Source organism: Talaromyces proteolyticus, assembly GCF_021365285.1.
Source record: "Talaromyces proteolyticus strain PMI_201 chromosome Unknown BGW36scaffold_19, whole genome shotgun sequence".
In the NCBI taxonomy this organism is placed as follows: Eukaryota; Fungi; Ascomycota; class Eurotiomycetes; order Eurotiales; family Trichocomaceae; genus Talaromyces; species Talaromyces proteolyticus.
Window position 1 is genome coordinate 8,128 of NW_025764295.1, and position 68,055 is coordinate 76,182.

At 35.4% G+C, this 68,055-nt stretch overlaps 11 protein-coding genes across 11 annotated transcripts; 5 read left to right on the forward strand and 6 right to left on the reverse strand.

The window, feature by feature from the left end:
* Positions 1-12,024: 12,024 nt before the first annotated feature.
* Positions 12,025-20,066, reverse strand: BGW36DRAFT_434208 (putative polyketide synthase; the record flags this gene model as incomplete). Its single annotated transcript, XM_046221385.1, has 15 exons — positions 12,025-12,873; positions 12,935-13,418; positions 13,490-13,950; positions 14,018-14,095; positions 14,162-14,368; positions 14,438-16,305; positions 16,360-17,775; positions 17,829-18,443; positions 18,495-18,618; positions 18,716-18,799; positions 18,857-19,167; positions 19,225-19,244; positions 19,307-19,423; positions 19,482-19,599; positions 19,658-20,066. The coding sequence occupies 15 exons, from the start codon at positions 20,064-20,066 to the stop codon at positions 12,025-12,027; spliced, it is 7,161 nt and encodes a 2,386-aa protein (XP_046065121.1).
* A 714-nt stretch (positions 20,067-20,780) lies between these two features.
* Positions 20,781-21,907, reverse strand: BGW36DRAFT_392450 (Alpha/Beta hydrolase protein). The gene is made up of 2 exons (XM_046217695.1): positions 21,706-21,907; positions 20,781-21,651 (listed from the first exon to the last, which is right to left on the reverse strand). The coding sequence occupies exons 1-2, from the start codon at positions 21,811-21,813 to the stop codon at positions 20,857-20,859; spliced, it is 903 nt and encodes a 300-aa protein (XP_046065122.1). The 5' UTR covers positions 21,814-21,907; the 3' UTR covers positions 20,781-20,856.
* Positions 21,908-23,131: 1,224 nt separating this feature from the next.
* On the forward strand, positions 23,132-25,129 carry BGW36DRAFT_434210 (pyruvate decarboxylase; the record flags this gene model as incomplete). Its single annotated transcript, XM_046221386.1, has 5 exons — positions 23,132-23,207; positions 23,264-23,344; positions 23,400-24,714; positions 24,777-24,987; positions 25,040-25,129. 5 exons carry the CDS (start codon positions 23,132-23,134, stop codon positions 25,127-25,129), a joined length of 1,773 nt encoding a protein of 590 aa, XP_046065123.1.
* A 178-nt stretch (positions 25,130-25,307) lies between these two features.
* On the reverse strand, positions 25,308-27,297 carry BGW36DRAFT_309851 (uncharacterized protein; the record flags this gene model as incomplete). The annotated part of the gene is made up of 5 exons (XM_046212443.1): positions 25,308-25,633; positions 25,727-26,436; positions 26,490-26,529; positions 26,589-26,861; positions 26,928-27,297. The coding sequence occupies 5 exons, from the start codon at positions 27,295-27,297 to the stop codon at positions 25,308-25,310; spliced, it is 1,719 nt and encodes a 572-aa protein (XP_046065124.1).
* A 627-nt stretch (positions 27,298-27,924) lies between these two features.
* On the forward strand, positions 27,925-29,682 carry BGW36DRAFT_309856 (major facilitator superfamily domain-containing protein; the record flags this gene model as incomplete). Its single annotated transcript, XM_046212444.1, has 3 exons — positions 27,925-28,110; positions 28,170-28,919; positions 28,969-29,682. 3 exons carry the CDS (start codon positions 27,925-27,927, stop codon positions 29,680-29,682), a joined length of 1,650 nt encoding a protein of 549 aa, XP_046065125.1.
* An 8,677-nt stretch (positions 29,683-38,359) lies between these two features.
* Positions 38,360-39,959, forward strand: BGW36DRAFT_442977 (tryptophan dimethylallyltransferase). The gene is made up of 2 exons (XM_046221595.1): positions 38,360-39,749; positions 39,809-39,959. Exons 1-2 carry the CDS (start codon positions 38,575-38,577, stop codon positions 39,909-39,911), a joined length of 1,278 nt encoding a protein of 425 aa, XP_046065126.1. The 5' UTR covers positions 38,360-38,574; the 3' UTR covers positions 39,912-39,959.
* A 47-nt stretch (positions 39,960-40,006) lies between these two features.
* BGW36DRAFT_434214 (oxidoreductase) lies at positions 40,007-41,949 on the reverse strand (the record flags this gene model as incomplete). The annotated part of the gene is made up of 3 exons (XM_046221387.1): positions 40,007-40,963; positions 41,028-41,569; positions 41,667-41,949. 3 exons carry the CDS (start codon positions 41,947-41,949, stop codon positions 40,007-40,009), a joined length of 1,782 nt encoding a protein of 593 aa, XP_046065127.1.
* Positions 41,950-43,356: 1,407 nt separating this feature from the next.
* On the forward strand, positions 43,357-50,127 carry BGW36DRAFT_442986 (non-ribosomal peptide synthetase; the record flags this gene model as incomplete). The annotated part of the gene is made up of 10 exons (XM_046221596.1): positions 43,357-43,528; positions 43,580-43,623; positions 43,645-43,919; positions 43,947-44,058; positions 44,087-44,918; positions 44,953-45,228; positions 45,280-45,536; positions 45,561-48,017; positions 48,072-49,151; positions 49,206-50,127. The coding sequence occupies 10 exons, from the start codon at positions 43,357-43,359 to the stop codon at positions 50,118-50,120; spliced, it is 6,420 nt and encodes a 2,139-aa protein (XP_046065128.1). The 3' UTR covers positions 50,121-50,127.
* Positions 50,128-51,178: 1,051 nt separating this feature from the next.
* BGW36DRAFT_442998 (cytochrome P450) lies at positions 51,179-53,077 on the reverse strand (the record flags this gene model as incomplete). The annotated part of the gene is made up of 7 exons (XM_046221597.1): positions 51,179-51,345; positions 51,408-51,509; positions 51,589-51,887; positions 51,962-52,083; positions 52,170-52,403; positions 52,479-52,942; positions 52,975-53,077. 7 exons carry the CDS (start codon positions 53,075-53,077, stop codon positions 51,179-51,181), a joined length of 1,491 nt encoding a protein of 496 aa, XP_046065129.1.
* Positions 53,078-53,930: 853 nt separating this feature from the next.
* On the reverse strand, positions 53,931-55,091 carry BGW36DRAFT_402415 (aromatic prenyltransferase; the record flags this gene model as incomplete). The annotated part of the gene is made up of 4 exons (XM_046218860.1): positions 53,931-54,066; positions 54,137-54,481; positions 54,502-54,671; positions 54,801-55,091. 4 exons carry the CDS (start codon positions 55,089-55,091, stop codon positions 53,931-53,933), a joined length of 942 nt encoding a protein of 313 aa, XP_046065130.1.
* A 1,433-nt stretch (positions 55,092-56,524) lies between these two features.
* Positions 56,525-58,628, forward strand: BGW36DRAFT_353121 (MFS transporter). Its single transcript, XM_046213401.1, has 3 exons — positions 56,525-56,840; positions 56,921-57,727; positions 57,784-58,628. The coding sequence occupies exons 1-3, from the start codon at positions 56,595-56,597 to the stop codon at positions 58,411-58,413; spliced, it is 1,683 nt and encodes a 560-aa protein (XP_046065131.1). The 5' UTR covers positions 56,525-56,594; the 3' UTR covers positions 58,414-58,628.
* The last annotated feature ends 9,427 nt before the right edge of the window (positions 58,629-68,055 follow it).

The following is a 68,055-nucleotide window of genomic DNA, read 5'->3' on the forward strand; positions in this document are numbered from 1 at the left end:
ATGTTAATACTAAGACTTTCAAGCTATTAGAAATCTTTGTTTAGAAGGATTATAATATATTTAAACTTAATGCTATTATATAATTTAAAATATTTAATTACTAAGACTATTAAATAATTAAAAAGATAATAATCAATAGTATTTTTATTCTTTTAGTATAGAGCTTCTAGATAAAACAAAATAAAAATAATAAAAGAAAAATTTAGATTATAGATATAATTAATTTTTATTGTTATATTCTTTAATAATTATTTTTATTGATTTATATTAGCAATGTTATCATAATTATTATTATTAATATTATTATTATTATCTTTAGAATATATATTCTAAATCTTCTTCTAATACTGATTTAAATTTATTCTTATACTATAAATACATGCTTTTAGTGATAGTTAATATATAAGACCATTCTCTAATCTAAATCACTCAACAGCTTTATCTATAAGAATACTAAGAATATAAAAGGATTAAGAGCTATAATCAATTATTATATTATAAAATTAATAAGATTACATTAACTGATAATAATCTTAGTTAATAAATATAAAAATAGTCAGACTAGTCTTATCTATATTAATATATTTAATAATCAAGGACTAAATTTCAATCAAAAGATTTAGAAAATGATTATTTTATATAGAAGCTGGTCTATTTTCTATAATCTAGTTTAGAGTCAGTAATAAAGGGATAAAGCCTTTAAAAATTAGATTTTTAAAATTCATAATAATAAGCTATATAATAGATATAAATATAAAAAGCTTAAAGAATTAATGTTAAATGATTAGTGATTATTAATAAAGATAGAGTATTTAAGTTTTATATCTTATTTTTTATCTATATAGATATTTAAAGCTTTAGAAAAAGATAAAATTCTGATATTAGTATAGAAACAAAGCTGGTTATATATTAATAAAGAGATCTTTTAGATCTTTATAATATTAATTAATCTTAGATATTATTTTTAATAGTAGAAAAAAGTAAGAATTATGATTCTTTAGAAACTGAATAAACTGGACTATGCTATTCTAGAAATATATTAAGTAATCTTACTTTTTAATATACTTAGTAAGATCTTAGAAATAGTTATTATAAAATGTCTTATATATTATATAAAAATCTATAATCTGCTATTAAATATTTAAGTTTGAGATAGATTAAGATAAAATATTAAATAGATACTATTAATATTATTTAATATAATTGATAAGGTATAGCTATAATTAAAGATATTTATTCTCTATATAACATTCTATTTAAAAAAGATTATCAGCTTAAAAATGGGAAATGAAATTTAATAATTGATAAAAAGATAGATAAGAAGACATTACAATATTCTTTATCATATAGGAAATTATCATTATAAAAGCAGAGATTTAATGCTATACTTTTTATATAAATTGATATCTATAAGCATCATTATTTTATTCATATTTTATTAAGATATTTATATAACTAGTAGAATACTATATTATATTACAAATAGTAAAATTGTTTTATAAAGCTTAGCTTAATATATTTCAATAAATTTAGAAAATAATTATATTATAGTAAGCTGTTATTTCTTAATAAAAAACTTTTAAAACTGGAAGTAAAGTATCTTTTTTAAAGAAAAACTGGTTTATAATTGTCTACTATATTTTACTAATGTATAACAGCAGCTCTTTATTACTTTTTTTCTCTATAGAATAAAATAATGATAGTAATAATAATATCTATTATTAAAATGATATAATCTTTAGTATCTTATCACAAGAATCAATAAGTCACAGCCAATGAATGTTATAGCGGACACTATTACATAAACACCCAACAAAAGTTAAGCAATAATAAATAAAATTATTATTAAGTATAATTATATATTGCAAAAATAATGCTAAAAACAGTTATACTTTCAACCTAGCCACAGCTATTAATAAAGCAATATAGATATTATGTATTGATATCTTATTCTAATATACACTAAATACATAATCCAACAAAGCAAAGCTTCAATATATAGAAATATAACTTCTATATAATAAAGTAATAATTTTAAATATTAAAGCATAGTTTCAATATCCTTTAATATATATAGATACTTATTTATTATTATATATTTAATTAATTGTTTTTTATCTTTATCTTAAATAGTATATTATTATTTAGTATTCAATAATCTTCTTATTATTATAATTATTTTAATAGATAGCTCTCTAATATTAATCTTATATTACTCTTTTATTTTATATTAATAGAATATTTTTTAAGATTTCTAATCTTAAGACAAGTTATTGACAACTTTTAATAATAAAAGATCTTTATAATATTTAAAAAATTATAAATAAATAATATCATTTTTAATAATAATAAATAATAATTATTTATCTTTTAATAAAATTAAATAAATCTTAATAACTAAGTTTAGAAATATTTTATCAAAATTATTAAATTTAAAAATACTATAGTATAATAATAAATTAATAATTTAAATTAAAAACTAAAAATTAATAAAATAGAATTATTTTTAAAAAATTTAAAATACTTAATATATTTCTTATTTAAATAAGAATCTATTTTTTTAATAATACTACAAAGATCAACACTAAGAAAGTAAAAGTATTAATAATATTTAATTTCTTAATTAAAAATATTATAAAGTAATTTATATTATATATTAAGAACTAACTTAAAGTAAATATTAAATAAAAAAATCTAAAAATAATTTTAATATTTATAAATTATAGATATTTTATTACTAAATTTAAATAATTTTATAGAATTATTAATAAAAAGCTTATAGCAATCTATAAGATTTAAAATATTTAATAAATTTAATCTATAGAAGAATATATATTAATATATCTTTAAATTATAAATAATTTTTATTATAAAGATTAAATATACTATAATTAATATTATAATAGACTAAAAAAAAATATTAAAGATATAATTTTAATAATAAATTTTTAACTAAAAATTTTCTATAAAATGATAAAAGTAATATTATAGATTGATCTTTAATAATATAATCAGCTTATAGAAAAGAAAAACCAATATTAAAGAAATTATCAAATAAATATCCTATAACTAAAAAGCTTTATTATAATTATAATAAAGATATTAAAATGCAGCTTAATACTATTATTAATAAAGAAAAAAAAAATAAAGATATAAAAAAAAAGTTTACTATAAATATAAATAAAAAAATATTTTATTAAAAAATATTAATAAAAGTAAAAATTTAATAATATTAATTATTAAAAAATAATAACTATCAACTTATAACTTTCCATTTTATATTAAGAAATTGCTAAGACAGATAGTAATAATAAAAAAAAAATTTCAAAAAAATATAAAATAGAATTATTAAATAAAGATTCAAATGGAAATATATATTGATTATAAAGTAATTAAAAAATCCTAAAAAATCTAATAAATGTATTAAAAAGATATTTAAAAAAAATATAATTTAGAAAAAAGATATTAATTTAAAAGAAACACACTCTTATTAAAAAGTAAAGCTAGATATTAATCTATCTATAAATTAAAATTATTAATAAAATAATATAATACTAATTAAAATACTGATAGTTCTTTATCAGAAAATGAAATTTAATATAATTTAATATTTTAAAATAATAATTAAAAGATAATAAATTATAAAAACTTAGATTAAAAATTAAATATTTTATAAAAATTAAAACTAACAGAATCTATTAATTGATTATTCTAAGAATAATTAATATAGAGATCTATTAATATTAATAAAAAAGATTAAAAAAGATCCTAAAAAATAAAATAATAAATTTAGAATTAAATTAAGATATCTTAGAAATAAAAAAAAGATTTTAAGAATCTTAAAAGAATTTCTAGAAATAGAATATAAGATTATAGAAACTCAGAATAAATTTATAAAAAATATAAAAAATAAAGAATTATACTATTATATACTTTTTAAAATAATATATTAAAAAGAATTATTCTAAATATAATAATAACATATTAATATATATAAAAGATGTTAAAAATAAACATTTAAAGAATACTTAATTTATAATAAAAATAACCTTAAATTAATTAAAAAAATAGAATAATTATTTTATTTAAAAGGAATATATCTATATAATAAAATATTAGAATATATATATAATTATATCTATCATTATTATTCTAAGTTAAATAGATTTAGTTATTTAGAAATATATTGAATATTATACTTTAATAAAATATATATATATCATTAGATAAATAAGAATTTATATAGATAGTTTTCTATATTATTAAGAGTTTTTTACTAATTAATATTTAAATATTTTAAAGGATATAAAGATTATCAGTATATATATAAAAAAATGAAATATCTAAACTATAATTATCTTAAAAGTGTTAAATATAAAGCAAATAACTGCTATATATATTAAAAAAAGATAAAAATAACTAAAAAAGAGTAAATATAATTTCAAAAAATACAGAAAAAATATTATCTATAATATATAAAGAAAGTTATCATTATAGCAGCTATTAATAATAAATCAATAAAATATATATCTATTATATAAGCTATAATTTATAGAAAGTTAATAAGAGTGCTCATCAACTCTAAAATATCAGTAAACTTTATTAATAAAGAATTCATTAAGAAATATAAAATATTAATAAAATAAATATAATAATAATAAATAACTATTATCATAAACAAAACTATTTTCAATAAAGAATATCTATAAATAGTTAAAAATATAATTCTAAAATTAAGAAATATATTATAAATATAATATTTAGAGTTTTATCTTTAAATTATAGTCACTATAACATAATTCTTAGAATGATCTAATTACAGAGACAGAATCTAATTATTAATTAGAAAAAATAAATATTAAAGATCAACAATATAACATTATAAATAAATAAAAATATAAAAAAATAATCTAAAATAAATATTATTAAGATTAATAAAATAAAACAAAAAATAGTACCAATTTAACTAAAGCTAAAAAAAATATATAAAAAAGAACTTATAAAAATATTTAAAAAGCTATTAAAAAAATATTATAATTATATTAAATTATTTATAAAAAAAGAATATTGATTATTAATATATTTATCTAAATATAAAGTAATAATAGATTTAAAATTAAGATTAATATTAAAATAAGTTAAATAAAGATAGAAATTAATATAGAAATTTAAAATTAAAAATGAATTTATTAATAAATTTTATCTAGCTAGATATATTTAAGAATTTAAAATAGTAAATTCAGTATTAAATCTTTTTATATTAAAGAAGAATTTAATATTATAAATAATGTATAATTACTAATCAATTAATAATTAAATAATAAATAATATAAATAAAGTATCATATTAAAAGTAAAAAAAAGATTTATTATAAAAAGTAAAAATTATAATAATATTCAATATTAAATAGAAATATTATAATTTAAGAATATACAAAGAAGATATCTATAAAACAGTATTTTTAATAGATAAAAGACTTTATAAATGGATTATTACTTTAATAAGATTAAAAAACTTATTAATATAGTTTATATAATATATAATATATATATTTAAAGAATATTTAAATAATTTTATTACAGTATATTTTGATAATATAATAGTATTTTTAAAGAATCTTAATAAATATAATAAATATATATAAAAAGTTATAATAAAACTTATAGATATAGAACTTATATTAAGAATTAAGAAATATAAATTCAATATTATATAAGTTAACTATTTAGGAATAGTTTATATATTAAATAAACTTAAAATATTAAAAGAAAAGCTAGATATTATTCTAAAATAGCTAATTTTAATGAATATTATAGATATATAATTATTTTTAGGAGCTATCAGCTATATATAAAGATTTATAGAAGAATATATTGTTATTATAATCCTATTAATAGAATTAATAAGAAAGAATGAACCATTTGAATAAATAATAATATGTCAGTAAGCATTTAGAAAAATTAAGGAATTTATTAAATATATATTAATTTTAAAGCTATACAATCCAGAATTATAGAATATTATATAGATAAATATATTAAGATATATGATTAGAGCAATCCTAGAATAGATTAATAATAAAGAAATATATACTATCACTTTTTACTTAAGAAAATATATAAAAGCTGAATTCAATTATGATATATATAATAGAGAACTACTAGTAATTATTAAAGCATTTTAATAATGGTAACATTATTTTTAAGGATCTAAGCATAAAATTATTATAAAAACTAACTATAAGAATTTAAAATACTTTACAATAACTAAAGAATTATTAGAGAGATAAATAAGATAATATAAAAAATTATTATGATATAAGTATGTGATTAAATATATATTAAAAAAGTAGAATATTATTATAGATATACTAAATAGATAACTAAACTATATAATTAATATTGAAGTATTAAAGATGAACATTCTAAAATAGAATTTAGGAATACTATAATATAATTATATTATTTTTTATACTTTAAAAAAAAGATTAAAGATTATATTAAGCACTATAAAAATTATAATTAGAATAAATTATTAATATATAAATCTTATAGAAAAATATAGATATCTAAAGTATTAAAAAAAGTATAATAAAATATTATTATTGATTTTATTTAAAGATTACTAGAATTAAAAAAATCTATCTTTAGAATAATCTATATTAATATTATAATAATTATTAATAGATTAATTAAATATATGATTCTACAACTAGTATTAAAAAATATAATTATAAAATAATATATAAATCTTATATTATAAGAAGTATTTTTATAAATTAATTTACTAAAAGAAATTATCATAGATTAAGACAAGCTATTTACAGTAAATTATTAGTAAATAATTGTAAAAGTATATAGAATAAAGTATAAATTATTAATAATAAATTATTAATAGACTGATAGTTAGTCTAAAAGAATGATTCAATTGATTAAATAATATTTATAGAATTATATAGATTGAGAATAAAATAATTGAATATAAATATTATTAATAATATAGTTTATAATAAATAATACAATAAATATAATTATAAGATAAATATTATATTTTATAAATCTTAAATATTATTTAAAAATAATATAGTCTAATATATTAAGAGAAAGATTATTAAAAATAATAATAGTATAAACTAAAATCTTTAAGCATTCTATTAGATAATCTTATAAGATATTAAATAGGTAAAGTAAAGAATAAAAATCTATTATAATAAAAAGTATAAGGATATATCAATCTTTAAAAAGAAAAGAAAGTTTATTTTCTATAATAAATTATAGAATAGAAAAATTTTAATATTCTAAATAAAAGATTAAGTAATAAACTTAATATAATTAAATATAGATCTTTTAAAGTTAAAAAAAATTTATTAATAATAATTATAAATTTTAATTATTAATAAGAATAAAAATATATTTAATATTTTATATCTTATTATTAGAATCTATAGAAAACCTAAAGAATAATAAAGATAAAATTAATAATAATAAATTTAAGATTAACTTTATTAAAAAATAGAAGTTAGAATAAGAAAGAATCTTTTATTTAATTAAATAGATAAAATATGGATTTGATTATGATTTATAGAAATCAGTTAGGCATTTAAATTATTTAAAAAAAATTTAAGTTTTCTATTATTAAAGAACTTAAAAAGTAAGGAGTTAAAAGGATTATTTTTAAATAATTTAAAATAAGCTTAAAAAGTAATAGTAACTATTTTATTAATTTATTATTTAGTTAATTTTCTTTATTTTTTCTTTTGTTTTTATTTTTTCTTTTCTTTTTATTCTTTTTTTTTAATCTTTTTAGTTTAGTAATATTCTGTATATCTCTTACTATAAAGTTATTAATATGTTTCTAAAGAAGATTATTCTATAGCTTTAGATGATAAAGTTTCTCAAAAGTCTTCTTTTTCTGGATATAGATTTGATTTTAAATAATTATGAGCTGCTATCACTCTTTATTAGAAAAAGAAGTTTTTAATTCAATATATTTTTGATTTAAGTGAGTATATTCATTATAATAAAAAGATTCTTTAACTATTATATAAGATTTATTTAAATTTATATAATGAATATAAAGAATAATTATTTTAAAATCTTTGTTCTTTAAGCAATCAGTAAGTTTTGATTTTTAAATATAAGATAGTTTCTTTAAAGATATAATTAGATTATCATTATAAATATAGGAATTTATAAAATAAGGATACTTACTTAAAAATATAGATATAGCTAATTATTTATTGTATTATTAGGATGCCAGTCTTTAAGAAAGAAGATTATTATAAGAATTAATAAATTATAGCTAATGAATATTATAGTAAATATTATTATATAAGTACTTAATAAAAATTAAGTAATAATAAATGAAATTGTTATTAAATATAATTATATATTATAAGAATGATATTAAAAATAGTTATATTTTTAATTTAATTATAGCTATTGATAAAGTAATATAGATATTATATATTGATATTTTATTTTAATATATACTAAGCATATAACTTAGTAAAGTAGAACTTCAATATATAGAAGCATGATTTCTATATAATGAAGCAATAATTCTAGATATTAAAATATGATTTTAATATCTTTTAATATATATAGATACTTATTTATTATTATATATTTAGTTAATTATTTTTTATTTTTATCTTAAATAATATATTACTATTTAATATTTAATAATCTTCTTACTATTATGATTATTTTTGATAGATAGCTTTTTGATATTGATCTTATATTATTCTTTTATCTTATGTTAGCAGAATATCCTTTAAGATCTCCGATCTTGAGACGAGTTGTTGACAACTTTTGACATATCTAATCTAAAAAGTAACTCTATTATATAATATTATATTTAACTTGTTTCTATATATATTATAATGTTACATCCCACTAAAGCTAGTAAAGCATTATTATAATAACTAAATATAACTCTGATACTTTCTTAATCACAGGTTATTTTCTAGTATTTCTTAAGTGTGCTATCTAAATCTATTAGATATATTAAATAATCTACTAAAGATCCTATTAAGACTACATTACAGTTTAAATATGCTACAAAGAATAATTATTCTAAGAATAATGAATATATAAAAAGCAGTTAAAGATGATACAGCAGCTTTGTCTTAACTAAAAAGTCTTAACTGAATTTATTTAATATATAGAAGTCTTACTGATAGTATTAGTATTGAATTTATTAAGATATATTTATATTATAATCTTATTATTACTCATTTTTAATTCACAGTAAACAGGCTAAGTATAAGAAGCAGATATAGTATAATTGTAACAGGGATAGATCCAGGGAGCATGTTCAAGCCTAACCCGACAGGACCGGGGGGCTCAGGGATACCCTGGGGTCAATTATGATATATCATAATTAATATCATAAGACCCTGATTATAATACTAGTATCCCTCATCTCACTATATATACCTTTATCTAGTTAGATTAGATATTAATAATCTAAGATAAAGATTCAGATATATAGACTTAATTTCTCACTTAAAAGAAAGAAATTAAGTAATATTTTTTATATAATCTTTAATATAACTTTCAGTATAAGTTTACTCAGCTTTGAATAGTCTTTAGCTTAAAGCTTTTTCTAATTATATAATCTAAATCGATAACTCTCTCTCTAGTAGCATTGCTCTATAGCATTAATATCAATTGATGAAGCTTTAACTTACCCACATCGAGTCTATCCAGACACCCCCGGACACGGTCCTGCCAGACCGTGTTACAATAATATATTAAATATTGAGATAAAATTATTTTTATCTTATTATAATGATTATTTTATTAAAAAAAATTATATTCTTAATATATAATAGAACATTATTATAAGATTAAATTTTTATTTTTCTATTTTAATAACTTTACATATATTCTACTATCTATATATTAATTAATAATTTCTTATAGTATAGTAAATATAATATATATAATTTAAATCTATTATATTATTTTAATATTAATTTTTTTATCTTTTAACTTCTAGTAATAAATATAAAAGTTCTTTTAATCAATTTTAAAGCTATTAATAATATTAATATTCTTTAATTTATAATTTTTTTCTTTTATATATGAGATTTAAAGTCTATTTTAAAAATTAAAATATAATACTTTAAGATGTATTTTATAGAACATTTTTTAGATTATTTTATATTGAATTAGTAGACTTTTTAGTAGTTTTTATTAATATTATTAAAAGGATCTATAAAGCACTAATAGTTAATAATAATAATATTTTTAATAGTATAAATAGATTTTAAAAAAAACATTTAGATATAATTTTGAATCTCTAGCTTAGTTAGATCTATATTAAATCTATTTAAGTATAAGAAATTAAATAGAGAGTCTATATTATTCTTTATATTAATAAGATCTATAGTACAATACTAATAATAATTATAGATTATCTTGCTTTTACTTAATTAATATAGATTAGACTATCACTAAAGAAGTAAAAAAAGAAAAAAGTATAAAAGATAAAATAATATTAAATATAAATATAATTACAATACTCAATTATAAATAAACAATAAAAAGCTAAAAAGATAAAGAAAAGAATTCTATATAAGATATTTATAATTAGAAAGATTGTAAAAGTCTTTATTAGGCTGTCATTTGGTTCGGTTCTGGTCCTGAGTTTCTGAACCAAACCCAAAAGTGGATCAGTTCAATTTGATCTTTAATATTAGAATTAGAACTGAAAATTAAATAGTTCTAACTCTCTAAACTAAAACTAAACCACACTAAAAAAGAATTATTAATTATGGTTAGATTAATCTAAATCTAATTAGTTTTTATTCAAATAATTAAATTATATTAAAGAATTTTTAATTATAGTTAGATTTTATTCTTAAAAATATATTAAAATCTTTCTAAATTTTAATAAATTAGATAGATAAATAATATAAAAATTAAAATTAATTATTTAAATTATAATTTTTTATCTAATTATTAAAAATATATTTAAAAAATAAATAGATAATAATAAATACTATAAAATAGATATAAAAATATATATATATATTTTCAATTAATTATTTAAATTATAATTTTTTATCTAATTATTAAAAATATATTTAAAAAATAAATAGATAATAATAAATACTATAAAATAGATATAAAAATATATATATATATTTTCTTTAATAAATAGATTAACTATATAATATAATTTAAAAAATATAAATAAAAAATAGAAAAGATATTATTACTATTTAAATAATTCTTAAATTATAATTAAAATATTAAGAATTTATTATAATATTTATAAAAATATTTAAAATAAAGTCCTAATTCAAAAAATAAGAATTCAATTTATAAAAAGCTATTTTGGAAATAATTATATAATTAATAATAATTATAAAGAATTAGAATTAACTCTCAATATTTTAATATTATTAATGGAAATCTATTAATATTCAGATATTCAGATAAAACTGAATCAAAAATTCAAATCGAACTAGATCTAAATGGGCCCTAAAAAACCATATAGTCCTGGACTTAGTGAATCAAACCACATCGGTTCACTGTATATAGGACTAGAAGGTGCCAATCCAGCCGTTACAGACTATATTAAAACCCTTTATTTTTCTTGAACAATTGGATCGGTAACCAAGTCTTAAATCCAATGCGATTTAGTACACAGAATTTGCAATTATTTACAGATAGTTCAATTTAAGTACGAATAATTAAAAATATATAAAGCAGTTTAAAAGAATTGTCAAGAATTGTCAAGAATGGAACCCCATTCTTAAATCAATATTTCGGCCTAGTGCGATCCTTTCTTTCCATTCCTATCCTGTTTTTCGCCTTGCTGAAGGTTCTTTCCGGCATGTATGCAAAGGCTTATCATTGTATTTTTCTCATCTTTACAGTACTATAGCTTGTTGTATATTCATACCATGAAGCCTCCCAAGAAGTTAGTCTTGTATCGATACAAACTACAGCTCTGCATGGACCAAACAGACAGCGTGATGCAGGAAGGGAATTTTCAGCAGATGCCCTTTCACTTGTGTACTCGGTCCACAAAATTTTGCGTCAATCCGTGCAGTGATGGGGTAGACGTAATATCCACCGTTGACATTTCCACACCTAAAGTTACTTGCACCCAGTTGCGGAACTGCATCGCGGATAGAGAGTCTAATCCGTAAGATGCCAGTGACTTTGCTGGGTCTAGTGTCTCCTCGCCTGTCTGAAGTACCTGCATCAACTTCACGTTAAAGGCATTTAATGCTGCGGTTACGAGTACATCTCGTTTCACTTCATCATTTTTCTGAAGGATGGCAATTAACTTTGTAGTAAGATCATCATAACCAGAGCCGGAGTCCGTCCCAGATACTTTAGCACTGTCACGGGTAATGATAGTGCTGAACCTTGGGTCCCGGTGGTATATCAATCCTTCTCCGGTTACTAGAATAGGCGACTTTAAGCCCGTGATTAGCTGTGGGGTTCCGCCTCCAGATCCAGTGGTCTGCTCCAGGATCGAATCTTGAATGATTCTATCCAGGTCACGCTCTTTGAAAAATACGAGTATGCCTTCGCCAGCAACTTGCTGTTTGACTAGTGTGCTTTCTGTCATGTAGCCCACATCTTCAACCAGCGAGAGATCAATTGCGTTTCCGGCCAATCCCAAGCTGTGGCGATACGTAGCTAAGGCATCTTGGAAATGATTTCCAGCAGCATAGCTGGCATTACCTTTCAGACCAATGACAGCAGAGAGGCTGGAGAGCATGGTGAAAAAGTCGAGCTCCAGCCCTAGATTCAGCGCTGCAGTGTGTAGGTTCCAGCTTCCAGCCACCTTTGGCGCAATTGTAGCGGCAAAATCTGTTGCGCTTGTGTTTTCGAAAACATTACCCTGATAAGCAACGACGTGAGTGAGTTGCCACAGTATAGTATACAAGATGTGTGACACTTACAATTGGAACCATTGCTCCATGAATAATACCAGCAACTGGCTTGAGTCCCGCAGTTATTGCACGCTCCACATCCCCAAGCTGGCATACGTCTCCCCGAATGACGACAACCTCGCACCCCATGTGTCTTAGGCGGGCGAGGACACTTTGTGAGCGAGAGTCATCACAGGCAGAGCGTGACATGATCACGAGATGCCTTGCCCCAGCCTTGACCATATAGAAGGCAATTCGACCGCAGATTCCTTTGAGTCCACCAACGACAAGGTATGAGGCGTCTGGGCGAAGCTGTACATTGGGCTGGGCAGATCGAATAGGGACCATGCATTTGGATTTTCCATAGGAGCAAGAAAGCACGACTTTACCAATGTGAGATGCTTTTGCGAGATATCTGAATGCACCCTGTACATCATTGAATGGGAACAGAGTGGTAGGCCTTAAAGGTTTGATATGTCCTTTTATGACCAAATCATGGATTCGGTTGAGAATTCTGTATTTTTCACATGAGCTTGAATTATAATGGGAAAGCAGTGCAGCGACATGAGAATGGGGAATTGATACCCTTTCATCAGCTCATCAGTAATTTGTTTGTACGAAAGATCAACAGCTCTGAAAGAACAGTTTCGGTCAAACGGCTCCATGGAAATAGACTTTCGGTCTCTGATATCTCGCTTCCCCAACTCGACGAATATACCTCCATCCGCACATATTCTCCAAGATTCATGTAGCAGATCTCCAACCAGAGTGTTGAGTATAAGGTCAACCCCAAGCCCTCTAGTTTTCTTCATGATAGCACTCGCGAACTGCGTGTCTCTGGAGGAGAATATACGATCACGAGGTATATCATGTTCTTCAACGAGAAAATCAACTTTCTCCTGTGTGCCCACTGTGGCGAATATCTGTAAAGCATTTAGCCCATGCTGGCTCGGGAGGAGGTGGTTTGTTACGTCTGCGCCAATATATCGCGCAACTTGTATGCAAGATAGACCCAGGCCACCCGCGGCAGAATGGATTAGGACGGTCTAGAATTTCCAGTTGTAAGTATGCGGTTTACTATGAGGTAAAGGATACTTTTCGAGCTATACGTACTTGACCTGATCGAAGGTTACCAATAGTAAGCATGCTATAAATAGCCGTGGAAAAACAAACTGGCATGGTCGCCGCGTCCTATTTTAGCGGGGTTAGGCTTGGTTCTGATAGAATGAAGTTTTGTCACTTGAAACAAGGTTTTACCTCTAAAGAAATACTGTCCGGTATCCGTTGGACTCTTCCTTGAGGTACCTGGATCCGATTACCCAGACAACCACTGTGTATCAACATGACGCGATCCCCAATATGGAAATCTTGAACGTCCGCGCCCACACGTCTGACTACTCCCGCTCCTTCAGACCCCAGGGTATGTTCATTCTCATCAACAACACCCATGACTATCGCAACGTCCTGTGATGAAGAAAATTAGCAAAATGTGAGGTCGTAGAGTATTCTTTAGGATGTGTGTGAAATGATTACTTTGAAGTTCATCCCGACAGCCCTTATATCGACCTCCACATGCCCGTCTTTGACAGCCAGCATTGGAGAAGCTCTTTCAATGAACTCGAGGGAATCAAGAGCACCCAGGCTACCACACTGAAGACCAAAGCATTTTTCACTGTCATCAAAGCCTTGTAGCGAATTGCTGGCCTCTTTATTGTGATGAAATTCCGTCTCGTGCGGGATAATCCGGCTGATGTGAATTACTCCTCCACGCTCAACAAACTCGGACTCTAGTTGTGTGGTGGACGGAGGCCTATCCAGATACTGGAGTATGAGGACAATGGTGGAGAGCGATGCCATTGCGGAAGACTCCAAGTCCAACGTTATCAAAGTACATTGTGGGTTTTCAGCCCTAATCGTTCTGAACAACCCATGCACCAATGCTGTGTCAGGTTGACGGACTTTGTGCTGAGATTCTTCTGTAACCCACAAAAGCTTGCTGTTGGATCTCGTCAAGGCCTTCAAGCCATCCCATTGCTCATGTGAGGGATTTGTCAGGAGAGGCGATTGAAGCTCGTCAAGGACAAGTATCAGGTCATCTCGCGGGATTTTGTCGAAGGGAAGGTGATGCTCTACCATAGTATAACCGGCCTCTTCTAGTATGCCTCTAAGTTTCTCCGGGATCAATATAGATGCGGAGAAATGGGGAATGTGCAAATATTTCTCATTTTGAATGCTGTTGCTTTGATGATTTGAAGTGCAAAACAGAGCCTGGAAACTTGCGATTTGGGGCGTCAAGATCTCATGAAATTTCAATTGAGAGTTGCTCAACGCCTGACACATCGTTTCGTTTATGATACCATTTTCAGAGTCATCACTCAATTTATGGTCTTCAAATGAAACAGGAGATGTTTTTGAAACCTGATTATGGTCGATCAGTAATATACATCCCTTGCCCGAGAGGTGAGAGTTGAGTTTCTCCATTGCCAGTTGAACTTTGTTTCGCTTAGTTGGCTCGTTGATGCTAACGAAAATAATATCAAGCTCCTCGGCGATATCGAACTCTGGAGCGTCCACCTGGAACTTGGCAATTTGAACGCACTCTCGAGTGCCCAGTGATTCTCTCGCCTCCTCCAGGTGAGGGAGATTGGAATAAAAAATTGAGCATGATTTGTAGTCCTCCCGCGGAGTACAAAGATGATCACTCAGCCAAATACTAGCCTCCTGAGATTGGCCAAAATTCACTTCGGCTATCTTGGACGGTGACCATTTGTGTATGATCATATCGATTAATTCCTGTATCTTTCCCGCTGCTGTAGGCGCGCTCAACGACAAGCATTTATCAGCTAAAGAGATGTCTGGTTTCCAAGAGATCTTGTGGTATTTGGAATTTGTCTTCTGATCATTAGCCAGTATAGGAGCCTGCCGTAACCCTTCAGCACGAAGCGCAAGTCGGTTGTCGTCTTTACGGTACGCCAAGACAGACCCGGTGTAACTTTTCAGGAGATCTGGGCGCCCTCTACCACTATATTCTTTGGTCGAAAGACAAATTACCTCCCCACCCTGCTTTAACGGCCACTCATTAATCTCAAGTGAGTCGATTGAGAGGATCACTGCCGGCTGTTTTAGGCTAGTGATATCACCCTCCCATGATGCGGCAATTATGGTCTGGAGGCAACCGTCTAGAGCACAGGGATGAATAGGGTATGGAGATTCTTTTGATGAGTCCATGGGCCCATCTAGCGATACCAGAGACCGGGCCTCCAGGGAGCCTCCTAAGACCTCCACAGCTTCTATCTTCTGGAAGGTAGGCCCATAACCGTATCCAGTGTCTGCGAAGCTTTCGTAGCAACGACTCTGTGAAACAATATGTTCAAGGGGTCTCATGTTGGCTTCAGACGAGACTAGGGAATGATCAGTTATCTAGAAACAGAAAAAAAGAAGTACTGCAGCCTTACATTCGGTGGGAGCATGGCAGCGGGTTATTTGCCCGGAACAATGCTCTATCCAAGAAGACTCCTGCAGAGAGGAAATCTGGAACCCATACCAAACATCACCATCCAGTGGCTGCAGCGTGAGAAGATGCTGCAACTCCCGTGTATCATCATTCAATGGCAGCGCCTTCTTGAATGAAATATTGCGTAGCTTAAACTGAGCATTATAATTCTCACTATTTGGCTTGTAAGTATCCAATGCAATCATCATCTGCCGGACAGCTTCCACAGCCATAGCAACGTAGCCAGCGCCCGGGAAAAGAACACTTCCTGCAAGCTGGTGATCCTTAATCCAACTAACATCACAGAGACGGAAGGTCCTTTTCCATGATGGACGATCCCATGAACTACCGATAATTTTAGTCCCTAACAGCTCATGATGTGGAAATAGTCGCATCCTCCAGTCCTTACTCGACTGATTTTCGTGCCAGTGTTTGATAGAATGATCCCAGGCATAGTTGGGCAAGTCCACAATGTGACAAGGATTCGCGGATGCCGTCTGGTTTACCTCGTCAAGAGCAATGGGAGCACCAGCGAGATATAGGCATCCCGCAAGATCAAAAATCCCTTCAATGGGGTTGTTACTTTTCACGAATGCCGGATGATACTGAGCACAAGACTTATCCCCAAAAATATTTGCCTGTATTTGAGCAACCGGGCCCTTTAATGCGTTGGAGGGTCCAAGCTCAATCAACATAGTAGGAGCATTACCGTCTGAGAGCATATCGCTGCAGGCTTGTGTGAATTGAACTGGGAGCATCATGTTGTTCTTCCAATGATCATTGTGGAAAATAGTGTCCAAGCGGTGGCCAGAGACTGTTGAGAACATCTTGACACCGTGCTTTCCAATTTTCGCTGTAGGTGGATTACGTTGGACGAAGTCCGCAAACATTTCCGCAGTTGGTTGAATGAACCGCGAGTGGTAGGCTTTATTTATGTTCAGTAGCCGACAAAAATGTTTATCAGCCTCCAGTCGTTGCTTCAAATTGACCAAAGCATCTATTGTACCTGACAATGTGATGCTACTGGGACTGTTGAAACAGGCTATCTGGACCCAGTCTTCATAGCCTTGCAAATATTCCTGCACATTGTCTGGACCAAGGCCTACAGCTAGCATTCCGTATGGTTTGTCAGAATTATTCTGACAAAATTGCGTTGAATGGCCACGGTAAAAAGCTATTTTGATTGCTTCTTCTTTGGTGATGAACCCAGCAGTATAAGCAGATGCTACTTCGCCGGCCGAATGTCCAACGACGCTTTGAGGACAGATACCCCAGCTCTCCAGTAAGCATACCAAAATGATCTGGATTGCTGTAAGAAGAGGTTGGGATATAGCAGGCACGTCGGGCGCTTTGGGGTCTTGGGCTTGGATGAACTTCTCTGTAGCCGGGCATCAGTATTTTACCTTCCAGCTCTACTACGGACAAAATTACCAAAGAGAGACCAGCTGGGAGAATTTTCAACGCTCTGAAGTACGCGGTCCAATTGCCTTAGGATGTTCTCCGCAAGCGGGAAGGTGCGAACAAGATCTCTTCCTAATTTGCCAGGCCACTGAGCACCCTGTCCTGTAAAGACAAATGCAATTCTTGGGGAATTTAGGCTCGGCTTGCCTAAAGCAAATGACTCCATGTTTAACTTTGAAGTTGAGGTCACCGCGTAGGCACGGAATGGGAAATGTGTTCTCCGAGCAGCCAGTGTATACGCCAAATCTTCAACCTTAAGCTTCACTTCCATATGGGCCAGATGGCGAACCAATCTTTGACAATTTCCCTCAACGGAACTTTGATCAGCGCCGGAAAGGGGTATAATGTAAGGTCGAATTGTGGGGCTTTCGTCATCATCATCGGCAAAGATGTCGACGGTGGATGAGTACGATGAGACATGAGATGTGCCTATGAAACCGTTCAAATACGGAGTAGCCTCATCGACAATAACATGGGAGTTTGATCCGCCATAACCAAAGGAATTGACTCCAGCCCTGCGAACGGGAACGGAAGGCCACGGTCTTGCCGTATGCGAAGGCAGCATTCTTAGCTTTTCGAAATCAACTGCAGGAGATTGAGCTGCTTTTCTTCAACAAAGATATTCTTCTAGCTTACGATCGGGGTGAGGTGTCAACAAAGTAGGATTGCCCGGTATTATGCCATTTTCGAGGCACAAGACGGCTTTAATTAACCCGGACAGTCCAGCGGCTGGCTCTGAATGTCCGATGTTGCTTTTTATCTTCATATGGTCAGTAGTTATTTAAGCCTGATTAAGTCACCTTGCAGTGCTGCTTGTATTCTGCAATATCTCTTGTCAATGAAAAAGAGAAACTTACCGAGCCTAGTTGGAGAGGAGCAGAGGCTTGCAGTACATCCTCAAAGGCCAAAGAAAGGCCCTTGAGCTCTGTCGCATCTCCAGCCTTTTGCCCCGGTCAGCAAACATTCATTTCCATCATCGAGATACCCAGGGATCTTACTGGTGTGCCAGTTCCGTGGCATTCAACATAGCTTGTTGCACCGAGGTTCTCAATCCCGGCACACCTGTATGCCGATCTTATGCAGGCCGCTTGTGATTTCGCGTCTGGAGTAGAGATACCCAGGGTATTACCATCACTGTTTGTCGACCAACCGCGGATCACAGCTCGAATAGGATCGCAATCACGCAGGGCATCTCCGAGCCGTTTCAGAATAATACAGTTGACGCCCTCAGCTTTGACATAGCCATCTGCTTTCTCATCGAACGTGTGGCAAAGCCCAGTTGGGGAGTGTATGAAGCCAAGGGATCCCTCTGCCAATACAGAGTATTAGTATTCCCTACGCGTATCACCATTGAAGTCTTTCGTACCGTTCATAAGATGTTCGGGGCTAGTTGAAATGTCAGCAGCGAATTTCACGTGCACCCCTAGTTTTTTGTTTACTCAACATACCTCAAAAATACGTTTGCTGCTGCAACAATAGCCATATTTATGTCTCCGGAACTGATGTAGCGACAAGCAGCATCGACAGCTACCAAGCTCCCAGAGCATCCGGTGTCAATACTCATACTGAAGAAAATCAATTAATATAGTCACATGGACTAAGCACTGTCGGAAGGCTTTTTACCTAGGACCCTTTAAGTTGAAATAGTGGCTGATTCTATTACTTAGGATAGCGCGGCCAATGCCAGTGATCACACTAGGTGGTCGGTGCTCAGGCTCTCGCTTTTGCATATCCTCATAATCTATCCGGCAGATAAGCATTTTAACATGGTTTTAAGATAGGAAAAATTGACCACGAACCCACAGTAAAGGACGCTACAAAGCAACCGGTGCTGGAACCACTGATACCATCAATCGAGATTCCGGCATTTTCGAGGCTTTCATAAACAACCTCGAGTAAGTGTCGCTGTTGAGGGTCCATAGAGATAGCCTCCGCACGAGAGATTCCGAAGAAGCCAGCATCAAAGGCATAAATTTCCTCTGTATCCAGACACATGGCCCCTGGGCTTTTCATTGGCTGTCGGCGCCCAGAACCTTGAAAATGGTTTTCAACATCAAAGCGAGACATTGGGACCTTGTTACTGGCGACTCGATTGTCTTGGAGAAACTTCCATAGGGCCGTCGGTGTGTCGTTTCCACCAGGCAGTCGACATGACATCCCAATAACCGCTAAAGGATCCGACCCTCTCGACGGCTCGATACTGCCCATTGTTTACTGTCAATATTTTAATTAAAATATTGAGGAGGTTCGGGTTATACTGCGTAAGCTCAGGTGAATGACAGTTGAACTGGATGGGATAACCATAGAGCGATACATAGAAACGCCTTTTATGGCCAGACAAAATTGACAGTTCACCGATGTGATGAACGCAAGGTATGGGCCCGATTCCCTCCTTTGAGCCCCCACAAGAAATTCCAGATACGGATATAGTATTCACGTGACTATTCCAGACCTGTCACAATAATTATGAGACGTCTGCAGTCAGCTGTAAGAATTTTCGCCACTGATGGCGGAAAAATTAGGATATCCAAGAAGCTACATATGGCTTCTGTGGATCTATTTCACCGCTCTGGATAGCCCGATCATACTCACGGTTACACAGAGATTTAATACACTAAGCGGACTCCACATTTACCGATACGACTGTCAAGGAGACCTGGCCTGTATCATTGAAGCTACACTTCTACATGGCTGATTACACCATATCCGGGCTCGAAGTTGGTAACATTTGAAAAAGCATAACCCAAATGATTGTACTCAATTGCAATGCCACCCTTATTAACTGTCATGTTTCCAGTTAGATAGAATCATCTCGGCCCATACATCTACATATGGAGGAGTTCTAGTATTTAAATAGTTAATGCATCCTGAGAGACTTTAAAGCTTAGGGGTTGAAATTAGATGGATGCTACAAGGTAACCGCGGCCAGATATGTTGAAAATTCAATGCATGCATGTACGGAATAAAGAGGTAGCAATGTTGCACCGTACACTCATCTTCAAGGAAAACGGCCCAGCTTAACATCGCGAATGAACTGGAACTGACATTCAAGTGAGGGTCGAGACTTATCTCCAACTGCAACATCTTGATGCCCACAGCCTTCAGCATTGAAGATCCTTTTTGGTGCCAGGATAGAGTCGAAAACATCCCGCTGTACTTGTGGTGAACAGACATGGTCTAGCTCGGGTACTATCATGAGGACCGGTGTAGAGACGAGAAACCGAAGCAATGAGTAAGGATTCCATTGTAACATCTTGAAATATGACTGCAAGGTAATCTTCGGCTCGAAGTTTGGCGCAATGGTGTCCTTGTAGCGTGCGACGGATTGATACATTTCCTGACCGAGGCCTGGTCCCCAACCAACCGGGTTTGCCCCGGACGAATCGACGATAGGAATATAGTAAGGAGAGTTCCCTTGCAGCTGAGACTCGCGATCCCGAAGAAACTTCTTCATGGCCTTGTGCGCGGTATCTGGCGACACTACGTCATTGACCCAAGGGCATAGGACAATTGCGCCCCTTATGCGTTCATCAAGTGATGCAGCACCTATACAAATTGAACCGCTGTAGGACCAACCCCAAAAATAAATCTGGGTACTGTCGACGCAAGGTTGCTTCGCCAAAAAAGTGAATGCATCCATGTAGTCCTCGGCGTGCTTTAGTGGGTCAAGCTGATTGACGGGCGAGCCCTGGCTTTCGCCGTAGTTGCGAGGATCGTAAATGAGCGCAGTAATACCATTACGTTGAAATTCTGTGGCGACGTCTGGGAGGCAGATTTCTTTGACCATGTTGAACTTAGAGTAGCGTGAGACCGGAGTCGCCAATTGTTAGGATGCCCTAATACGTACCCCAGGGGTCATTATGACCGCAGGACCTGGCTTACTAGCCTCAAAGAGGAGTCCCCGCAGGGTAATACCGTCGAGCGTTTGAAATTCGATTTTCTGCGAGCTGGACATTCTCACAAAAATATTCCAAGGAAGCTGATATCCCGTTACTCAGAATGCGGTGCTGTCTGGTATTCGCGGTGATCTCGGATGTCGTAGATTATTGTTTGATTCTTTTATATCAAATGAAGGATTCAGAAAGGTTATATTAATATTCCAGATCATGGGAGTAGCATTATAAACCGAACAAGGCATATTGTTTCGGTGGAGGCTGGAACACATGTATAAATCGCTAGTCAAACTCTTGCATGCACACCTTTGGAACCCAAATATCAGCGGTGTAAAATTGCGATGTGCCAAATTGCGACGTGTCTTTTTTGTGTAACATGTAAAAATAGGCATACCCCTCTTCAATCCTGATTCTGTGGACCTCGATGGAGATACAGCTGACCGGTAGTGCCAGTTGGAAACCCTGTGCAACATGAATTTCGTGGTCAATGGGTGAGCAACCGCCTCTCTAGCGTGGCCCTCAACGAAACTATATCTTTGGCAACATGACGAATCTATCAGATCCAGATTGATCGGCAGGAATGAGCCCATCGGCAGAAACTGAGGGAATTTAGCAGTGCTTCACGGAATGGGACAGCTCAGTAGGCTAGCTGTCGCAACAAGAAGTAAACGTATAATGAATATTATAAAGCCAATTAAAATATTTTATAGTTGCTACGATATATGATGTTATAAAAACCGTAACGTTAAGAATACTAAATTATTAGGTAAAATACAGCGGAAAGTGGGCCAGTCAGTAATAGGAGATAAATTACCGCTCCAAATATCGAAACATTATACCATACTAACATTATGCGACGTTGCTTCTTTGGCTCAGAGATGCTCTCAATAGAGATCCCTTAGGTAGTTCTTCCATCAGTTATCTCAATTGGTTCCCTTAGTAGTAGTTCGTACAGATATCCTGCGATCCGACGGATTCTCATGAATACCGCAATAATGCAATACCATACCAAATATCCAGGATCCTAAACTAGCGGTCACACATGAACGATTTTCATGGTGTTTTGGGGCACAACCCACTTCCTCAGCCTGCAAGGCAGACGCCACTATAGCTCTACGGCCTTCCATAAACAGTAATACTACCATTTACAAGTCAAAAACTATTTGCGCGGGAAAGGTGGGTTTGGATAGACTGAAAGCACAATAGATTTTGTTCATTTCTTTTTTTCAAGTGGTCTATATGACCGATTCAGTTCTCCTAGGCGTATTTGTACGATATCCGATAGAAAATCGTAAAGGCAGTTTATTCCGCTCAACTGTCCAATAAAGCCGTTTTTTGTTTGTTTGTTTGTTTCTCGTCGAAAACAAATTGAGCAATATTATGGCTATCGAACTCGCAGAGTATCTTCTTCGGAGGGTCAGGGAATGCGGAGTACGATCCATACATGGTGTGCCAGGTGAGTCCTACGTGGGTTATCTGCCAGTTGATTTATTGTATCTTACATTGACACAGGAGACTTTAACCTTGTGTCGCTCGACCAAGTAGAAAGGTGTGGTCTCCAATGGGTTGGGAATTGCAATGAACTGAACGCCAGTACGGTATATTGCTTTCCATAGTACGAAAAATACCTGACTTAGAAATGCCCCAGGTTTTGCTGCCGATGGCTATGCTCGCGTCAGCGGAATCTCGGCCTTGATGACGGTCATAGGGGTCGGTGAACTACCAGCGCTCAGCGGGATTGCCGGTGCCTATGCCGAACATGTGCCAGTCATTCATATTGTTGGACAGCCTAGTCGCCGTGTTCAAGCAGACCGTCTATGTGTTCACCATACCTTGGGAAATGGAGACTTCTCTGTGTTTGCCAAGATGACGGCAGTGGTTTCAGTGGTGGCTGTAACCTTAGATGATCCACACACCGCTCCTGATCTAATTGACAAAGCCATCCACCAGTGTTGGCTTCAAAGCCGACCGGTGGTGCTATTTCTTCCATCTGATACTGTCCAATCTCCGGTTGACGGCCAGAAGTTGTCCTCTAGGCTTAATTTGTCCTTCCAGAATGACCAAGACGAGGAGACAAGGCTTGTCGACAAGATTCTTCACGATATCCAACACTCGAAGAATCCGGTCTTACTTGTTGGAGGCCATGGAACTCGCCACGATGTTTTTGAGGATGTACTTGAATTAATTCAACTTTTACAATTACCTACATTCATTGCACCTACTGGCCAAGGAATTATCAATGAAGAGACGCCGTTCTACAAAGGACTATATGTTGGAGAATACTCCGCTCCTTGCATATCCCGGATCGTGGAATCGTCGGATCTGATAATTTCAATCGGTCATATTCAATCTGACCTCAGCACGGCAGGATTCAGCGGCAAGATTGAGTCGGAACGAATGATCAGTCTCCAGAGAACAAATACTACTTTACGAGGCAGTCCCTATAATCTCTTTCTCAAGGGCGTGCTACGAAGATTGATTACACAATGGACAGTTTCATCTACGTTTGCACATGTTGATCAGGAATGTTCACTAGAGAAGAGGGACAAAGACACATGTTCTCCAAGGATGCTTTGCTCGCTGCTGAAGATACGTCAGACCTTCCTACAAAAACTCACTAGTCTCCCTATCCTTAGCCTCCGTAAAAGACAAGTGGTTAAACATGCATGGCTATGGCCTACTCTTGGGAGCTGGCTTAGACATGGAGATATCGTTCTAGCAGAGACGGGAACCTCCAGCTTTGGGATCTGGGAGACATCTTTTCCCACGAACGCTATCTTGATCAGTCAGTATTTGTGGGGAAGTATTGGTTACACCGTGGGTGCATGCCAGGGAGCAGCGCAAGCTGCACGAGATTGTTTTGGGAACCAGAAACGAACTATTCTTTTCATCGGAGACGGCAGTCTCCAGTTCGGTTGTCAAGAGCTGAGTACCATTTTGCGGCTGGGACTTACTCCAATAGTGTACGTCAAAATAATTCCTTCCAGTATATTTGAGAATATTGTACACTAATTAGCTGTGGTAGATTTGTGATTTGCAATAACGGCTATACAACTGAGCGGCTTATCCATGGTTGGCAGGAAAAGTACAATGACATTCAAAATTGGCAATATCGACAACTACCGGCTGCTTTCGGTGCGCCAGCGAGAGCATACCGTACATATGTTATCCAGACACAGGCCCAGCTACAAAATCTTCTGTCGAATCGGAAGTTCAACGACTGCTCGGTATTCCAGGTAATTACCCCATTCATACACCCCATGACTCGACGCTGACGCATCATTTAAGTTGGTGGAACTATATATGCCTCAAGAGGATGCTCCTGAGACTATGAAAAAAATAGCTCAGGGCCTGAAGAAACAAAATGTCCGAAGCTAGAAAGCGAAGCCTTGATAGAATGGACCAAAACTTCCAATGTTCATTTCAGTACTTTAGTATTACAACGAACTAACAATATACGATTGATAAATTAGAATCCTCGTCTACCTTTCCATTGTTTTAGTTGAATAACAACACTTAGAACATTTAATCTTGATTATCAAGCACTGATATAGTACTAGCATCGGACAAGCTGATTCCCAATCTCTCGGAGCAAATGCTTCTGATGTTTCCCACTCCCAGTAGTGGGAAAATCCTCGCACACTCCGCCATCACCTACCCAAAATACGTACTGCGGAGTCTTGGATCTGCTCATCACATCATTTACCCAACTTTGCATTTCCTCCGTTGTTGGCCTGTCTACCTGCTGCAAAGCACGCTTCAGAAAACATGCCACAACCTCTCCGTATTTGACATCTCGAACACCAACAACGCTGGCTTCGGAGACCGCTGGATGGGCGATAAGGCGCTCTTCAATTTCAGCGGGAAATATATTCTCTCCACCTAGATTTATTTCAGTCACAGCTAAATGGCCAAGAAAGAAATCTGAGAAGTTGGGATTGCTCGGGGAGAGCAATCACTGAGCACTAGGCTTACCTCTGATAATAATGTCCTTGATTCTCCCAGTAACACGACAGTATCCCTCACTGTCAATCACACATTCATCACCTGTGTGCATCCATAATATCCCATCCTTGTCAAACTTCATGACCTCCGCCGTCTTTGCTTTGTTTTTGAGATAGCCCTTCTGCAACCCATAGCCGCTCACACAGAGTTCACCTCTTACACCGCGAGGCAGAGTCTCGCCTAATTGATTGATAACTTTAGCCTGAGTATGAGGCATCACACGCCCGACAGTCTCATTTCTCTTATTGGGAGCATCATCAGCCGCACTCATGAAAGACACAGGAGCAGTTTCAGTCATGCCATATGCAATCGTCATCTCACTCAGGCCCATAGACTTACTGAGCCGATTCATCAAAGTGTGCGAGATAGTCGACCCGGCGATAAGACCTTTGCGGAGACTAATTATACGGTCATTCCTAGACTGAAGCGCCTCTAGCTCTGCAATAAACATGGTAGGCACGCCCAGGAGAGTTGTACACTGATGACGATATACGGAGTCCAGGACTGCATCGGCATTGAAATAATCGGATGGGAAGACCACAGTCGAGCCATGAATAAGACCCGCTAAAAACCCCATCACAAGACCAAAGCAATGGAATAACGGCGGAGGGCAGCAGATCACATCAGTCGAAGTGATCCCCAGCCTCAGACCAACAAAGCGCGCGTTGTTGAGCATACTCCTTCCTCGATCGTTAATAAGGTGTTTTGCGTAATTAAAGCGTGCTAGACTTACAAATGAGATAACATGGCCACTTTAGGCGCACCAGTTGTTCCTATTGTAAATTGAGATAAGAAGCTGCCGGTGGCTTCGCATGGGATGGGAACTACTCACCGGAGGTAAGTTGAAAACTCAGAGTATTCGATGGCTGAACACTTCGGCGCCAAAATTCCCATTTATCCAATTTGTCAGAATCAACCTTCATGAAAGAGGTAAATTCATCATAGTTTTGGTGTTTCATTGTGACGTTTGTTGGTGAATCTCCGTAAAACACGATCTGGATAAGGCTTGGAAGGGAACCCTGGCTAGATGAACTGCTTAATAAATCGACATGTTCAATAAGGCTGCGTGAGCCGATAGTCGGAGCTAGGAAAAGAATTCGGCACTCTACACAGTCTTAGAGCCATACTAGCAAGCGGCTTATTGTTGGACTCAAGAGGTTGAAGGTCATACCGGTCCTCTCGAGCGCATGCCGAAGCTCCCACGGTCGATAAGTGTTATTAAGGACCAACACTTTACAACCAATGAGTCCTCCCCCAAGAAAAACTTCGAGATACTCGTAGCGGTTGCCGGCAATGATACCCACACAGTCGCCATGTTGTGCACCGGTGCGAAGAAGCGACGCGGCAACGAGTTGACCACGCTGGCGCAACTGGGCAAACGAAAGCTGCTTATTTTGCCATGGAAATATAACTGCAGGCGTGTTGTTGTGCTCTTCTGCTTTTTCGTTGAGGACGCTTTCCAAGCTGACCGACCAGAGGGCAGGCTCTGATTGGCCTTGCACAAGGGAGAGCGGTTCTACACAGATGGTTGGTTTGTCCATTTCGTTATGTCTAAAGAAAGTTGTATCTCTATAGGAGGTCAAGCAGAATGGAAAAATATGTGGACATACTTGTGCGCTTATCTTCTCGCAAGCAAGAATTCCGCATTTGGTAATACTAAGCACCCGTGACGCCTCTTTGGAGTAAGGGGAATGCGCGCTGGATTTTACACAAAGTTACACAAATATTCAGGCTATTGAGAATCTGCATGATCCACACCCACTGGACTCATCTGCATAATATTACAGCGACTGTTGATAGTTTGATACCTTAGCGATTATGTCGTAACATTTATCCACATTCCGGTGGATCCAGGTGGGCTGTTGAACGCAACTAATCTGCCACGTCCAATATCCAGTCCAGGCCATGATTACCTGATTTAGAAATCATTATTTTTAAGATACTGACTATTAATAATCCCGCAAATGTAACGTAATTGAGTACAAACTATTACCCTAGGCTTTCAAAAAAACGACACAGACCGCCCGATTCAAATATCACGCCATAGGCGTACGACCAGCTGATACCAGAGCGAAAGACACAGACTAGCATTTTGTGTTTCCTTCATCCTCCATTTTTATGCTTGCGAATAATCCTTGTGTTGATGCTCAAGTAAAAATATCGACAACATGCAGAACAAGGTCATAGGGCGCAATACACCCGACGAGGAACCCATAAGAGACTCGTTGAGTTCTGAAACTCGAAATCTGCGACCCTGGAAGCCCCAGAAACAACAGTGGCTGATTTTTGGCTGTCTAGCCCTCCTATCTTTTGTTATATCTCTCGACACGACAATCATCACCCCGGCTATACCGGTACGTACGGCGCGGTTGAGTATAGGCACTGCGAAATTAACTTCTGGGCACTGAACCAGGTCCTGGAAACTTCCTTAGGCGGTGACACCGTCCAAGCATTCTGGGCTGGTACCTCATATCTCCTGGCGAGTGCGGTCTGCCAACCTTTCATTGTTGACTTGTCAGACATCTTCGGCCGCAGGTTGATCCTGACCCTAGTAGTGGCGCTATTTACACTCGGAACCATTCTCTGCTCTGTAGCTCACTCCTTTGCCCTTCTCCTCACGGGACGCTCTCTACAAGGAGTCGGAGGTGGGGGTATAATGGCGGGATGTCTTGTCATCACGACCGATATCGTTCCTTTGCGACAGCGGCCCACATACTATGCCATTGTCCAGATGGCCTGGGCCATCGGCACTATCGTTGGACCCTTGATTGGTGGAGTTATTGCGCAGAATATCATATGGCGATGGATTTTCTACATCAATCTTCCATTCTGTGCAATTGGCCTCTTGTTGGTTCCTTTGACAGTGCGGCTCACTGCGGAACGGCCGAGTGTCTTGGAACGCCTGGCTCTGGTTGACTGGATTGGGGGTTTTCTATTTATCTCAAGTCTTTGTGCTTTCTTAGTTGGTATCACCTGGGGAGGGAACCAGTTTCCATGGTCCAGTTGGAGGACTTTTGTCCCAATCATTGTCGGCTTTGTGGGTCTAATCGGCGCAGGTCTTTGGGAAACTTTTGGTGCAAAACGGTCTTTTATACCCATGACTCTATTCGTCAGTATCTCATCAGTCATTGCATATATTTGTGCATGCATCCAAGGAGCATTAGTAAGTGGCTTGCCATTTGTGTTTATTTCATCATCGCTAAAGTCGTCAGATGCTCGGCTGTCTCTATTTCATCCCTCTGTTCATGCAGATAACCAAAGGCATGGATGCGATTCAAAGTGGATTGGCATTGATAATTATTCTGGGCATATTACTGCCAAGCAGTGTCATCTCAGGGTTACTTTTTACTCGATTAGGTTGCTATCGATGGGCAATCTGGTCCGGCTGGGCTCTGGTGGCCTTGGCGATCGGTCTGATGGCGCTGATTGACCAATATATGCCCGCCCGCCACTGGGCATTCATCTTCCTCACTCTGGGCATTGGCAATGGCTTCGTGTTGACATCGTTAAATTTTGCCATCCAGGCCCACACCGCCGATAGCCACGACGGCACAGCCGCAGGAATGTACACATTCTTCCGGTCGCTAGGCATGTGCATTGGAGTGGCAGTAGCCGGCACATTTTTCCAAAATAGGCTGCGGACTCATCTGGTTCAGCGACTTTTGCCTGGAAGTGTGGCAAATTCGGCACCTGAGTTCGCTCTCAGGCTGCGGCAATCGGGCTGGGACCCTACTGAGAAGGAGAGCTATATTATCGCATTTACACATGCATTCAAGAATCTGTGGTTGTTCTTTATGGCCATGGCTATTCTTGCGCTTGTTCTATCGCTGCTTATTCAACATGCCACGCTTGACCGAGAGCTACACTCTGACCATACCCTGGTTGACCGTCCTTCTGAAGCGGACATTGTGAAGGAAGCGCCTTAGAATAGAACTATATCGTTAATGGCAGGTTAAATGCTCAAATATAGTCATTTATAGAGGCTAAAATTAAATGTATGTATATAAAACAATAAGTAAAATAAAGAAGTCGAAGAAAAAAGGTTAAAAATATGAAGTTATTGATATTGACATGTCAGAAGAACGTGACCACCTCAATTGATCAATTTTATTCAAATGAGGCGCTAAATATGTCAACTAGTACATGTATGCCAATAATAGTATCATCTGAAAACTGTCCAGATCTACATCAATTAGTCATTGTCAGGTGCCAATCTTCCCCCGAAAAAACTAAACATCATTATATATATCCCTTACTTACACTATCAACCAGATATGGTTGAGCTGAAGAAGCCTTAAGTAACTCCAATGTCATTAGAACAAGCTACAAGCTTAACAATAACAATAATCACCAATTTAATCTATCTAATAACAAGACCAGCCAAGACTATAAAGACAATAACCGCATACTCTATTTTATAGATTATAGTAGCCATTAAAGTATCAAAAATAGCAGTTACCATGCTTACAATAATAAATTATTATTTAAGATATCTAATAACTCTAAAAAGGACTAAAAATAAGCTTTTTATAACTAGAGCCACACCTATAGTGCTAAATAATAATCTAATAGTATGTCGGACTTTTTACGCGTTAGAACAAATTGAGTTTAGTGCCAAAATTCGATTGGATTAAGATACAAGCCTGAGTTGCAAAGAACTCATCTATCTAGACGTATTTATATGCGAATTTATACTAATATTTATTATTAAAAATAAGATATTAAAAATTGAATAAAATCACTTTTTAATATAACATTTTAATACTATTAATTATAATTTTAGATATTTCTAATTCTTTTTTAATATGCTTAGTATTAAATATTCTAATATATTCTTCTAGAAATAATTTATTTTTTAAAGCTATTATTTCTATAGTAAATACTCTACTTTAATTAATCTAAGATATTTTATAAAGGCTTTATATTATAAATATATTAAAATTTTTATAAATCTATCTACTAATATATTTTTAATATTTATCTAGACAATATCAATTTAATATACTTATATCTCTTATCTTAACTAATAATTATAAATATTAATATAGCGTAGCTTTATTATAAATTAAAATTCCTTATTGTTAACTAATCTTATTATTTAAAAATTATCACATTTTATAATAAATAAGTATTTAGAATTATAATTAATTAATTTAAAAAATAATTTCTATACTATAAATTATTTTCTAGCTTTAAATAAAGCTAATAATTTTATTTTAATTATTAAGGTTATAACTGTTTTCTATTTATTAATCTTTTAATCGATTAAATTATTATACAATTTATAAAGATAGCTTTCAGAGCTTTTCTAATTAAGAGTATTAATAAATATTATATTAAATATATATATAAAAATCTTAATATCTCTAAATATTAATATAAAATATTTAATTATATAATCTTTTATTATATATAAATAATTAATAATTTAATAAATCTTATCTAAATAATCTAAAGTAAGATTTTAAAGAAATTTAATAAATTTATTTACTATCTTTATAATGTCTAATTTTATTATAACTAAGATATAAAGAATTAATTCAATATATCATTAATATATATATATTTACTAAGCTGATAATTTTTTAGTATATTTAATTAATTTTTTTAATAAAGATATAAATATTCATTTCTTTAGATTAATTAAATATTAACTAGTAATCTTATTAATATAAAAACTTTATATAAACTAGATTTTCTAAAGCTTTTTATCTCAAATAATTCTAATATCTAAAAACCATTCAAATTTAGACATTTTATATACATTATAAATATATATAAATAAATCATAAAATCATTAAAATTTATCCTAATTACTGTTTAGATATAAAGCAATAATATCATCAATAAAAAATATTAAAATTATATTTTATTAGATAAATAAACATTTATCTTTATTCACTTATATAAATCTATATTTAATAAATATATTTATAAACTCTTTCTATTATAATCTAGATATTTTTTTTAAACTATAAAATATATATTTTAATAAAAATATTTTCTTTTAAATATATAGCCTTTAAAGCATTTTAAATAAACTATTTTATTAAGTAAACTATTTATAAAGATATTAACTATATTATATTACTATATTTTTAAATTAAATACTATAACAAATACTATTATAGTTCTAAAACTATGTATTATAAATATTGCTATTCTTATATCTGCTATTATTAAGTATTATAAATTTTTTTTAATATATAATTATATTTTGAATTTATTAAAATAACTATATTAAATAAGTTTATATTTGAATACTTATTTTATTAATAATTATTGAATTTTAAGATTAATAAAGATATTAATAATTTCTTAAATACTTATTTTTTTTAATTCTTAATATTTAATATTTATAACCTTTTAGAATCTATCTTTCATAAAATATTAAAGTATTTCCTTCTATATTTATAGCTTTGAAAGCAATTTATTAATATAAAGCTTATTCTTTTAGAATATAAAGATTAAGAATAAAACTATTATAATTATTTTATATTAAAATTTTAAATTGATAAAATTTAAATAATTTTTATATTTTTAATTGATTAGCTGATTTATTTTCTTAATATAGTATAACTTCCTTCTATTATATAGTTCTTTAATAATATTATTTTAAGATAGCTATAGATTAATATTTTATAGAGTAATTTATCTTACTTTTATTAAAGCTTATATATAGATTATAATAATTCTTATAATAGTATTTATAAATTATTTAAAATATTTATTATTAAATTATTTTAATTCTTATTAATAATATCAAAATTAATTAAAATTATTAAAAGTGGTATTCCTAGTAATATTTTATATATAGCCAATATTTCACTAATTTAATTAGATAACAGTAAGTGAATCTTAATTTAAAGTTAATTATCTATCTTATTAATATCACTTTCTAAATATTTTACTATTTTATTAACTTTGCAATTAATATTCAAATTATTATTATTTTTAACTATTTAAAATGCTTTAATATTAATTTTTAAAGATAGAAGAGTAAAAGCTTAATTAATTATTTTAAATTATAAATTATTCAACTTCTAAATATTAAAATTCAAATCTTTTTAATTGTTATCTTTATTATTAATTTAGCTATTTTAAATATTATTTTTAATATCAATTAAATTGAATACTTTTTGTTTAATATCTATAAATTCAAGATTCTTAATATCAATAATAATATATATTATAGGAATTCCTTCTCTAATAATTTTACTAATAAATAGTTTTTAAGATTATATCTTCTAGTCTTATTAAATTGATAGTCTTTTATCCTAATAATCTTCTTATTAATTAGAATCTAAATATACTAAATATTATAAGATTAATATCTAATTAGATAATTAATTTATATATATAATATTATTTTATATATTTTTAAAATATTATTAATTTTGATATATATTTTTGCACTAAATTTGAACAGATTGCTAATATATGGTTTCTAAGGCTTTTCCTATTCAGATTTTATATAGACAATTTTATATAATATTTTCTAATTTAATCACTTTATTAATATTCAATTCATTATAAAAACCATTACTTTTATAGCTTTTAATCATAAATTAAGCAGTAATTTACTCTTAATAAGTAGAGATTTTATATATATTATTATTACTCTCTTAAAGTATTCTAAAATACTATTTTATTTAGATATATAAGGAATAGTCTATATATACTTAATAAATATATTTTTATAGAAATTTTTAAAATCATTATTAATTACATACTTTTCATCTAGGCTGTCATTTGGTTCGGTTCGGACCGAACCAAAATCGATCTGAAACCCGAATGGTCCGGTTCTGATTCTATATACAGTGAACTGATATAGTTCAATTCACTAAGTCTAGGACCATATAATTTTTTAAAGTTTATTTAGATCTAATTCAGTTTAGATTTTTAGTTTAATTTTATCTGAATATCTGAATATTAATAGATTTTTATTAATAATATTAATATATTTAAGATTAACTCTAATCCTTTATAATTATTATTAATTATATAATCATTTCTAAAACAGTTTTTTATAAATTAAATTCTTATTTTTTGAATTAAAACTTTATTTTAGATATTTTTATAAATATTATAATGAATTTTTAATATTTAAATTATAATCTAAGAATTATCTAGATAGTAATAATACTTTTTTTATATATATTTTTTTAAATTATGTTATATAGCGTATTTAATAAAAAAAATATATATATATTTTTATATCTATTTTATAATATTCATTATTATCTATTTATTTTTTAATATATGTTAATAATTAGATAGAAAATTATAATTTAAATAATTAATTATAATTTTTATATTATTTATCTATCTAATTCATTAATATTTAGAGAGATTTTAATATATTTTTAAGAATAAAAGCTAACTATAGTTAAAAATTCTTTAATATAGTTTAATTATCTGAATAAAAATCGGATTAGATTTGAATCAATCTAATTATAATTAGTAATTTTTTTTAATATGATTTGATTTCAATTCGAAAAGTTAGAATTATTCAGTTTTTAATTCTGGTTCCAATATTAAAGACCAAACTGAACTGACCCACTTTTGGGTTTGGTTCAGAAACTCAGGACCAGAACCGAACCAAATGACAGCCTATTTTCAGCTATTATATCTTTAATTTTAATAATTCTAAGAGTTTTTTAAAGCTTAATAAATTTAGAAATATTATTATAAATATAACTATCAGTTTTAATATTATATATAAAGCTTTTCTTTATATCAGTATCTATTATGATATTTATTAAGATATTATATAATATTACTATATAAATAAATTAATTATTAGTATAATTCAAAGTAATTATTTTATTCATTAATTTATTATTACTATTTAAATTACTATTTAAATTATTATTATCTTATCTTAACTTCTTTTTAATCTTAATTTTTTAATAAAACTTCTTAAGTTTTAAAAATTTATTAAAAAATATTTTTATATATTTTTTTATTTTTAGATTTTCTTTTTAATTCTTCTTTCTCACTTAAAGATTCAGATATAAATAATATTAAAATTTAAATTTATAATTCTTTCTATAAATATATTTTTTATTATTAGATTTTAATTTATTTTTATAATTATAGTTCTAATCTGATAAATTTTAAATATTTAGAATATTATTATCATTTTAATCTTATAATATCTTATATAATATTAATACTCTAGATATTTAAAGTTTGATTTATTAAGTATATATTTTAAAGATTAATATTAAATACTTCAAATTTAGTAATTTATATCTATTATCTTTAATAATATACTATATATATTTATTATTCTAAATAAAATAGAATTTTAATATTAGATTCTTTATTGATTATATAAAGTTAATCTTATAATATTTATTCTAAATATTCAATATCTTTATCTTTATATACTTATTATATATTAATTCTTATTTTTTAATCTATTCTTTAGCATTACTATTATTTCTTAAAGATTTATAAATTCAATAATATCTTTCTATTAATATAATATTATTTTACTGACTTATTATAGTAAAGTTTTCTTTTAATATTTTTAATTAATCTTTAATTTTAATAATATTTTAAATATAGATATAATTCTTTTAATTAATATTTTATATTAAAGTCTTTTAAATAATATATATTTCTATATCTTATTTATAATATTTTTATTTAATCTCTTTATTTATATCTTTTTTAGTTAATGTAAAGTCTAAAATATTTAAAAATATTAGTATAATAGATAATAGTTTATTAATATTTAAATATTAATTATTTAATTATTCTAATTAGCTTATTTACTTAAAATGATAAAAGCTTTAGAAATATTATTAAATACTATTTTAAATAGCTTTAATTTGTTTAGATTCAGTAGAAATTAATAAATTATATTTAAAGTTATTTAATAAAGGTAGTAAAAGTAATATAATTTAAAAAATAGTTTTAATAATCAATATTTATATTAATCTAGATTTATAACTATTAGACTTTTTATATATTAAAATAAATTAAGATATAAATCTAAATTATAAAGAATTTATCTATCTAAATATATTTATATGCGAATTTATACTAATATTTGTCATCAGGGGTAAGGTATTGAAAATTGAGTAATATCACTTTTTGGCATGGCGTTTTGGCACTACTGATCGTAATTTTGGGTGTTTCTAATCCTTTCCCAATGTGCTTAGCGCCAAATATTCCGACATAGTAATATTATTTATTATAAAAAGAGTATTAATCTATATTAGCTATAATATATTAAAAACTAAATAGACCATCTAACTAATAGATTTAATAATGATATAAGCTTAGAGATTTCAGATTTTAAAAAGTTTAATAGATAATAAAAACTATTTAAATAATATATAGATTTTATATAAAGTAAATTCAATTAAGATAAATATACCTAGAATTAAGAATATATTTATTTATTTAAGTTTTATAGCCTTACCCAGCTAAAAGCTATAAAGATTACATATCTGTAACAGGGATAGACCCAGGGAGTATGTTCAAGCCTAATCCGGCAGGAACGAGAGGCTCAGGGATACCCCAAGATCAATTATGATATATCACAATTGATATTATAAGACCTTAAGCATAATATCAGTATCCTTTATCTCACTATATATACCTTTATTTAGTTAGATTAAATATCAATAATCTAAGATAAAAACTCAGACATATAGACTTAATTTCTTATTTTAAAAAAAAAACTAAATAATATCTTTTATATAATTTTTAATATAACTTTTAATATAAATCTACTCAGCTTAAATTAGTCTTCAGCTCAAAGTCTTTCTTAATTATATAATCTAAACCAATAACTTTCTCTCTAATAGCTAGGGTGGCCGTGGGACGGGAATGTGGGATCTCGGGGCCTGAAAAAATATCTATATAGAAAACTGAAAAGGAAAAATATTTCTCACTAAGCAATGAGAAGAGTAAAAAAAATAGAAAATTTTAAATAAAAAAATTTAAAAAAGTAAAAAATTTTAAAATAAAAAATAAATTAAATAAATTTTTTTATTATATTTTAGAAATATAATCTTAAATATTATATATTAGAAATATAATCTTAAATATTATATATATAATTAATTTATTTTTTATATAATAATATATTTTATAACTAATACTAAATATTTATTTAATAAAAATACTAGTTAATTCTATAATAAAAAAATTTTTAATTATTTAAACTACTATAAGATATTTATATTCAATTTATTTTTATTAAATTAAAAAATTCATTATTAATTTATATAGAATATAATAGATTAAATTATTTAGATAGATCTTAAACTTACTAATAGAATTATTAGACTGTCATTTGGTTCAGTTCTGGTCCTGAGTTTCTGAACCAAACCTAAAAATAGATTGATTTGATTTAATCTTTAATATTAAAACTAAAATCAAAAATTAAATAGTTTTAACTCTTTAAATTAAAACTAAACTATACTAGAAAAGAATTACTAATTATAGTTAAATTAATCTAAGTTTAATCTAATTTTTATTTAGATAATTGAACTATATTAAAGAATTTTTAATTATAATTAAATTTTATTTTTAAAAATATATTAAAATCTCTCTAAATTTTAATGAATTTAATAGATAAATAATATAAAAATTAGAATTAATTATTTGATCATAATTTTCTATTTAATTATTAAAATATATTTAAAAAATAAATAAATAATAATGAATATTATAAAATCAGTATAGAAATATATATATATTTTCTCTAATAAATAGATTAACTATATAATATAATCTAAAAAATATAAATAAAAAATAGAAAAGATATTATTATTATTTAAATAATTCTTAAATTATAATTTAAATATTAAGAATTTATTATAATATTTATAAAAATATTTAAAATAAAGTCCTAATTCAAAAAATAAAAATTTAATTTATAAAAAGTTATTTTAGAAATAATTATATAATTAATAATAATTATAAAAAATTTAGAATTAATCTTAAATATATTAGTATTATTAATAGAAATCTATTAATATTTAGATATTTAGATAAAATTAAACTAAAAATCTAAATTAAATTAGATCTAAATAGATTTTTAAAAACTATATGATTCTAGATTTATTAAATTAAATCATATCAATTCACTGTATATAGGACCAGAACTGGACCATTCGGATTTCAGATCGGTTTTGGTTCGGTCCGAACCGAACCAAATGACAGCCTACTCCCTCTATAATTTGTTAGTAAAAATGGATTGACGTCAAGCCCTTGAAAATTTTGTCAAGCCTGACAAAAATTTGTGTCATGTCAGAGACCCACCCTGACATGACCATTCCCTAGCTTGAGGCAACCAAGGTGCCAATCCGGCCGTTACACCTATTAGGCTTGCCTAATAGCCTTATTGTATACGGAGTTACAGCTTGCTTTAAGTACCATCAAGTATGTTAAGGGTTTGGTAGAATTTTGAAATTAAACTCTCGCGCAAGGATTAGATGGCGCGATACGCTGATGGCTAACCCTGACCTTACGCCCTTGCAGGTGCCGCATTACAATGAGGAGCCACGAAATGCTTCGCGTTGACTAGAACATCGCCATCCAACCCACGGGATGTTCTTAAGGGACCGACTACGCAAGGGAGTTATTAATTCTTTTACTGTGCATCAGAACGCACAGACTCGTCATTTAGGGTTACGGATAGGTTTCCTTCACCAGTCAAGAGAGTGAAACAGATAGAAACAAATACCATTTGAATATCCTAAGTTCCCACGAAGACCTCCCGCCTTCCCCAAATCCCCCAAAACACCGGAAAACGAGAGATTTCAATATAGCTCTTCAAAGTCACCTACACAATGACAATCGATTCATCACCTCCCAGCCTTGCCCCCTACGAAGTCCTCAGCCAGGCCTTCCACTTTACAACCGAAGACCAAGAATTATGGTGGCACTACACCGCACCGGTATTCGTCAAAAGCATGAACGACGCAAACTATACCCTCCATGCGCAATACAAACAGCTGGCGTTTTTCTACCGGTGCGTCCTACCCTACCTGGGTGTATTCCCGGGCGGCAGAAGCAAAACCGGAAAGCAGCCCTACAAGAGTGGGCTTAGTCCCTACGGTTTCCCCTTTGAGTTCAGCCTGAACCTGCCAGAGTTGACGGTTCGATACTCATATGAGCCGATTGGGCCTCGTGCGGGTACAGTGGATGACCCTTTTAATGTCGAGAAAATGTGGGACGTTGTTGGAGATCTTGTCAGCTTTGACGAGAGGATTGACACAACGTGGCTCCGCGAGCTGGCTGATTTGCTGCTTCTGTCGAAAGACGAGGCGAACGCTCTCACGTCGCGCCCGGACTTTACCCCCGGTGGACCGGCCCGTGGACAGTATCAGTTTGCGGTTGATATGAAGGGCGACCGACCCATGTTAAAGGGGTATATCTTCACCGCGATGAAGTCACTTGCGACTGGTATTTCCGCTGACAAGCTCATCTGCAATGCCATCCGCACTGTGGATCGGAGGGGCCAGATCGCTACTCCACTGGCCGAGATGGAGAGATACATCGCAGTCCGCGCAGCGGAACCGCAATCAACCTTTATCACCGCATACCTAGGCTGTGATATGCTCGACCCGGCACAGGCCAGACTCAAAGTCTACGGACTGGATAGTAAAGTGACATTCGAGCGACTCGTCGATCTGTGGACGCTGGGAGGACGTATCCCCAACGACGCCATGACCCAGACCGGACTCCAGGCGCTGCGAGAGCTCTGGGACCTCCTGCAAATTCCGCCCGGCATTCGCGATATGAAGATCGACCACCTGAAGCTCGGGGAGCCGCCCAAGGTTCTACTGCCCTTTATTGTCAACTATACCCTTTTGCAGAGCTCTCCACAGCCAGAACCACAGGTTTATCTTGTGCCATTTGGTATGCCGGATGCACATATTGCTGATGCGCTTACGAGGTTTTTCGAGAAAATGGGGTGGGATCAGGTTGCAGAGACTTATAAGGAGAATCTTTTTGGGTATTAGTGAGTACTTTTCCTGATAGGGGGCATGGATGGCTAGTCTAAGCTAATGTGGTATATAGCCCGAACCAGGATTTCAGTAAGACGACGCATGTCCAAGAAGCTGTTTCGTTCTCGTATAAGAAGGGGAAGCCATATCTTAGCGTGTATATTTCTCATTTCTAAGAGAAGAGTTTTTTGACTTGCCGTAGATTTCGAAGGCGAGATAAGTCAATGAACTAGTTTATGACAGTCTTCCTATCAGCTTGAATGACGATACATTAAATTATTTTTTTACCTGCCCAACACATTCCATCCTCATCCCAATCTTCACTCCCCACCCCGAGTGGCACAATAAACAACCCCTTTGGGTCCCACCTCCGCTTAATCTCCCTCAGACGTTCGTACTTCCCCCCCCAAAACCACTCCTGCGAGTCCTCCAGATGAGGATCCGCTTCATTCAAGTACACTGCGACTGGCATCGGTTCAAACGACTGCAGAATAGGCGCCTCCACTCTTGTAAGGCGGTCTTGAACCTGTTTCTGTTCGTGCAATGATGGGCCGAAGAGACGATTACCCACGAGTAGTAACGCAGCATCTCGCCAGCCATAGTGAAGCGCGCTGTCCACGTGCTTGTTCCGATTTACCTGCCCGCCCAGGGTGTTCACCACCCAGACGTCACTCGGGTTTAGTTCGATGGCGGCCAGTCGCTCGATTATCTGCACCGGACCTTCTGGCTTGTGATACAGCTCGTTGGGGATGAGGACGTTCTCTTGATGATATCCCATTCCGCCAAAGTACAGTCCCTGCGGGATGGCCAGGTACGAGGTCAGTTTCCCGTACGCCGTCGCGTTGAATTCAGCCTCGATACCACGCAGCTCCAGCGAAGTAAGCAGCGGCGCGAAGGCCTTCTCAATGACTCTCACATCCTCAACAAAATGGGAGAACATGCTGAGCTTCACGTACGGCTCCCCTGTCGGCGTGCGGCCAAAGTAGTACTGTGCGGAACTCCCGCAGACGGCCAGCTCTCGGGCTTTTTCGATGACTTCCTGGCCGGCGGCCCAGTAGTCTTCGTCGCGGGTGGTTGTTAAGAAGGTTAGGGAAGAGACTACGGACGGGTGGTCTTCGAACACGCGCATTGTGACGCTCACGACTACGCCGAATGTACCGCCACCACCGCCGCGAAGGGCCCAGAAGAGGTCGGGGTTTTGGTGATTGTTGGCAGTTACTAGAGTGCCCTATTATTCTCAGGTTAGTAGTGGTACATCAGGGCAATCTGAATAGATTATTTAGCGAGCATACGTCCGCTGTGACAACCTTGAACTGCAGGACCAGGTCAGCCGAGAGACCCCTCAGTGGCGCCAAAACGGTCGACACACCCCCTCCCTGAATAAATCCACCGGCAATACCAACAGTCCCGCACTCACCACCGACAACGGTATACCCATGCTCCGCGGCAGCCGCGTACAAATCCTTGCCCAGTACGCCAGCAGCAAAGGTAACAGCCGGACCCTCCGCTCCCACACTCTCCCCACCCTCCACAGTTGACGGCACAAAGTCATCGCTAAACTGAATATCCTTTAACCCCTGCGTGAGAATCTGGAACGAATCGACAGCACTTGAGCGCCCGATGGCATCATGCCCCGTGTTCTTGATAACAAGACGCAGATTTTTCGCGGATGCGAAGCGGACGGCTTCCTGGATGTCGTGGGCTGACTGTGCGACTAGAGAGTATAGTGGCATCCGGCCCTGGTGACATGATTGTGTGCGATCGCTGCCTGGTCCGATGTAGCACGTTTCATTGCGGGCGAGGGAGGCTTCCCACCCGTAGTCTTGGAGGGCACCTTGTCATCCGATTCGCCTCAGTATGATGGATCAATGGATCAAGTATCGGTGACATGGTAATGGGTAGGGTAGAGGGGAAGGGAAGGCCGGGCGTACCTGGTTGTGCTGCTCTCCATTCACCACTCGGCGACATGGCTTCTACATGCTCGCACGCGGCTTTATCGTATGCGGGCTCGTGGCACACGTATCCGATCGGACGGACGCTGACGAGTCGGCCGTTAACCGAGCTGTTTAGGGCGTGCCACTCCTCCGGGAACGGCCAGCAGGGGTCGATTGGGCGACATCGGCAGTGGACGCCAGCGAACGGTTTGGTGGAGTCTTGGGGCTGGCCGAGCGTGTGGCCGAATAAGACCGCCGATAATACACCTATGAACCGCATTTTGAGTGGTGTATATCGGGTAATGGTTACCGCTGCGACGCGGAGGATGTAGTATTATAACCCTATCACATGGGAAAGGGCATCTAAGAACTAGGCAATCAGAGGCAATCCCGTTTCTCCTGTCCCATGCGTAAGAGATTCATTACCATTGATTCGGATAGCATCGTATCCTCTCGCACACCTAGACCGCCTGTTCCTCTCACCCTCGCAAGGATTGTGTGGGCACTGAGAAAATGTGGATAGCCATTCCCAAGGGCAATTTCATGCATCACGGAAATTCCGGCAGCAGAGATACTCTAACCCCTACCGTTCATCATCCTAAGTAGTAAAGACGAGGTCATAATTCGTTTGCATAATGTTGCAGTTCCTGTCATCTCCCTTGATTTCCAGCACAACATCCAGCTTTCAAGCATTTCCTTGCATAGGGCTTGATACCTTTTCTTCACATGTGACCCAGCAACGCCGCTCAGAGGCTAGCTCACGTCCACGTCGTACGAGGCGCATATATCAATAATGAGTTTTGGAATTGTATTCCCGGTGTAGAATGGCACGGGAGAGTTTTGTGGCCTCGCATAGCATTCCAACTCTCCATATTCTTTCTTCACCGAGGTAGGTATTAGACTCGCACCTGCATGGAGCCCTTGCGTCACTGCAAGATACAATCATTCTGGACCCCTTGCGTCACTGCAAGATGCTATCATTTTCCTTGCCTGATATGACGCTAATATTCCAGATTATTAGCGGTCACTACGAAGTCGGTTTCACCGAGTAATTTCAACTACTTCTAGACCATTGTTAAGTTTGGGCGATCCTAAAAGGGTACTTACCGATTTGATTGGTTCGACGGGTAGGTAGTTGGGGAGGCGGTTCAGACCTCCTGCGTCGAAATTCTGGCCTCCGGGAATTCATGTCTATTTCAGCCGCAGGATCACCTAGCAAGGCTTTCGCAGGAGACCCGCTGTGTCGGGTCCACAAGGGTAGGCCCGAGGAGCCCCGCAAAAGGCCCACTCAGATTTATTCTTGTGTTGGATATGCCTATCATTACTGGGCATGACATATGCCCATTTGCATTTTTTCCTTGGTCTGGAAGTAGCATGATGCTGATAGCCCTTCATCAGATACTACTCTATGGTATCACCATGGTGCCAAAGGAATCCAAGGATGTCAACACGTCACACGGTACGTGCTTGAAGAGCACCCGCGGATGCGACAGCTGAAATTGTAAACAGGTTGAGCGCGGGAATCATTCCATTCGGTAGGTGACGCGTAAGGGCGATACGATACCAGAATCGTTAAACTGCTGAGCAGGAATTATCAAGCTAGAGTATAAATTGCTTGTTCATGATGTTGCGTTCGAGAACAATAGTACCCCTCCCGGTCTTGGTATCAGCAAACCAGCCGTCCGCAATGGATTTGGAAGGAATTACCGAATGGCCTCAGCACACAGCAGGCACCTTCGAGATCAAGCTTCCTGCACGGATACATATAACAGAAGAATCGGTTCCTTCCTCCGTCGCGTCGCTAGCTTTTACTCCGTCACCCGACAACTCACCCATCTACACACCGCCCAATCCCGACAGTCACGATCCTTCCTTGGAAGCCGCGCAAGATCACAATCACCCCTTAAAAGCCAGCACCAAAATTCCGGAGTTCTGGAACGTATGCGTCCACGATGTCATTTAGCGGAGATGCCAGGAAGCTCCCGACGCCCCGGCTGTAGTTGCCTGGGACGGATCTTTCACCTATGGGGAGCTCGATAAGCTATCTACTCGACTATCGTTTCTCCTAATCCTACTCAGTGTGAAACCCGAATCATTTGTCCCAATTTCCATGGACAAGTCACAGTGGACGACAGTTGCCATCCTTGGTGTCCTTAAGGCCGGAGCGGCTTTTACTCTGCTGGACCTGTCACACCCGCTCCCCAGGTTGCGAGCGTCCTGCGAAGACCTGGAGGCCACCATCATTCTCACGTGCGCTGCTCAAGTTTAGCGCTGCAGCCAAATAGCGAACGCGGTCGTCGTCGAACGTCTTTGTGAAGCGTGGTACCCCAGTCCTCTGACGGCTCAGCCGCTAACGACATCTGTCTCCCCGGCTAACGCCTTATTATGCGTCCTTCACCTCGGGTTCAACAGGAAAGCCCAAGGGGGTGGTGATTGAACACCGGGCCTACGCTTCCGGAGCCAGAGAACACTTGAAAGTATTCCAGATTGATCACACATCTCGAGTCTTGCAATTTTCTTCCTACGCGTTTGATGTCAGCATTATGGAGACACTGAGCACACTGATGGCGGGCGGCTGCCTGTGCGTGCTGAAAGAGACCGAACGGACAGATCCCGCATTGTTCATCGAGGCTTTGAATAAGTTCAACGTCAGCCACGCCATGTCGACCCCCTCCTTCTCGAGGACCATGCCGTGGCGCGAGGCAAGATACATCCGCACCTTGATCCTCGGCGGAGAAGCAATGCATCCTACGGAAGCGGCATTCTACGCTGAATGCGGGATTAGACTTGTAAATGCATACGGCACTGCAGAGTGCTCGGTGAACGCCACGACGGAACCCGAGGTCAAGCCTGGAGCGAATGCCAACTGTTTCAGTCAGCATACAGGCGCCGTGGTCTGGTTGGTCAACCCAGATGATGCAGAGCGCCTAGTAGCCCCTGGGACGGAGGGGGAGCTGTTATTAGAAGGACCCATTGTTGGGCGGGGATACTTGAATAATAAGAAAGCCACCGCGACGGCGTTTATAGACCCGCCGACATGGTTGCAGAGGCTTCGTGTTGGGCAGTATCAACATCGACTGTACCGGACAGGAGACCTAGCAGTCCAAGACAGCGTCACTGGATCTCTAGCCCTCCTCGGCCGCAAAGAGGGGCAGGTGAAAATCCGAGGACAGCGGGTGGAGCTGGCTGGCATTGAACAGCACATTCGAGAGACCCTGCCCACGGCCGCGGAAGTGATTGTCGGAGAAGGTGACCACCGAATGCGACAATCGTGACAGGCTAGTGGCATTTATTCAACTTGACATGATGAAGACAGGTCCAGCTAGTGATTCCCCCTCCTTATTCCCGCCCCCTGACTCTGCCTCAATCCAGAGGTTTGCCGCGGTCCAGACCCGGCTTCAAGAACAACTCCCAACCTACATGATCCCTAGTATATTCATCCGCGTCGCTTGTATCCCCAGGACTACTTCTGGCAAGGTAAACCACTCCATTCTGCGGTCGACCGCCGCTAGTCTTTCAAGAACCGACCTACAAGCATTCGCAAGCTCACCCACACACAGTCGGCAACCCGCCACGCCAATTGGACTCAAGCTATAGAAGCTGTATGTAGACACGCTCGGGCTTCCATTGACGGGGATTGGAATGAATGACACTTTTGTGCAACTAGGTGGAGACTCTATTCTGGCGGTACGCCTTGTAGGAGCCGCGCGGCAGGCTGGTCTTATCCTTGATATTCGCGACGTGCTGGGGACGAAACGGTTAGAGCAGCAAGCGCAGGACGCAACAACCAAAGCATCCAGTGTCTGTCTCAGCCGATCCCCTGTCTATGCACCTTTCACACTGTTAGGTACCAGAAACAGCAACGAGGTGTTGCGTCTCGCCCAGGAGTAGTGCGGTGCTTCTTCTGCGGATATTGAAGACGTCTACCCGTGTACGCCGTTGCAGGAAGGAATGTTTGCTATATCAATGACGCATCCCGGAATGTACAGGCACCAGATTGTGTTCCAAGTTCCAGCATCTACTAGCATAATCCGATTCAGGTCAGCGTGGGAAGCCACGGTGCAAACCTGCCCTATCCTCCGCACGCGCATTATCCAGACCCCGCAGGGCCTTTTGCAGGTGGTGATTAGAGAGAATTTGACGTGGCAAGAAGAAACTTCTGAATTACCAATTCTCCCAGGCTCACCTTTAATGCGCTGTTCCTTCGTTGATGGCAAACTGACGCTGACAATCCATCACGCGATCTGGGACGCTTGGACAATGGAGCTGATCCACAACCACCTGGAGCTCGCCTTTCAGGGTCGGTCGGTGAGAACGTGTCAGCCCTTTCACTCCTTCATAGGGTATTTGCAGGAAACCGACGACAATGCTCTAGATACCTTCTGGCGCGACGAGCTGGCTGGCCTTGAAGCTGCTGTCTTCCCAAGCCTGCCGTCAGTTCAGTATCGACCTTCACCTACGGCGACGCTCCGGCACATCGTGAAGGACATGAAAATGACGGCTCGCCGCCATACGACCGCAACATATATCCACCTGGCCTGGTCAATGTTGGTAGCACAGTACACGGACTCGGTCGAAGCTGCCTACGGTCTCACCGTCAATTGCCGGAGTGCTCCCCTGGACACCATCGCGGAGGTGGCCGGACCAACCATTGCTACAGTGCCCATGATAGTAGCGGTTAGCTCGGATGATACTGTCACAGAATTGCTAGAGCAGATCCATTCACGCACGATTAGAATGATCCCGCATGTACAGACTGGCCTGCAGCGAATCGCCAAAGCTAGCGCCGACGCCGCGAGGGCCTGCCGCTTCCAGAGCCACCTCAACATTCAAGCTGCGACACCCGACCGGGCCCAACGGTTGTTCCCCGTCACCTTCGGGACCCCGGGTAGAGGAATGGATCTGACACGATTCGCGAACTACGCGCTCAACCTTCTTCTGCAGTTGGCCAAGGATGGCAGCACGGTCTCTGTTGACGTGGCGTATGACCCGCAGATCCTCAGCGCCGGGCAGGTTGAGAGGATGATGCAACAGTGGGAGCACATTCTACATAAAATCACCCGTCAACCCACGGCAAAGGTTGGGGAGATTGATCTGCTAAGTCCACGAGACAGGGAGGACCTACAGGGTTGGAACACCATCATGCCACCAGCAGACCGTCGGTGCCTCCCGGACCTCTTACTGGCTCAGGGAGCGAGTCAACCACATCAACTGGCGGTCTCTGCCTGGGACGGTGATTTTACGTACAGGCAGCTGGTGGTCTTAACATCCGCTCTGGCACGGCGGCTCAAGGCCTCGTTCGCCGTCGGACCCGGATTGTTTGTGTCCATTTGCATGGAGAAGAGCCGGTGGACAATAGTTGCCATTATTGCTGTCCTCCGTACTGGGGCAACCTGCGTGATGCTGGATTCCAAAGTCCCGAGGCAACGTATGCAGGAAATAATCTCAAGTGTATCCACGCGCATCGTGGTCAACGATCCGGCGACAGCTCCCCTGACAGAGGGGCTGACCGAGCGCGAGCTCTGCATGTCAGTACAATTCACGAAACACTTGGAGAAAGACCCGCACAAGCGTCGCGTCCACTCTCACCCTGACATGCACTCAAACCCCGATGATCTGGCCTTCGTCATTTTCACATCTGGCAGTACAGGAAAGCCTAAGGGAGTCGCAATGCCACATTCAACCTTAAGCAGCAGTATTCGCTACAATGGCTCCGCGATGAAAGTTAATGCGAGCACTCGCGCCCTACACCTCTCCTCTTACGCCTTCGATGTCAGTATCTATGAGATCTTCACAACGCTGGCCGCTGGAGGTTGTATCTGTGTGCCGTCAGAGTTCGAGCGATTGAACGAGCTGGCGGAGTCTATTCAAAAGTATGCCGTCAACTGGTCCTTTATGACTCCGTCGACGGCGCAAACTATCGATCCAGCTGAGGTGCCTAGTCTCACGACCCTTGTGTTGGGCGGCGAAGCAGTCATGCAGGAGCACGTTGACCACTGGTATCGTTCTTTGTCCAGTGCAATTCGGTCCCTCGTGAACGGTTACGGCCCCGCAGAGGCCACAATCTGCGCAGTAGGTCCCATTCAGAAGAACCATTGGAAGCCCGGGGTGATAGGGCACGTGGTAGGTGGCGTAGGCTGGATTACGAACCCTTCTGACCCTGCGCAGCTGATGTCAATCGGGGCCGTCGGGGAGCTGCTTCTTGAAGGACCTTTCCTCGCTCAGGGCTATTTGAATCAACCTGATGTCACCGCGGCCACATTTATAGACCCGCCGTCATGGCGCCTCCGCCTGCCTTTCCCGCGCAGCACCCGGGGGAAGATCCAACTCTATCGCACGGGCGACCTTGTGTAGTACCAGGAAAATGGCTCGATTCGGTATATCGGGCGTCGAGATACACAGGTTAAGATACACGGCCAGCGTGTCGATCTGGCTGGCGTGGAGGCGCAGGTCAGACTCGGGTTACCCGGTTGTGCGGACAGCCTGAAGGTTGTCGCCGAGGCTATTCAGCTACCGTTGGCCAATGATACAGCATCCACCCTGCTGGTAGCCTTTATTCAGCGCGTAGAGACCCCGGTACGAGGAGGGGGACGCCTCCTATTCCCCATAGACGCGGACTTCCAACACGCTATATCCCGCACGCAAACCTACCTCCAGTTCGTCTTGCCACTATACATGGTGCCTTCTGTTTTTGTACCACTCAGCCGCATCCCAAGCACGGTTACAGGCAAGGTCGACCGCCGCGCGCTGCGAGATGCTATTCTTGCTCTATCGTTGCAGGATCTGCAGCAATACCGGTCTAACAACGACCGCCGGACGAGTACCTCGACCTCGGTCCTCAGTGTGGCCGAGCAACGTCTTCAGACGATCTGGACGGATCTCCTCGGCGTCCCGTGTGGGACAATCGGGTCCGAGGATACGTTCATCGCTCACGGCGGCGATTCAGTTTTGGCCATGCGGATGATTTCCCGGGTGCGACGAGAGGGTTTTGCGTTCACCATCGCTGATGTGCTTAATAACGGGACATTGGCCCGTTTAGCCCAGAAAACGGCTACTTCTGCCCAGGAGAAGGCTCCTTTGCCTCTCTCGCCCGGAGTTATTAAGACTTGCCAACAAAGGGTGGGCCTCCCCCGCCCTGCCTCGGATGCTCAGGCATTTTTCATCCAGAGGTACCCCTGGACACATTGGCAGTTTAACATCGATGGTAAAGTAGATGTCAAACGATTGCGGAAGGCATGTGCGCATCTTATCGCTGCTCACAGCATCCTTCGAACCAGGTTTGTGCCTGGTGAAGCGTCGGGAACGAGACCGCTTCAAATCGTGATGCAGAGACTCCACACCCCGTTGCACACAGTCAGCACCGACCATGACCTCGAAAGCTACAGCAGGTCCCTTTCTCAAGACGAGCAGGATGTCGATGTCACTGCGGCCGACCCACCCACGCGGTTTACTTTGGTCTCCAACAAGTTCGAGGCAGCGCATGTTTTAATTGCTCGACTGTCGCATGCCTAATACGATGGTATCTGTGTGCCAAAGATTTTTGCGGATCTCCAGGCTCTCTATAATGGAGCCCACACCATTACCTCGACGGATTTCGAGCGATTCCTCGATGAGCGTAGCCTACACGAGAATAATCAGCGCGCACGACATTTCTGGCGTGACTACCTCGCCGGCTCATCACCTCGCTACATCCTCTCTCCAAATGCGCTATCATTATTCCTATCGTCCCCCGCAAGCTCTCCCCAGTCCCTTCCGTCTGTAATCTCAGCCTCCAACAGCATCCAGTATACCAACCTCCCTGCCGGACTAACACTCGCAATGGTGATCAAAGCATCCGTATCTCTCGTTCTCGCACGCCGAACTGGTCAAAGAGACGTCCTTGTTGGTCAGATCGTGAATGGGCGCAGCTTGCCAGTGGCCGGTATTGATGAGATCGTCGGGCCCTGTGTCAACTGTATTCCCTTTCGCGCAACTATCCGTCCGAATATGACGGTTTGTGAATACCTACGCCATATCCAAGACCAACATAATGGCAGCATGGACTACGAGGGAGTCGAACTCTCAACAATCATCCGCGATTGTGCACGGCATCTTCTCGATGAAAATATGAATCTAACAACAAAGTCGAAAGCATCAAAAGACACGCATTTCGAGTTTGGTATCATCCTCCAACACCAGAATATCGACATGGACCTGGGCTTGAATCTTGCTGGCGCGCGGTATAAGTCGTTTACTTCGTCCGGCTCGCTGCGTCCAGGTTCTGAAGTATGGATCTGCTCCACGCCGCGGACGTCGGCAGTCGAGGTACAGGTTATCGGCTCAAGCAGGATCCTGAACAAGGAAATCGCGAAGAGTTTGGTTGATGAGATTTCAGCCATGACAAGAATTCTTCTCAGGAACACGGATATAGACATCGATATCTACCGGGTGGCCTTCTGTGACATAGAGTGAGTAATTGGCAAGTGTTTGGCCCGCTGGTATATAATGCGTGGACATAATGATTAATGAAGTAGATTGCCATTAAAAGCTTTAATTAATATTCTTTATCTCCGAGTGTCTTATTTCGTATTGAAGGGGAATGGAGTGGTGTCTGCAATAATAAGCAAGCGAGGGGAAGCCTGGAAATGACCTCTATAAGGCGCAAACAAATGCTAATAATAATTCATAACAATAATGACTAACTCTCTGCTCAAATATCTGCTCACTGCTCGCACGCATATCATCTCATGTGTCTGCGCAACGGCAGGCCGCTACAGTGCAATATATGTAACCCTAAGCAATATATGTTGGATTTAGCGTGGTAATTTTTTACTCAAAGCTTTCAATTGAAAATCATTGGAAAGTGTTGCAAATTCTTGTGTTTTTCTCCTTTTTTCGTAATTGACAAACTTGCACCTAATTTACTAAAGAGGATGTCCTCAGTTTTGAAGATTTCAAACCCCGCAATTTTACATGCGTTTTCATCTAATTGGTCAAATTTCCGCCTAGTCGAAGTCGACTTGGCGACGAATCGGAGCATTCCAAATATGCACCCATACTAATCTAACTACAGTATCTTATTTACACTGCTAGCCTAGCGCAGAGTATGAAGATCATTCCGTACCCCGGCACTGCCAGGCGCAGCGTATACATCAAGATCTCATCTTCTATTTCATGGGCCTCCTTGCGCATCATCTATTTTATAGTTCCTAGTTAAATTTCAGGGTGGGTCTACGCAAAGTAAAAATCCTCTTGAAATTTTATGCTTGGAGCCTTCTTGACTTAAGATATTGTTCTGGCTGTTCCTTCATCCATAGGGCATATATATACCTCGGTAGGCTCGGGGTGCGCGCGGTACTTCCGGTCCTATAAAAAAACAAGCGATCACAAGGAAGAAGAAGATCTCAAGGGTCATTTGAACTGGATAGGCCAAAGGTGTAGTGGCATGCCTGCATATATATATATCTTCATGCTGTGCGAGCAGCTACGTTACATATCGTGTTACTCAACCTCTCCCCATAGTGTAAGCACTATCGGCATCCTCCCAATCCCCATACTAAAATGATCCTTCCCGTCATCGAGTAATGCTCACCGTCCTCGCCGTCGGGGAAAGAAATGTCGTACGTCATGATTAACCGGGCAATTTTCGTGCGGATGTTCATTAGCGCGAGGGGTTTGCCGATGCAACTGTAGGCGCCTGTGGATGCACCAACATTCTAGAGGGTTATAGGGGGAAGGGGGTTGTGATGGAAGACGTACCAAGTGAGAAAGGCGTATACGCCGATCGAGCCTTGAGTAGCTCCGGATGGCTGTACCACCGTTCAGAGATGAACGAGAGGGGATCTGAGTAGACTTCGCTCGCTGAAAGTATTGAGCCGTCAGCAATTGCCTTCAAATCTGAGTAGCGGCCACAAGAGGAATAAAGATAAAGGGCACGTACACCGCCCAAGCACCCATTGCGAGCAGAAAACCGTTACACTCCCGGAATAAACGTCCCATTCCCACAGTAATCCCTTCACGCGGCGTATCCCTAGGAATAAACTTGGAGCCGGCGGATGAAGTCGTAGCGTCTCGTTGATGAACCCGCCGAGATGCGGTAACTGCGCGATCGTGCTGTGTAGGTAGTCTCCTGACGGATCGCGCTCGATGGGTGCGAGTTCGGCTCGGAGTTTGTTGACTTCGGCGGGGTGACGGGCGAGGCGATAGAGGAGGGTTGTCAGGGTTGTGGCGGTTGTGTCGCTGGGGTTGTTAGTGCGGGCTGCTGGGGGAGACTGGTGCGAGGGAAGGGAGGGGATGGACAGGGTGGGATGTACCTTCCCGCTGTGATGACGAGCATGGCGTTGCCCATGAGGAGGTTGAATTCGTCCATCGTCGGGGGCTTTCCATTCAGTGGAGCAAGGAAGGAGGCACAGATATCTGGGATTTCCACCTTGTCCTATACATGGCGTCAACAATCACTCACGGATTCTTTCCCTCATAAAGTGGCCAGGTGAAAAAAGAAGGAGGGGGAGGGAGACCTACACCCATCCTATCAACAAGCTTCCGCGTCGCAAACCGCACAAATTGATGAAAGTCACTCGTCAGCGCCGGCATCGTAATAAGACATCTGAACACCCAACTGGGGAGATAATACTGAAAGGGCACAACCCCCTTGAGCAACACCTCAATCGCCCAATGATTCCGGCTTGTATCCAGCATGCCGAAGCTCCGCCCGAAGGCTAGATCAGCCATTACGTCGTAGCTGTACAGGTTGAACTAGTCGCTGACGTCGACTGTTTCTTTTTGGTCGGCTAGCAAACGTAGTTGGTTAAAGAGTTTCTGGCGATAGACCCGGATCCGGGATTCATTCCCGCGCAGTCGCGCGTCGCCGAATGCTGTGCTCCATACCCGGCGCCGCGTATCGTGCTCAGACCGGCTTCGGTACACGTGTAGTGATTTCATCGGGTGCCCGTTGTCGTAGAAGGTGCTTTTCGTATAGGGAGAGCGCGGGCCGTAGATTTGGGGGACGGCGGAGGGGTGAAGGATTGAGACGTTTGAGGGGCCGACGCGTACGACGGGGCCATATTGCCCGTGGAGATCGTGGATGAGTATGTAGGCTGGTCGATAGTGGAGTTTTGCTGAGAGCCAGAGGCCTGAGATTCGGGCAAGGTAGGGGCCGGGGATATGGTTTAGTGGGTGGAAGTGTGCGCGGTACAGGGTGAGGGAGCCGAACACGCCAAAGAAGTAGGCAATGGCTAGGTCTGCCGTAGTCTTTAGGGAGGTGTAGGCTGTGATGTCTTTGGTGAGGTGGAGGGCTACCACGGTTGCGATGATGATTGATGTGTACAATAGTATAAAGCGAAGCGGTTATAGATGGTGTTCGCCTCCTTGAAGTCTAGCTGGTGGGATAGGATGTCGATGGCACCTGCCAGTAGGTACGGTCGAGTCATGGCGTAAGCAGACAACTCAGTAATCCCGACAGCTTTGTCTTCGTTGGTGAAGGAATCAAGACAATTACGTAGATGGATGGCGAGGGGACCTCACCCTCACCAGGATCGGGCAGCTATTCCAGGCCCAGCCATGGCAATACTTATTTGGCGGTTAAACCGACGAAGAGATGCATAACAGGTTTGAGGGATACGACATGTCTGCTGCGCAGTACAATGTACCTTCCTGTGATCTGCACGCAACATGCCTATGTATCCCTTACCTACCACAGCGTCTCTCTTACATGGCCTCATCGAGAAACTGCTTGTTAAGGCATTCTTGTTCGAGTGCAAGGCTGAGTCCACTAATATATCCCTTGCATTCTCTGTACTACTCTGCTTCGACCCCACAATATGCGCTTGGTGAACAGCCACGGCGACTCCCGCTGCGGTTTGACTGAATTGTCGAATCGAGACGGGGAGCATCCTGAAAATACCGGGGTACGAGGGAAAAGGTACTCTCGCCGCAGCCCCATTGGAACCGACCCTGCTAGAGGCGACGATAACCACTGACGGGATACAAATAGATATTATTCACAAAAACCAGCGTGAAGGATACTAGTTTCCTCAACAGCGTAGGGATAGCGGAGAGGCATCGCTAAACTTAACCTCTTGTTGGTCTAGAGAGGTTTACAATATATTCGTATGCAAGTACCACAGTAGAATAATTGGGACTTGAACTAACTTACGGGATATATACAAAGAGAAAAGAGTACTGTGGAAATACAAGGTTAATGGAGATTATGTATGGCTAAGAGTCCAAAGAAGCTGGTGCTAGAAGCAAAATGTGTTCTAACACTCGTGTGAAATTCCCCTACTACTCCTCCTTATCGGTCCATGGGTAGTCAGAAGACGAGTGATAGTAGACGCTCAGGTACACACCAGTCTTCTCGGTATACGCAAAAGAGATCCAAGAGGTCAAACAAGCTGTTTTGCTCAAGTCTCGCTCTGGGCTATCACGATGTTAGTTCAGTAATTTGAAGGACGATTCAACAAAATATGAACTCACTAATACTCCCGCACTTTTGCTCATAGCTCCTCCCCTGTTCGACAAGCCCAATCTCCTCAAAAAACGTCGCCAGCCCCCTTACAATGGTAAGATCACTCCCACCATGGATTGGGAAGTAGACCTTAGAAAGAGGCTCAGGACTCCCAGGCCTCATCTCATAGTTCCAGACAAGAGGCGTAGGCGTCGAATCAGTGCCATTATCGAAACGGCCCGTAAAGGCGCGGCATCCATCCCGAATCTGCGTAAGTTGCCACAGGCGCTTCAAATACCCTAGTCCCCTCATGGTCGTCTCGCCAGATAAGCGGCCTCCCAGGGTCCAAATCTCCTCCATCTTCGACCACGTTACGATATTCGTCGAGCTGTACAGTTAAGCCTCGACTTGGCAGGCGCAACACAGTCCCAACTGAGGAACGCGAAGTTGCTATACCCATCCGTCTGCTCCATGTACTCGTCGATAACATTGAAGGCTGAAAGATCGCCCATACTATCGCGCAACGGCTCAATAGACTCGTTGAATAGCCGCCCAAAGTCAGTGCCCATGGCCTTGCACTTCAGTGCGGGGAACGTGTACCCTTTCACAGCGATCGGCCGTCCTTGAGATCAAACCCGAAGGCTACCTGCGAGCGTCAGTCCCATAAACCCGTTTTCCGCCTAGTGCCTTCCGCTCGGATTCTTCACCGTGTGTCTTGCAATGAAGTGCTCGAAGAGGGTTGTATTGTACCCCGCCAAACCCAACTCCTTTAAACGGGTGAACAACTCGCTCATGGCGACTTGATTATACAGATCCCGCTCCGTCCCGGAGTGCGCACCGACGGGCTCAAAGCCAATTCTCCATACTGGATCGCCGCTGCTATGCTGTGTGTAGTTTGTGCTGAATTCGAGGGGCAGGCCGCTGCGGGTTATGGTGCCCTTGAAGATTTGCGGGTATGGGCCCATCAGCGGGATTAGGGTTTGCGTGTGGAAGGCCATGTATCCCTCGCGATGGGCGGGGGGTAGTTTGATATCGAGAGCATCTTTGTGAAGAGGGGGGTTGTTTTTGATAGCCAGATTTGTTGGGAGGAGGAAGGGGAGTCGGATTCGTCCTTGATGGATTGAATGACGATTGTAGCGACATGGCCCTTAGGAGGGTGCTGGACGTCGGGTTCGGGGTGTTGTGTGGTGTTGGAGGTCATTTTGGAGGTGATTTGGTCTTTGAGAGTGTGTAGATTGAACTTCCCTCGGCACAAAATGAAACAAGCAAAGCAGAAGTACAGAATGGTTCCACCTCCGGAAAATTGCATTTACAAGCCTTCAATTACCGGCAATAGAGAGTACATAGATAAAGCTGAACACAGACGGACTGTATCCGTCAGATCTATCCATTCCCAAAATGCGGTGTGCAAAACAACAGTCGAGACTACACTGGCATGGAGGCATACTAGGGACCCTCGCGTTGATTAGCAGTGCGATAGATGTACGTGGTGCATAAGTATGGTATGCAAGCGGGGCAATTTTTATCACATCGTAATTATGAGAGTACATGCAGCGTCGGGTCTGACTTGTCGCTGCGGCCAGCTGCATCCCAGTTAAGACTTTATCGGCCCTTACCATCAATATGCTTTCAACGTTATATGAATGAGCGGCAAACAGATACCCTATCAGCCCTCCGGATTCCTCCAAAGCCTTCAAACATCTGCTCTTTCGCGCATCTTGACATAGTACTCACACACACACACACAACCCCCCCCCCCCTGGCACCAAAGCCTGCTCCTCCACCACCATGGCCTCAATACCCACCGACCCGAACCCCGTAATCGAAACAATCGATCTATCCGCCTACCTAGCCAGCGCCGACCCTAAAGCCCGAAAGTCAACAGCAGACCGACTCGTCGACGCCCTCTAAAGTATCATATTGAGTTTCAAATGAAGTATCAGTATATCGATCCGGAGAAGAAGAATTAGAGAGATGCTTTAGTTATTACAACTACAAATGGGTCATTTCTTTTCATTGCCGCATTATATGACTTCAGCGTCTGGTGGGGGTATTGAGCGATACTTTGATGGACGGAATAATTTGCACTAGGTAGCCCTAAGTTGGAAACAGCCCCTACTCAGGTCCGCGGCCCCGGCGAGAATGTCAATAATCCAAACTTCAAATAAAACTACCAATCAAGCATGCGGGAAATTCACGCCGTAAAGATTCGTGCAAGTGATGTGGCTACGATTTTAGCTAAGCGTTCCTTACAGCGTTAAGAAAAGGGTCCCCCTTGCAGAAGCTCAGGTTAGCTTTAGGTGTAGCACAACATACAAGGGTGCAGAGAGGGCCTTACATATATCACATTCCATGATCTTACATTTCATTTAGCGGTTTTTTTTTAATTTAAAGCTCCTCGGCGAATGTTTTCTACGTTATTCTAGAACTACCCTGGTCTATGTGGCTCGTCCTCGATTCCGACCTTTTTTTCCTTTGCATCCTTTCGGTAACACAGAAAAATGGAAGGGAACAGTCCGCACGAGGCGATTCCGAAGTCGCCGAGCACATCTGTTGCTGCTGCTCTACGCTACTCCTCTCAGGCGGACCTGAGCAAGGGGTGGGAAGCGAATGTGGTGCCTCTCGAGACTGAGGAAACAAATGGGCAGCATGAGCAACTGGAAACCCCCGCAGAAGCATATCAGTCAAAATCGAGACTTGCAGCTATTATGGTTGGGCTCGCTTTATCGTGCACACTGGTGGCGTTGGTATGTCTTGTCTGCGAAGCAACAAACCCCGAAATGGGGGATTGCAAAGAAGCTAATGTTACTTCTGTTCGATTCTACAGGACAACACAATACTAGCAACCGCAATCCCAAAAATCACAGCCCAGTTCGACTCCCTGGGTGACGTCGGCTGGTACGGGAGTGCCTTCCTCCTGACAAACTGCAGCGTGAGCCTGCTCTACGGGAAATTATACACATTCTTCCCCGTGAAATGGGTATACATGTGGGCACTCGCCGTCTTCGAGATCGGATCCCTCCTCTGCGGGGCAACACCGACCTCCGTCGGCCTTATTATCGGACGAGCTATCGCAGGCGCTGGCGGCGGTGGCCTCTTCTCCGGAGCGATGCTCATCATCGCCGAGTCGGCGCCGATGCACCAGCGACCGATCTACAACGGGATCATAATAGCGATCTTCTCTATCGCGGGTGTTGCGGGCCCGTTACTCGGCGGCGCGCTGACGGATAATACGACCTGGCGATGGTGTTTCTATATCAATCTTCCTCTGGGGGCTGTAACGTCTTTGGTTATCGCCTTCTTCCTAAAGGCAAAGAAGCCTGTTAAGACTATTGCTGGGGTGAAGGAGAAGTTGGTGCAGCTGGACCCGGTTGGGCTTTTCTTTTTCCTGCCGTCCATGATCTGTTTGTTGCTTGCGCTACAATGGGGTGGCACGGAGTATCCGTGGAGTGACGCACGGGTTATTGCTCTATTCGTGGTCTTTGGAGTCCTGTTCCTTATTTTTGTTGGCGTGCAGTGGTGGGAGCAGGACCAGGCTACCATCCCCCCGAGATTGTTCCAAAACAGGAATATCTGGGGTGCCTCACTCTATATTCTCTGTATTAGTGCTTCGGTCATGGCTTTGACATACTACGTGAGTCGTCTCTCCCCCTCCCCCACGTTCCTGAATCCGCTAACAACCACCTCCAGCTCCCAATCTGGTTCCAAAGTGTAAGAAATGCCACAGCCACAATGTCCGGTGTAATGAACCTCCCCATGCTCATCACCCTCGCAATCTTCACAATCCTCTGCGGCGCCCTCGTCACCGCATTTGGCTACTACATGCCCTTCATGTACATCGCGCCAATCGTAATGACAATCGCCGCCGGTCTCCTCACAACCATAACACCAGACTCCCGCCCCGCGCAATACCTCGGTTACCAAGCCCTCTACGGAGTCGGCTGCGGCGCCGGAATGACGCAGCCCATGCTCGCCGTACAGGCTGCCGTTTCTTCGCTCGACGCACCCAGCGCGACGGTGATTATCGTTTTCATGCAGACATTAGGCGGCGCGCTGTTTATCTCTGTCGCGCAGAATATATTTCATAATAAGCTTTTGGTGCTGCTCGCCAGGGAGGCGCCGGACGTTGATGTTGGGAAGGTGGTTTCGGCGGGGGCGACGGGATTGAGGGCCGTTGTTGATGAGGATGCTTTGCCCGCTGTGTTGGACGCGTATAGTGGTGCCATTACGTATTCGTTTTATGTTGCTGTTGCGCTCGCTGGAATTGCGATTTTGGGGGCTTTGCCGATGCAGTGGCTTTCGTTAAAGAAGATTTCTTGACTCGTTACTGGCCTACCAGGAACATATCACCCTTTTTTTTCCCTTTTCCTCTTTCTTGTCAAGGGTAAAATGAATTATGAGAAGGACCGTTCGATACTAATCATATTGGTGTCATATTGCTCGAAAACTAAGCTTAGGAAAGAGAATTATAATACAGAGAAGACTTGAAGCTTTTTGGTGTGCGCGCAAACATGTTGCACGTCTTTAGGCACCGGATGCAAACAATACAAACATAAAATTGATATTAAGGTCTAAGGTCTGATGTTACGAAACCAACATATGCGAAGCTAAGGACAGATTAGGATATCTTAAGCTACTTTAAAACAAGTGGTCCTTAAAGTAGCTAATATTATAATCAACCAATTACTATAGCTGAGCACTACCTATTTACCATTTATATAAAATTATATTTTATATTAATTTGAGAGGCCGCTTTGGAATCTGTAGAGTTCTTATTAGATAAAAGATAGAGGCGTTATACTGCTTAAGTACTAGAGTTATCTTAGAGATATTTAGTAGTAAGTATTCTGCTAATCATCTTTAGAGAGAAGGATTTATATATTCAATCTAGGAAGCAGTTTTTAAAAGATAGAATCTAGATAGATTCCAATCTCTAAGACTTTTTTAATATAGCGCCTCTATTAGCGCGTAAACTAGCTTTATATCTTTAAAAAGATTTTTTAGGGAGCTTTAAGATGATAATATTCTTAGACTATTATTTTTTATCTCTAAATTTTAGAGTATTAGATATAGAGATAGTATTATAGAAAGCTTTAAGTAAGTATATAGATACTAGACTCTAGTCAGATAGCTTCTACCTAGATAGTAAATAGATAGAGGTAGAAGTAGTCTATAAAGCCTCTAATAAGTTTTAAAAGATATAGTTAATGCTTTTAGAGAAGAGTAAAGAAATGTTTAATATTGAATTAATAAGTATTATAGAAGTATTAGAGTGAGTACTTAATAAAGGCTTTCTAGATATAATTAATGTATTCTTAGATTTATAGATTGCTATATATTGTCTAAGATATAGCATATCTGGGCCTGATCAATATCTTGTGTTCTAGGTATACAGCCTTGCTAGATGTCTACTAGACAGAGGTCAACAGGTCACTATCCATTGGGTGCCTGGACATAAAGGGGGCCTTGGCAATGAGGAAGCAGATAAAGCTGCTAAATAGGTGATAGTAATGTCCCAGAGCACTAAACACCCAGGTATCTTGCTCGCTCATGTTAACTGGGTCTGCACAGAGGCTTCAGGGGTGCAGTGGGCGGCCTGGCTCTCTAGAACGCTGGCTGCCAGGGCCGCGAACGCCAGACTAGGGCGGCAACGCTATAATCTCCCCCAGGGTGGTGTATCGATCCAGTGGCCGCCAGCGCCCCCAAGCGGGTGGCACGGCACCTATATCAGTTTAAGACTGGGTGTGTCCTGACAGCAGTGTATTTGTACTGAATCGGTAAGCGCGACACCCTTAGCTATGGGGGCTGTTTGGGAGGCTTGGAGACCATTAGACACGTGCTATTCCAATATATATAGTAGTAATAGTAGTGAGAGGCTCTATATAGAAGTCTCTTAGAGATAAGAGTTAACAGGCTTTTAATGATAAAGAACACTTTAAAAGTATACATATTAAAGGACTTGAAAGCTATTAAGACTCTATTAGACTTTATAAAGACTATTAAGACTCTAAAAAATTAATAAGAGATCATTATAGGCTGTCATTTGGTTCGGTTCGGACCGAACCAAAACCGATCTGAAACCCGAATGGTCCGGTTCTGGTCCTATATACAGTGAACCGATGTGGTTCGGTTCACCAAGTCCAGAACCATATGATTTTTTAGGGCCCATTTGGGTCTGGTTCGGTTTGAGTTTTCAATTCGGTTTTATCTGAATATCTGAATACTAATGGATTTTCATTAATAATATTAATATATTTAGGGTTAACTCTAATCCTTTATAATTATTATTGATTATTGATTATATAATCATTTCCGAAGCAGCTTTTCATGAATTGAATTCTTATTTTTTGAATTAGGACTTTATTTTAGATATTTTTATAAATATTATAATGAATTCTTAATATTTAAATTATAATTTAAGAATTATCTGAATAATATAATACTTTTTCTATTTTTAATATATATTTTTTTAAATTATATTATATAGTATATTTAATAAAGTAAATATATATATATTTCTATATTTATTTTATAGTATTTATTATTATCTATCTATTTTTTAGTATATCTCAATAATCAGATAAAAAATTATAATTTAAATAATTAATTATAATTTTTATATTATTTATCTATCTAATTCACTAAAATTTAGAGAGATTTTAATATATTTTTAAGAATAAAATCTAACTATAATTAAAAATTCTTTTTTAGCGTGATTTGGTTTTGATTTGAAGAGCTAGAACCGTTCAGTTTTCGGTTCTGGTTCCAATAATAAGGATCAAACCGAACTGACCCACTTTTGGGTTTGGTCCAGAAACTCAGGACCAGAACCGAACCAAATGACAGCCTAGATCATTAGATAGACTTAAAAAACTAATTTATAAAGATAAAAGAACTTAATAAAAATTATCTTAATAAGCTCTTTAATAAAGGTCTTAAAGAGATTTTAAAAGAAAGAATAATAGAACTAAATAGTTTATTATTAATAGATAATATCTATATATATAGCTTCTAAGAGGGGATTTAAAGCTTTATTAGCTTTAAGAAGATCTCTAAATTATCCTATATAAATAAACAGCTTAAAGCAATAAAAAAATCAGATTAGCTATAATATATAAAACTGTGAGACAGTTACTGGAAAGCAGGCAAACATTAGGATTTATTGGTCGAACATAGGGCTCCAATTAGATACAGACTGATTGCTAATCTACAGTATATATAACCGCAGATACAGATTATATAATATCTTAGCTAGCTAATATCTTAACAATAATATTATAAGATCTTCTAAAAATGTCTTAAAGATGTCAAAGAGTTATAAACCTCTTATAATATATAAAGCCTCACATTATCTTTCCTTTTAATAGAATTAATATTTCTAAACTAATTCTAAAATATATAACAAATTAGAGATGATCTAATAAATAATAATTTAATATCAATACAGCTATATTATATATTAATTACCATGTATATTACTTAATAGATAAATAAATAAATTTATTATTATATATTATATTCATACTATTATTATTATAAACATTCATCTATTTATTATATCTCTAAAAATTTTCTTTCTTTTTATAATATTATTCTATCTAATATATTATCTCTCTATATAGTTTTTCTATTTTTTCTAATTCTATATTGTCTCTATATAAGTAAGTGAGATTATATATATATATATATATATATCTATAGATTTATCTTCTTATATATCTATATATATATCTATTAAAAAATCTAGTACTAATATAAAATAGTACCTCACTATTTACATAAAGACTTATACACTCACATATCTGTCCATATATTACCCTTCTTTATCTATTTTTTCTTATCCTCTTTAAAAGATAAAATTATCTCTCTACTTATAAAATAGAATAAGAAAATAATTAACATCATTCATAATACTCTTATAAATCAAGATTAGTTAATAGAAGAGTAGGACTTTTTGCGCCCACCTGCTGCTCACACTTGCTCAGCCTCCCCTGCGCGTCCCTCGCCTGCCTCTGCGCCTCGCACCCTCTCGCCTGTGCCCGCGCCTCGCACCCCCTTGCCTGTGCACCGCTCGCCTGCCCGCTGCGCTCGCTCTACCCCCCACCTAAAGTCCACCATGTCCCTATGGCCTCATAGGTATAAAAGCCCTCTACCCTGCTAATAATATCTTTAAGCCTTTAGTAATAAGCCTGATCTTATCTATAATAATGTAGTTATTAGCCCTTATATATACTATAAGCGTTTAAAAAAGTCTATAATCAACTATAAAATAATAAATATCTTTCTTTATATATATTATTATCTACTCAGTCTATTTAGATATTTAATTTTATATATTAAATATCTTCTTCTTATACATCTAAATACTTTACTCTATACATTCAGATATTTATTAATAAATCATAGATACTAACTAAATAAGAATCCTTTATTTATAAGATAATTAAGAAGATACGCTCTCAATCTAAGAATTAAAAAGAAATCATTATAAGTTTTAATATAGCTATATATTATTAATAGACTTTTTAATCAGCTAATCATCTTAAAGAGTTAGTTAATATAATCTCTATACAGTAAACTAAATCTATACTTATATCAGATACTCTTAATTAAAGAAATAAATATCTACTAACTTACTATAATATTCTAAAATCTCTATTTAATACAAATTAGATAATTAGATTAAACATTTTTATAGATCTTTATAATTTATATAGCTTATTCACTTCTAATTATAGAGATTTAATGGAATTAATATCTATATAGAATAATCATCTTATATATTTAATTTATTATATATTTAAGATATAACATAATCTAAATAATTATATTCAGATTTTTTATAAATAGTTTTTTTTACTTAATCTTTAAATATTAAAATTTATTAAGTCTTTAAATATTATAATATCTTTAATATATTTTTTAGAGTTTTTTTTATAAATATATTTAAATTTCTCTTTAAAGATTTAGATTTTTAATTTAATTTTTTATATTATAAGTGTAATCTATAAATCTAATTTTAAGAGTTATTCTTTTTTTAATCTTTTCTTCTACACTTAATATATAACTTTCCTATAATAGATTCTTTAATCTTATATTTAAAATAGATATTTAGAGCTTTAATATCTTATAAAATCTTTATTAGCTTTTAAATTACTTCTTTAATAGATCAGTTTTTTTATTAAATTAGATACTAAATCTATTATTTATAGATTTATTCTTATATAATATCTTATATTATATATTTAGATATATTATTAATTAGAATCAATTCTATTAGTATAAAGCTTTTTATAATAATATAGTATAATTTTAATAGAAATATATAAAATATTAGATATAAGCTTTTATATTTTAGAATTAAGTTTAAACAATAGATATTTATTTTTTATATTTCTAATATTCAGAAAAAATCTATTTAATGATCATCTAGTTTCTTTAAATATTAAAATAATATTATATTCTTTATCTAAAATATAATTTGATTTTCTATTTTATAGATCTTTTCTATCTTTTAGTGATTATAGAATTTTATTTAAAATCCTTTTATAGCTTTTAATCTTATTCAAAGCTATATTTATACTGCTTAGAATCTCTCTATTCTCTATTTTATATTAAGATTCTTGTTTAAAGATTCTTTTATCATATCTATATGAAGATCTTTTTAAAATTTTATTAATATCTCTATTAAAGTTTTCTTTATAATATTATAATAGCTATTATTATATATATATTACACTATAAAGATCTATTAAAATCAATCTATTTATTTATAATTAATATAGTAATATAGATAATACTCTATAAATTAATTTTATTATTCAGTTTAATTATCTAATTAAGAATAAACTATAATAAACAGCTAATAGATAATTCTAAGATAGAAATATATGTTTTATTAGAATCTATTAATAAAAAGCTTATTATAGTCTAATATTATATATTTTAACAATATAATCCATTAAACTAGATATTTATATAGTAACTTTATTAGCTTTTTAATCATCAAAGCCTTTTAAATAAAAAGATAGATATAATATTTTAAAAAAAGATTTATTATAATTAGAATAATATTAACTATCTTTTCTTATCATTCTACTAAGAGTAGTTTAGTAATAAAGTCTATAGTTATAATCTTAAATAATTTGTTAAAAACTAATAAAAGCTTCAGTAAGCTATATTTCTTATATTAATATATCTTTATTTTTTAATATACTATATAGGTTTAGATATAATATTCTATATCAATCTCTATTACTAATTAATAATATTTTTAATATACTATTATTAAAATTTATTCTTTTCCAAAATATCTTTTCTAAATGTTATCATAATTATTCTTTATAATTTCTAACTATAAGATTTTATCTAATAATATATAGATTACATCTTTATATTAAAATAGATTATTGTCTTTAATATTTTAATTTAAATTTTTAATTTTATAAATACCTTTTTAAAGATTTTTTATCTTTTTTTATATAAAGATATCTTCTTATTGATAGATTTAAAGAAGAATCTCTATATCTAGCTTTATATCTATATAGATTATTTTAATCTTTATAGCTTTAATAGCTAGAGACTATAATATTAAAAGCTTTAGATCTTCTATAATATTAGTAGTGATACTCTTATTTATAAAAATATTTCTTATTTTAAATCTATAGAAATCACTTTTATTAATAATAAAAAGATTTTTTTATTCTTCTTTTTTATATACTAATTTACTTATAGATTCTTTATATCTAAGAAAAAGATTTATATTATTTTATTTAGTTATAAATACTCTCTTTTAAAGCTTTTTTTTTAAAATAAAGAGAAGAGATTCTTTCTTTTTTATATCTTTTATATAATTAAGCTGATGGTTAGATATATTTATAAGATTCTTTAATCTTAAATAGTATTCTATATTAAAATTATATATTAATAAATATTCTATTTATTAGATTTAATATCTAAATAATATTTTTATAATAGTGAAGTATTATAGATTATTATAATCTATTAAAATCTTTATTATATATTAGCTATTTTTCAAATATTATTATCAATGTTTAAAAGCATTAACTATAACTATTAATTTAATATTATAAATCTTATATTTAATTTTTAGTCTTTGTAACTTTTAGAATCAATAAATAATAAGATATTATATATCATCTTTAAATAGCTAAATAATTATTGTATCTATAGTATCTCTAAAGATATCTATTTCTAATTATATAGATTAGATAGAATTAAAGTATTATAATAAAAATTTTTAATAAAATAGATCTTTAAATTCTCTAAAAGACTTTAAAACTTTAAAAGTAAATAGTTTAAGGTTTTTTTTCTATTTTTAATATTTTGATGTTCTATCTATTATTTTTTTTATAAGTTTGATTAAGATCTTTATAACTTTAAAAAACTTTAATATAAAATTATAATAGAAATTTATAAATTTTAAAAAAGATTAGATTTCTTTTACTGTTTATAATTTTAGTTATTTTTAGATAATTTAAATTCTATCTTTTTCTATCTTAATATCTTTTAGAGATATTATAAATTCTAGATATTTTATAATATTAATATTAAAGCTATATTTATTCAGTTTATAATATAATTAATATATTTAAAGTCTTTTTAAAATCTTTTAAATCTAGGTTTTATAATTCTTTAAATTCTTTAAATATATAACTATATTATTAAGATAGACCATTATATAGATATTAAATAAGTCTAATATAACCTTATTAATATAAATCTAAAAGATAATAAAAATATTAGCTAGTCTAAATAATATCATATTATATTTATAATAACTATATCTAATTTAGAATGCTGTCTTCTATTTATCTTTATATCTTATTTTTATATAATAATATATATTCTTAAAATTGAATTTAATAAAGTATTTAGCCTTTAATAGTTAATCTAGAGTCTTTAATATTAAAAAAAATAGATATTAATTTTTTATTATTATAATATTAAGATTCTGATAGTTTATATATAGATAAAAACTATCATCTTTCTTTAAGATGAATAGGATAGAGATCTTTACTAAATTTTTTAATAATTTTATTCATTTTTTTTCTAAAGCTGCTTTTATATATATTTTTAATATCTTTTATTCAGACTTAATGAGCCTATATATTGATTTATAAAGAGAAATTATATCTAATTTAAATTCAATAATATAATTATATATTATATATTTAGACAATATATCTATAGTCTTCTTTAAAAATATATTCTTATACTCTTAAAGATATTTTAAGATCTTTTAATCTAATTTTACTACTAATTCTTAGTCTAAAAATTTATTAAATAATATTTTTATATAGTCCTTACTATTAATTTTAGCTATATATAACTATAGGTTTTTAATTTTAAAAATATTAAATAATATTCAATAAATTAAATATCTAATTAAAAGTTCTTTTTATACTATAGCTATAATAAAAATCTTTATCTTTTTTAGGTTAATATAAGCCCTATATTTCTAAATTTAATTTTTCTAATCTATATCTAGATTAATAATCTGAAGTTATAATATATCTAAGATAATATTATATCTATCTATATTTATTATATTCAGTGAATATCTAGTAATTTTAAATAGTCCTTTAGTATCTATAATCTTAACATCTATATTATATTGGCCATAAAACTGGATCTAGTATCTATTAGTAGCCTTAATCCTTTAAAATATCTTATTTAAGTACATTCTAAACCTCTTTATAAAAATTTAATCTATAAATAAATTACTTAAGTATTATTATTAATAAATATCTAGAGTAAAGAAGTTTTTAATATATTAAAAAACTTTATTATTATAATTAATAGTTATTCCTATTATAGATTCTTTTTTAATATAATATTAGATTTAATCTTTAATATAGTTATTATATTTAATAATTAAGGCTTTAGTTTTTTAATTTATCTATATCTCTTTAATCTACTTTGATCTTCAATTTAAAATAGTTGTTAATAAAGTACTTAGATTAACTATAATTAAATAATTTTAATTATTTATATAATTTTTATTTTAGTTTTAGTTTATGTTAAATCTATAGGATTTTTTTTTTAAAGATTCTGGATTCATTTGAGGCCTTTATTCCCTATACTCTGATTACTCTCTTAAGCTATTATTTTCTCTAGATCCTTTTATAAAATCTTTAAATTTTTATTATCTATTAGCTTTAATCTTTTAATATTTAGATATAATATCTTTTATTTTCTATAGAAATACTATTATTTCTTTGTAATATTTTAGCTTCTTTAGATATTTCTAAGCTTTTGTCTATATATTTCAAAAAATCTTAATACTTAATTATTTTATTTACTATTTCTTTATATATTAGAGGTCTATCTATTTCTTTAATATCTAAAGGAACTAGATAAATTTATATACAGATTATTCTTTTTATTATTTTATATTAATATATTGATATAGAGCATCAGTTCAAAAGAATTTAGGATTATTAAAGATTTAATAAAGATAACCCTTAAAGTTATTCTAGTTTATATTAACTATACCTCTATATTTCTTCTAGAATAAAAAGTATTATAGAAATTAGAGTTAATCTAAATTATCTAATACTTTATTAATTTTATATTCTAGATATATATTATATCATTCTAAATATCTTTTAAACTAGGATTTAACTCTCCTAATAAATATTTTATATTTATTATAATTTCTTTTATTATAAAGATAATCTAATTTAAATCTTAAAAAATATTTCTTTTTTAGTATTTTAATTTAGAGATACTTTTTCTTTATATTTATATCTTTAGAGATAGAATTTTAAATTTAATTTTAATTCTATAGTATATTTTATTTTAATTCTATTATTTAAATTTATTACTTTAGATATTTATTAATCATTTCTAACTTAGAAAGAGTTATAAAATTTAATTATTCTTTAATAAATTAGATATAAGTTTTACTTATAATTATCAGTTTAGAATTATATCTTT

What these genes read in the sequence shown, in the direction of transcription:
- BGW36DRAFT_442977 (XM_046221595.1), top strand. Translation starts at nt 38,575, where the DNA reads ATGACAATCGATTCATCACCTCCCAGCCTTGCCCCCTACGAAGTCCTC. An exon ending in GAGAATCTTTTTGGGTATTA is followed by an intron (nt 39,750 to 39,808) that starts GTGAGTACTTTT and finishes TGTGGTATATAG; the next exon opens with CCCGAACCAGGATTTCAGTA.
- BGW36DRAFT_353121 (XM_046213401.1), top strand. Translation starts at nt 56,595, where the DNA reads ATGGAAGGGAACAGTCCGCACGAGGCGATTCCGAAGTCGCCGAGCACA. An exon ending in CGTGCACACTGGTGGCGTTG is followed by an intron (nt 56,841 to 56,920) that starts GTATGTCTTGTC and finishes TCGATTCTACAG; the next exon opens with GACAACACAATACTAGCAAC. An exon ending in TCATGGCTTTGACATACTAC is followed by an intron (nt 57,728 to 57,783) that starts GTGAGTCGTCTC and finishes AACCACCTCCAG; the next exon opens with CTCCCAATCTGGTTCCAAAG.
- BGW36DRAFT_392450 (XM_046217695.1), bottom strand. Translation starts at nt 21,813, where the DNA reads ATGTCCAGCTCGCAGAAAATCGAATTTCAAACGCTCGACGGTATTACC. An exon ending in CGGTCATAATGACCCCTGGG is followed by an intron (nt 21,652 to 21,705) that starts GTACGTATTAGG and finishes CGCTACTCTAAG; the next exon opens with TTCAACATGGTCAAAGAAAT.